This window comes from Mustela putorius, unplaced genomic scaffold (genome assembly GCF_011764305.1).
Source record: "Mustela putorius furo isolate JIRA1106 unplaced genomic scaffold, ASM1176430v1.1 tig00000407_pilon_pilon_pilon, whole genome shotgun sequence".
NCBI lineage: Eukaryota > Metazoa > Chordata > Mammalia > Carnivora > Mustelidae > Mustela > Mustela putorius.
In genome coordinates this window covers 3,787,967-3,860,055 of record NW_025421373.1, presented here as the reverse complement: position 1 = coordinate 3,860,055, position 72,089 = coordinate 3,787,967, and positions in this window count along the sequence as shown.

Below are 72,089 nucleotides of genomic sequence, written 5' to 3'. Positions count from 1 at the left end.
CAAAGTGTATTGATTTGAATTTGCATTCAGTAATTATTGTATTTTTCTAAAACTGAATGCATGGATTTATTAAAATGAATAATCAGGAACATAATTTGAAGTCCTTCTACCAGATGTAGGCCACATGTCCCACTGGGAACACTGTCATTCATCCAATTTACCTCCAGGTAAAATTACCTAACTGACTCTTTAAATCTCAGAACGGAAAAGCCCCAGGGAATGAGAAAAGATCTCTCAGTCCGTAGAGAGAGTCTACTTTATCTTACCTTGCATGCTATAGGTGATTGAAAATAACAAAATTATTTTCATTAAGCCTTCATATAAATAGTTTGCCTCTTTTCTTCACCTCCTCAATTCAAAATTAGTTGTAGATTCAGCAGGTACAATTGAATGCTTTATTTTTATGGTAAAAAAATATCTGTTTGGCCAAAAATAGATTAGAATTCTGGGGGATTTCAGATATTACTTTGCTGGATTTACACATATGAAATTACTCTGGGTGTGCCTACAAAACCAAAACGCAGGGTTTATGACATAGGGAAGTTCCAGAGCTCACTTGAACCTGGCAATTCTACCTAATTTCAGTGATAAAAAATGTAATACACTACTGGGTATATCAACTAGGCATGAAACAACAAACATAATATGATATAATACATTCTTGCATTATATCTAATCAGTTTATATGGTCTTAGTCATCAAGATAATAATTAACTTACTTATATTGGCTTATTAAAAACTAATGGTCTTGTGGTTTATTTTATAGGTATTGCCTAATACAAAATGAAAATGGACAGTTTGAAGAGTTATGAACCTTCCAGTTCAAGATGTTATACCAAGCACACCAATGAGACTCATTTTACTGGCAAGATCTCATTTAAATTTTATTAAATATAAAAAGTTAAAAATCTATAACATGCTAGAAAAAAGGACATAAGTATATGAGAAATTTTAATACATGGATAAGAAATCATATAATTGATGGATAATTTGTACATTAGAAATAAAACTAGCCACATGGAATGAATGCAGTGAGAACTTCAAGAGTAATAGGAACCTATACATCTGCACAATTAGATATAGACTATAGACTTGCTACAACAGATAACTAGCTTAAACAATGGACATAAACTCAAGAATCAATTTAAAGTTTTTACTGAAACAGGTGAATACCATTCACTCCTCTGTCTATTCCCCAACATGCATAAAGAAAAACAGAAAAGCATGTCTCAAGTTAAGAAAAAAATCATTTGGACCTTTCCTAAATTATTTGATTGAATGTCTTAAGAACAATAAAGCACTTAATGTGGCTGTTGTTACTAATTTGTAAAAACTAGTATGAGTTTTGCAAGTAGAATGACTCATAGGTTCACAAGAACCCAGTCAGATTTCCCAGTCTCACCTTTAAAAATCTTTGGGATCAAACATTTTGGCAAATAAGCCAAGATAAGCAAAGAGAAAACATAACCTGAGTTAATATTACGTCTCTTCAAAGTTCCTATGTTGAACCCTATCCCCCAGTGTGATAGTATTTAGAATGTTTTTTTTTTTTAATTTTTATTAGCATATATGCATTATTTGATCCAGGGCTACAGGTCTGTGAATCACCTGGCTTACACATTTTACAGCACTCACCACAGCACATACCCTCCCCAATGTCCAAAACCCAACCACCCTATCCCTACCCCCTCACCCCCCAGCAACCCTCAGTTTGCCTTGTGATATTAAGAGTCTTTTATGGTTTATCTCCCTCCTGATTTTGAGAGGTGATTTGATCATGAGGGTAGAGCCTTCATGAATAAGACTCTTGGGCTTATAAAAGAGGACCCCAGAGACCTCCCTTGCTTCTACCACCTGAGTATGTAGGGAAGATAGCAGTCTACAAACCAGAAAGCAGGTCCTCAGCAGACACCCAATCTACCGGCATCTTGATCTTGGATTTCCCAACTCCTAGAACTGTGAGAAATGTTTATAAGCCACTCAATCTATAGTGTTTTTGCTATAGCAGCCTGAAAGTTCTAAGACAAGCAAAAACGTAAGATAAACAAATAGAAAGCATGACTGGACTTGAAAGAACCAAGGCAGAAGAAGATACCAATAAGCATTCTCTTATTTCCTTTTTTAAAAGATAATTTAGAAGATCCTTCCTCTAAAAATAGGATAAGATCCTATAAAACAGAAAAAATATGTGAATAAGAATTTCTAGGAAATCAAAAGTATTACTTAAAGTATTAATAGAATGTGTTAAAGATAATTCAAAGTAAATTGACAAGGAAATTGATAATATGAAAGCAATGAGAGTAGAGATAAGAAGTGTTGCCCCCGGGCACCTGGGTGGCTCAGTTGGTTAAGCAACTGGCTTTGGTTCAGGTCATGATCCTGGAGTCCAGGATCAAGGCCCACATTGGGCTCCCAGCTCCACCAGGAGTCTGCTTCTTTCTCTGACCTTCTCCCCTCTTAAGAAAGAAAGAAAGAAAGAAAGAAAGAAAGAAAGAAAGAAAGAAAGAGGAAGAAAGAAAGAAAGAAAGAAAGAAAGAAAGAAAGAAAGAGAAAAGAGTGTTGCCCTTGTGATGGCCACTGGGTGTTAAATGCAACTAATGAGTCACTGACACTACATCAAAAACCAATGATGTTGGCTAACTAGAGATAATAAATAAATAAATAATAAAGTGTTGCCCTCAAACTAACTCCAAAGTATAGTAATAACAAAGAGAATTAAGAGTTGTAAATTATAATGAAACCAGTAGATTATTTTCTAATGTTGAAAAGAGACTTTGGGACTTCAGAAAGAGGGCCATCCAATATATAAGATTGAGCTGTATACTACTGCTGCATAATAAATTGCTCCTGAAACTTAATGGTGTGAAATGACTTTTATATTTTGCTAATGGACTCTGTGGGTCAGTTGTGCACAGGGTTTAATAATCTAGTCTGCACCTTAGCTGGGAAACCTTGAAGGGTGGGAACAGCTCAGAGCTATGGGGGTGGGGGGTGGGGGCAGAATTTACAGAAGTCATCTATGCTCAGTGCCTAAGAGTTGATAATAGGTAGGTACGGACTAGAACTTTGGCTGGGCTATATATAACTCTATATAGTCATTCCACGATATCTTTGATGGACTAGTTTTGGCTTCCTCATAGCATAGCAGCTGGGTTTTAGAATGAATGTTCCAAGAACTTAAATTTTAAGTCTATGAAATTATATTCACCTAGTCTTGGAATTTATATAACACAGTATCTGCTGTCCCTAGTGATCAAAGCAGTCACAAAATTTGTTTTCACATATTCAGTAGCAGAGGACAGAGATCCCACCATCTGAGGGGAAGAGTGACAAAGTAAGAAGACCATGTAGAGTGGGAGACATTTTTGTACCCATTTTATTTATTCTTTTTTTTATTTTTTAAAGATTTTATTTATTTATTTGACACACAGAGAGAGATCACAAGTAGGCACAGAGAGGGGGGGAAGCAGGCTCCCCGCTGAGCAGAGAGACTGATGTGGGGCTCCATCCCAGGACCCTGACATCATGACCTGAGCTGAAGGCAGAGGCTTATCCACTGAGCCCCCCAGCCACCCTTTTGTAATCATTTTAGAAAATTCAATCTGCCACATCCATGTTAAAGGAAAAGAAGTCATTAAGAAATTACAGAGAAATAGAAAAAAAAATCGAAAGTATCATCTGCAAGAGACAGAAACATGGTAACATTTAACAGTGCCTTTAATTTTTGGAAAAAAAAAAGTGAATTTTAACTTGACCCATCTACTCTTCTATGTGCCATGTACATGAAGAAAAAAATACAGCCATTTATTTTTGTGAATGCAAATGTCGACCAATAAATGGGTTTTCCCATTCAGTTTTCCTTAGGAAGTTACTTGAAAATATAGTCCAAAAACAAAAGGATGACAATGAACAAAGAAACAGTTATAGAATTTAAGAAATGGTAAGGAATTAAAAGAGAGGTCTATCTTACAAAAACATGTCAGTGATCTGTCATGACATGATATTAGGAATATCTACGGGGAATAAAATATGAACAATGAAACAACTAATAATAGGCTGGTTGGTATCAGTAAAATTGTGGATTAGGTATATGCTTATTTTCCCAAGTAGAAAAGAAAAGAAATATAAATGCTAAGAAACAAATCAAAACTATAAACAAAAATGGCAAGGTCCAAATGCGAAGAGAATAGAAGTGTGATATATTTAAAGAAATGGCTGTGTATGAGAAAGATGACTCAGTTTGGCCTTCTTTTAAGGAACACTATTCTATAAATTTTATAACAGCTGGGGACTTTGGATAGAAATGAGTCAATAATAACAGATAATTTGACCCAGCAATAAATTATACTTACATAAATATAAACACTCTATTGGATCTCTAAATATAAATCAACACGTGGGAAAAAAGGCAGATAGAATCACAAAGTAGAACCATGATTTTTTTTAATGTGAAAAGAAAGCAGATGGGACCACGTGGGGAGTGGAAGACCACGTGGGGAGGGAGCATGGAGGTAAAGAGAAGCACTTCTGTAACAAGTAATGATTCTTCTACCAGTGGAGAAATAAGAGATGGTGTGAAGATTAACTGACCCCAAAATGAATTTTTTTTTAATTTTTTATTTTTTATAATCATATATTTTTATCCCCAGGGGTACAGGTCTGTAAATCGCCAGGTTTACACACTTCACAGCACTCACAAAAGCACATACCCTCCCCAACCAAAATGAATTTTAAATGAAGTAGTTACATACATGAAAGTAATCCATAACAAAAACAGCACTTAAAAAAAAAAAAAGAAAAAAAAAGAAAAGCAAGAAGGAAAAACAAAACAAAAACAGAGCAAAGAGAAGAGATTAGCATAAGCTAAGCTAAATCTTTATGGAATTGCAAGGTTAAGAAATGAAGCTATAGAGGCTTAAATATTATCTAGAAACAGGGTAATAATCACTAGAGAACTAAACAAAAGAAATAATTGGATGGAGTTGATTTGGAAAGTATTGGGCATGGGGCAGGGGGAGGGAGGAAACTATTTCTTCTCATTATAATTCCTACTGTGTATGGGGTGCCTGGGTGGCTCAGTGGGTTAAGCCTCTGCCTTCGGCTCAGGTCATGATCCCAGGGGCCTGGGATCGAGTCCCGCATTGGGCTCTCTGCTCAGCAGGGAGCCTGCTTCTCCTCATCTCTCTCTCTGTCTGTCTCTCTGCCTATTTGTGATCTCTCTCTCTGTCAAATAAATAAATAAAATCTTAAAAAAATAATAATTCCTACTGTGTAATTTCATTTTTTAACACAATGGATATATGCTACTTTCATAGAGTTAACAATAATACAATTTCTGCTAACATTTATGGCTTTTATATAAACCTAGTCATTACTAGCATCATAGGCTCAGATCCCAAGGGGGAAAAGATGAATGATATGGAAAAATAGGTAGAAGTAAAATACTTTCCAGATATTGTGACTCACAGGAATATTTCTTAATTGCTCATGTCAGGAGATAATGATATATATTTATATAGAGTCCTAAAGGATATTTCTCCATTTAAACCGGAACCATGAGATACTACATAACTGACTTACATGGGAAAAAGAATGACTTGTGCTATGAGTTTATTCTACACTGAAACATTAAAAACAAAGCCTTAGTGAATAGAGATCCATAGGGTTGATATACGTTTCAATAGTATTAACACACTTATAAAATAATCACATTGTAGGTCACCTGGATGGCTCAGCAGGTTAAGCCTCTGCCTTTGGCTCAGGTCATGATTTCAGGGTCCTGGGATCAAGCCCCACATCAGACTCTCTGCTCAGCAGGGAGCCTGCTTCTTCCTCTCTCTCTGCCTCTCTGCCTACTTGTGTTCTCTCTCTCTCTGTCAAATAAATAAATAAAATCTTTAAAAGAATTATAATCACCTTGTGTACAGACATAGTTTAGTGAACAATTAAGGTTTCTGAGTGTGAATGAAAACTCAACAAATACAAAAATACCACATAAAGATAATTTTATTGGCGATAACTGTGGGGCTATTATAGGTCTGTTTCTGTAGCCTGGTGAAAAAATAAGTTTCAATACCAATTCAATTCTTGAAATAATCATTGTGGAAAAAATATAATTAAAACACTGATTTCTTTGCTCACATCATTTTGGAGTGAAACCTCAAAGCTATCATCTGTCATTTTTTTCTGTTTTTAAAAAGAATTATTTATTTACTGAACTTGGGGCAGATTAGATACACAACCAATTTTAAATGTACATCTTTTAATTCAATTTTTTTCCATGTTTATTTTTTATTTTTTTAAATTTAATTTAATTAATTTATTTTTTTAAGTATAATTTTTTATTTTTTATAAACATATATTTTTATCCCCAGGGGTACAGGTCTGTGAATCACCAGGTTTACACACTTCATAGCACTCACCAAAGCACATACCCTCCCCAATGTCCATAATCCCACCCCCTTCTCCCAAACCCCCTCCCCCCAGCAACCCTCAGTTTGTTTTGTGAGATTAAGAGTCACTTATGGTTTGTCTCCCTCCCAATCCCATTTTCTTTAATTCAATTTTGAAGTGTTTTCACACACACACACCCCCAAAAAAAAATTGGCGTTGCAACTGTTGTCTTAAGGTAAGATAGTCACCTTAAACTGTTGCAAGCATTTTCACTAAAGGTTGAATATTGTTTATCCTGAAGATGAAAACCTGTAATATGAAAGACAATCATATTCATAAATATGAAACAAAGATTAATGTTATTCCTGATTGGAATGGCATGCATAAAGTTTGCATTAGAAGGTGCAAGGTGTGAGAACAGAGGGGACGGTAGCATTCTGTGAGATGGGGTAATAAGGAGTGTCTGCTGCTCTAATACTATAGATGATGGCTGACTTGCTCTGTTCTCCACTGAATATATGCCACCAGCTACAGTTGTATGAATCACCACTGCCTGGTCAGCACTTCCCTTGAGCAGCAGTCCAATCAATATAACTGAATCTAATTCCAGGAAGTCTTTGTTTTTAAAGATTCTAAGAAACTACAGTGTACTTAGGATTATGTGCCAATCATATAGCTTTAGTGACTCAATTAAGGAAAGTAGAAATTTAAATGTAATGTGATTTATTTTTGGTTTATTTGAAATAAATACAATAACCTTTCTCAAGAAGCTATAAACTCAAACTTAATCTAATCAATTACTCTGATTACAACTTTAATGGACATGCAATACCAAAAGAAATGAAATGATTCAAACATGGGTCACATATTCTGGACATTTTTATTTTATGGTTTGAACAAGTCACAGACAATTAATTCATGGCTTCTATATATATATATTTCATTTTTCTTTTTATTTTTTATTGGAAGGCTCTTATTTATCTAATAAAATTGTACAGCAGTCTTCTATTAAGTTCTACTTGAATTTAAGGAGCATTCATATAGAATTCCAGCTGCTCTGGATCCTCAAACATCTGGAACTACCAAATAGCTGGCAGGACCTATAACCAACTTAAGAAAAGGGAAAGTAGTAAAACATAATCAGTTTATCTGTGGTAATTCAGTTCTCTTCTGTTGACATATGACTATTCCTTATGCCAGTACAATACTACCTTGATTACTCTGGCTTTGTGGCTTTGAATTTGAGAAATGTTAGTCTCCCAAATTTGTTCCTTAAAAAAAAACAAAAAAGTGGTTTGGCCGAATTTACCATATATGCTAACTAACTAGAATTTCAACAAAAACTGGACATAAAAATAAATAAAGAGTGGTTTGGCTACACTTAGTCCTTCCTTTTAAACATCAATTTTAAGAAAAGCTTTCCAATTTCTGCAAGCAAGGCACCTGATACTTCCATAAAGATTGTATAGAATCTGTAGAATAATTTTGGGGAACATACGATGTTGATTCATTTTGAAGAACATATCACAATTTCCACAAGATGTTAGCAAACATTCCCGATAAGGAATAGGAACTCTTTCTAAAGTGGCACAAGAATAAAATGAGCAAATAAATTAACTCTGCTGTTATAAATGTGTGAAGTAACTTTGGTTCCCAAAAAGTAGATATGCAAACAGGCAACGTCAGTTCCCAGACGGCAGATATGTAAGTGGGCATTTCCTGAACACTAAGGGATTTTTTTTTAAACTTGTTCTTGTCTACCTACTGGCATATAGACAACAGTACATTTTATGTTGTTAAATAATAAAGGTCAAAAAATATTTTGACTGCTTTCACTGTGATCCATATGTTATCTAGAAAAGTCTGGTTTCCTGTACACTTTTGTCAGAAACACAAGTCTTTCAACAATGTATTTTTAGAGCCACTTGATGTGTTTTATGCTGTCACCCTAGTATAACCCTTGGAAACACTCCCACAATTTTCCCCATTGTATTCCCCATAGCGTTCCATACCATTGCACTCAGTAGTTTTTATTTTTTAAGTATTATTTTTTCCTCTTAAAATACTGTCTTGACATTTGGACATTCTTTACCCTCCACTTTCTGAAGATGGGGATTTTTTCTGACTCATTGTTCCATATTTCCCCCCTTCAGCACCAAATTGACAATGGTCTTCTGCTGAGAAAATCCTCAGCCTGAGGTTGAATTGATAATCTTTCTCACCACATGTTAAAATGTATGAGTCATTATAGTTTTAAAAACTATAATAGAGAGGGGTGCTTTGGTATTTATTTCAGTCAGTTAAGTAGCAGATCTTTCATTCTGGCTCAGGTCATGACGTTGGGGTTTTGAGGCTGAGTCTCATGTTGGGGTCCATGCTGGGTGTGGAGCCTGCTAAAGATTCTCTCTCTCTCCCTCTCCACCTCTCTCCCCTCCCTTCCTAGAAACAATCAAACAAAAAACTATAATTTGGATATCTATCATTAAAATTGTCATTCTGATATATATTAAGCAAGGATAATCATGTATTGAATAATATTTTTAAGACAGATACCTTTTATTTTATATGTTCTGTGATTATATTCCATGGATCTACTGTTACACATGTACATGGATACATGGACACATACATTTTTTCCTTCCTTTCCTTTCTATAGCCAGGACCTATAGTATAGGAACATTAGACTTTCTTTCCCCACAGAGAGTTGTTTGGCAAGAAAATCATGATACAATAAATAAATAAATAAATAAATAAATAAATATTTACTTACTTACTTCTCTATTTACTTACTTACTTACTTACTTATTTTTGCTCCTGTCTTTGGGAAGAAATGAATGTCTTTTTCCTTTGTAGGGTGGTAATGATGTACTAGGTTAAAGGGTACTACTTATGTGTTTTCTATTTAACAGAATGGATAAAATAGATTCACTATGTCAATAGCTGCTTACAGGAGCCAGGGGTGTATTGATTTCACCATTAAGGAGGCCACGACTGCAAATGGAATCTTAACTTCATTAAGCTTAAGTAAACACATTTCCATTACCTCAGATCCATCTGTCTTTTTCCATTGGCTGACCAAGAGTATCAAATGGGATGTAATAGAAATCACAGCACTTGTAGTACAGTAGGAGAGCAAAGGTATCAGAGTCCAAGTGCCCAGGTACAAATTTAGTTTTCTATGGCTTAGCCATGGAATTCGGTGGATTGTTTAATATCTCTGGGCTTTAGCCCAGAAAGTAATTGGGTGTGCTTCTCAGAGTTGGGGTTTGAATGCAATGAGAAAGTATATGGAATATTATCTGACATCAAATAAATATTAATGTAATAGTTATAATTATTTTTATTATTCATAATGGGTAGTTACATACATTTGGGTATTTTTAAGAAGGGGATATTAGAATGTTTGGCTTAAATATCTTTAACATCATTACATTTTAAATAAAGGATTTTATTGTACATAAGGATATAGGTATGGCCATTCTCATGAAGAAGCAGTCTTTAAATGTTATGGTATTAGGATTCTGTGTCAAAGTACACAGAAGAGGTAATATACTAAAAGAGAGCAAGAAAGATGATAATTAATTGATTTCAGATTTGAGCTACATTTAGACTGATAAATATAATCAAATTCTCATAATAACAGGTAGATACGGGTAGGATGCCTTTGAAAATGATTTAAGTTTTAGACAGACATCTGTTCATTGACTTACATTACTGAAGAGAACCTACTTAAAAAGATTTAGATGAGGCTATCAGACAAACTAGTGTTTTTTATCTGAAAGCCAAGGGAATGTTAAAAGGAAAAAAAGGAAGGTGTTGGATCCATCAGGAAGTACACAGATAATGAAATATACAAATAACTGAAGGCAAAGATATATTACCAGATACTAAAATCTCTTCAAAATAAAAAGAGAAACACACACACACACACACACATATATAGAGACAAATATATAGACACATATATAGAAAGAGAAAGAAGTATCCCACAACAATAGATAAAACATAAGAGCTGTTGATGTTACTATTGAAATGGAATGAATTCTCAACACTGAAAGAACAAAAAATTTTTTAAAAAATTAAGATAAATAATATTTTCCTGAAATCCAAATGTTTCTACTTAGTCCTCAAGGAGTAGTAGCATGGATAGGTACATGACTGTCTCAGTCCAAATAGCTACTGAGAGCAGCTCCATAGTTGAAGTAAACGTAGAAATAATAGAACAACATCTATCAAGGAACAGACTCTCTTATGGATATTTTTAGTCAGCCTCTTGTACCTCAGAATAAAAGACAACAGAAAACACAAATACATATGTTTGAAGAAAGAGAAAGAGGTGGTGGAAGCAAAACCTCATTATCTTAATGGGTATAAAAAAAAATAAAAAGCAGAAGTGTTAAGAATGATTATGGAGGGAGTACCTGAGTGGCTTAGTTGATTAAGACTCTAATTTCTATGGTATATTCTGAAAGCTGATGAAACTCAAAGTATAAAAATTTAGCATAAAACCTTTATAGGCTCTGTTAGACTCTCATTGATTCAGTGGCAGTCAAGCCAACATTGTCATTGGATTTTGCCTATAAACAAACATTCTATAGTTTGGCTATTGTGGACATTGCTGCTATAAACATTCGAGTACACATGCCCCTTTGGATCACTACGTTTGTCAAGCGGAGAAAGACAACTATCATATGATCTCCCTGATATGAGGAAGTGGTGATGCAACATGGGGGCTTAAGTGGGTACGAGAAGAATAAATGAAAGAAGATGGGATTGGGAGGGAGACAAACCATAAGTGACTCTTAATCTCACAAAACAAACTGAGGGTTGTTGGGGGGAGGGGGTTTGGGAGAAGGGGGTGGTATTATGGACATTGGGGAGGGTATGTGTTTTGGTGAGTGCTGTGAAGTGTGTAAACTTGGTGATTCACAGACCTGTACCCCTGGGGATAAAAATATATGTTTATAAAAAATAAAAAATTATATTAAAAAAAAAACATTCTGTGTATGTCTTGTTAAACAGGTAGATATGAGTATCCCTGGACTTAAAGAGATGTTTAGTTTGTTGTGAAACGTTGTAAAAGTGGAGACTTTAGAAAGTCATAATGGAAGAACTGAAGGAAAAAATAAAGGCTGAGTATTTAAGCAAGATATATAAAATGGTCACTTTAAAACATTTTATTTATTTCTAACTAAATTATATGGGAAGGCGATTTCTGCTTCCAGATTAGATATAGTAGATTCTAGGAAGTCCAAACTTCTTCTTCACTAGGTAGAACTAACCAATTAAATCATAGACCTATATAAATGTATATATTTTGTTTTAAGACATATATATGTTTTAAGACATATTTATAAGATTATATATACCTATATATACACACGTATATATAGCTGTGAAACAACAAGAATATGAGAAATTAAAACTTTAAGAAGAATGTAACTGTTGGGGTGCCTGGGTGGCTCAGTCAGTTAAGCATCTGCCTTCGTCAGGTCATGATCTCAGGATCTTGGGATCAAGTCCTTCATGGGGCCCCTTGCTCATTGGATAGTGTGCTTCTCCCTCTCCCTTTGCCCTTCTTCCTTCCCCCTCTCCCGCTTGCTCATGCTCTCTCTCTCTTCTCTCAATTAAATAAATAAAATCTTTCAAAAAGGACTTTGACTGTCCATGGTGAGTTGAGGAATACCAGATGGTTTGTTTTTCAAGGTGTTAGACAAATAAGAATCTGAATTGGAAATGAACAAAACATGGAGACTAAGAAATGAAAGGAGCCCACCATTGCATAGATAATTTTCCCTTTGGGACTTTTTGGGGGCATATTGGAGGTTTTGGGTTTTATAACACACACTTTAAAATGGTTGTGTGAATATGTCTTCAGTCTTGAAGTTAAGAGTATACAAAGTCTGATAGAGGGTGTGACTTTGTAACAAATATATAATTCCCCTCAATAAATTTGCAGTATTTAAAACCTTTCTATTGAAAGTCTTATGATTAAACAATCTTTCAGTGAAAAACTAAATCCCTTACTATCTTTCCTGTGTGAAGAAACAAGTTCTACCAGTTGTTAATCAGAAGTTTGGGAAGAATATTCCAGAATTAACAAAATAAAATGAGTTTTTTCCCTCATATTGATAATGACTCATATTTTTCTTTTTAAAGGAGTAAAAGGGAACATGTATATTTTGAAAAGTGTCATCTAGATCCTCTATTATTCTTTTATACAAAATTCCCAGCACACAAAGTATAGAAAAAGGTACAAAAGTGTGACAAATAATGAAGCAAAATAAAAATATAGGATCAGATTCATAGATGATCCAGATATTGGGATTTGAATAAAGTGCTTGAAAATAGCTACAATAAAGTAAAGAAAAACCTAAAGAAGATACAAATTTTCAATAATTTCCATAGAGCAGTCTGTCAGAAAGATTCATATATGTATTCAATAATATTCAACAATATTCAATACATATATGTATTCAATGTATTCATATATGTATTCATATATTTATTCAATAACTGAATATAAATAACCTGGAGTTGTGTTTTATGGTATGCTGTCCAAAATGGGAAAGAGAATGACTAAACTCAATGACAGATCAGTAGAACACATCCAAACTGAAATGTAAGACAAAAAGGAAACAAATGGTGTAAAATCCATGTAGATCAGAGTCAACACACCTAATATGATGTCCTTAGAGTCACAAAAGGTAAAGAGTAAGAGAATAACAAAAACAGCATTTGACAAAGTAGTCACTAAGGATTTTTCTAATGTGATGAAAAACATGAAATCATGTAGTCAATGGTAACAACAAACACTACCTATAAAAATCAAACATGTGTGCACACACACACACATACACATTCATACATACCAAGGTACATCATAGTCAAACTGTTGAACATCCAAGACACGGAAAATGCTTTTAAAATCAGCCAGAGGAGGGGTGCCTGGGTGGCTCAGTAGGTTAAAGCCTTTGCCTTCGACTAGGGTCATGATCCCAGAGTCCTGGGATTGAGCCCCGCGTCGAGCTCTCTGCTCGGCGGGGAGCCTGCTTCCTCCTCTCTCTTTGCCTGCCTCTCTGCCTACTTGTGATTTCTGTCTGTCAAATAAATAAATAATAAAATCTTTAAAAATCAGCCAGAGGAGAAAAATACTAATTAAAAAGTGAAATAATAAGATCAGGGGCTGGAATTAGGGATGCCTAGGTGGCTCAGTCACTTAGGTGACTGCCTTCAGCTCTGGTCATGACCCTGGGGTCCTGGGATCTAGCCCCACATCGGGCTCCCTACTCTAAGGGGAAACTGCTTCTCCCGCCCCCTCTGCCTCTCCCCCTTCCTTGTGCTCTCTCTCTCTCTCAAATAAATAATAAAATCTGGAAAAAAAGAAAAGAAACTACTGAAAGTAAAAGAGAAAATTTGTGAAAAACAAAATTAATTTGTATTTCTATATCTAGAAAAAAAATCAGATTGAAGAATAATACCCTTTGGACAAATACAAACTGAGAAATATCATCACCAGCATTAAAAAATAATAATTAATAAAGTTCTTTAGAATTACTTGAATTATTAAAGAGAGAGCCATAGAAAAAACAAGTTCTTCCTTAAACTCCAAGGGTTCTAGAGCCTCTGTGAGAATGAATCTTATCAAAATAAAACTAGAGATGTTTGTGTTCAGTTGAGCTCAATTAAATTCACTTTACTTTTGCAAAATTCCTAAGTCTGAGATCACAGAATATGCTATGAAACATCCTACACTACAACAGTCTTTGAACTGTTTATTTCAAGACATCAGTCATGTACATCTGTATACGTATGTGCTAATACCAAATCAATGTGTCTACAAACATACACATGAACACATGCACCCATATACCACCCTGTACAGTCACATAACACGTTGTTAACAATGTTGGTGTTACCTCTGGGAGTAGAATTCAGAAGATCGAACTTCAAATTTTCTTTAAATATGTCTGTTTTCTGTATTTTAAAGCAATGAAGACTGGATATTTTATATGTAAAATATGTGTTTGGAAATAGGTGATCAAATAAATTGCATTATGATTAATGTTCTTTTGTGAAGGGACAAATTCAGATCTAAAACACCAGCAACTGTGAAACCATTGCTAGACTATTCCACAAGGACATAGAGAATGTGAAACATGTAATGGCAGCAGAGGCTGGGAAAGCAGAAGTGTTAACTGACTTAGCACTGTGGCAAAGCGAGATGTAAACACATCAGAGGGCTCCCAAGAGACTCAAGAATTGTTTCACCATTTTCCCTGGGAAATAAAAAAATAAAGTGGGAGAAAGAAAATGAAATAATTGCTTGAAACATTTCCAAGAAAAATAAATAAATAAAGTGTCCTCCAGCTTTCTAGTAGCCATGAGATTGTCCCAGCCACATCTCAATAGAAATTTGAAAATTTGTTTCCTAGAGAATATAAAGCTATAGTCTCCATATGAAAGCTAGCAGACACAGTTGTGAATAGGGAGACAAAACTGAAAACACTTCAGTGTAAGAACTCCTGTATTAAATGACTGGGCACCTGGCCTTATTCTGACCTTGATTCCCAAATCACTGTCAGCCGTGCCTACTATACATCCAAGTCAGTAGACATCAATGAATTTCTCTTTGGAACATGACGATCTTTAATTCCCCACTGAAACAGAAACTTGTACACTCTGCTGTAGAGACTCTAATTGGTTACCCCTGGCTGCCTACACAGAGTTTGTACGAATGGTTTCAACACTTACCTGATAAATATCAGCAGAAGGCCATGTTGGTAGGTCTTTATGAATGATCTAGACAGAGAAAAGTGTAACCTGTAAGAACATTGACTTTTTAGGTAGAATGAAATTTTAAAACACATATTTGAAGTTGTTAGGAGACCAGCTGAGCTTGCCCAAAGCTGTCAGATGCCTGCGTATCCAATTAAAGTACTAGGTCAAAAATGAATGTTAGCCCTCTAATCATTTACTGTGTTGGTATAAGCAAGAACTTAAAATTAGAGAAAGCGGACTTCCCATGTCAGCTTTTTCCCACATAGAATGGTGCGCTGGCAGAGGGTCAAGCAGATCAGCACAGATGTAGGGGTCCTTTTACCATTGAGGAAGCCTGAATAGAAGGCTTCAGTAGTTTTATGGACCCAGAGGCTTATGGGTTGGGTGAGGAGAGGGCTTCGAGTGGAAAAGTGCCAGCTACTGAAGCAGAATGGAGAAAGATGGTTCTCCCGACCACCCCTCTTTAGGATGTCTCAGCAAGGGTGCTGGAAGGTGACCCCAGCAAGGTCTCAGATAAAGAACCCAAGGAATGAAGGCACATGTACCAGCTTGAACTAGCCTGGACTAGCAAAGAACATGACCACCAGAGGGACCTGGTCATTGACTACAAATCCCTTCAGAGACTGTGGTACACTGTGTATCAAGTCTGGCTGGGGAGGGCAGTTTGAGGCCTGCCAGGCAAAGCCTTAGTAATTGTCTGTAGTCAAGCTTGAAAAAATCATACATAGATTTTTAACCAGGAGCCAGACTCCCCACAAATATTCTCACAAAAAGGTATAAAAAGCTATTTATTTTTATTTATTTTTTTAATTTTATTGGATTTTTTAAAATCAAATTAATTTATTTATTTTCAGAAAAACAGTATTCATTATTTTTTCACCACACCCAGTGCTCCAAGCAATCCTCTATAATACCCACCACCTGATACCCCAACCTCCCACCACCCTGCCACTTCAAACTCCTCAGATTGTTTTTCAGAGTCCATAGTCTCTCATGGTTCATCTCCCCTTCCAATTTACCCCAACTCCCTTCTCCTCTCTAACACCCCTTGTCCTCCATGATATTTGTTATGCTCCACAAATAAGTGAAACCATATGATAATTGACTCACTCTGCTTGACTTATTTCACTCAGGATAATCTCTTCCAGTCCCATCCATGTTGCTACAAAAGTTGGGTATTCGTCCTTTCTGATGGAGGCATAATACTCCATAGTGTATATGGACCACATCTTCCTTATCCATTCATCCGTTGAAGGACATCTTGGTTCTTTCCATAGTTTGGTGACCGTGGCCATTGCTGCTATAAACATTGGGGTACAGATGGCCCTTCTTTTCACGACATCTGTATCTTTGGGGTAAATACCCAGGAGTGCAATTGCAGGGTCATAGGGAAGTTCTATTTTTAATTTCCTGAGGAAACTCCACACTGTTCTCCAAAGAGGCTGCACCAACTTGCATTCCCACCAACAGTGTAAGAGGGTTCCCCTTTCTCCACATCCTCTCCAACATATGTTGTTTCCTGTTTTGTTAATTTTTGCCGTTCTAACTGGTGTAAGGTGATATCTCAATGTGGTTTTAATTTGAATCTCCCTGAGGGCTAGTGATGATGAACATTTTTTCATGTGTCTGATAGCCATTTGTATGTCTTTATTGGAGAAGTGTCTGTTCATATCTTCTGCCCATTTTTTGATATGTTTGCCTGTTTCATGTGTGTTGAGTTTGAGGAGTTCATTATAGATCCTGGACATCAACCTTTGGCCACACTAATCCAAAAGAAAAGAGAGAAAGCCCAAATTCATAAAATTATGAATGAAAAGGGAGAGATCACAACTAACACCAAGGAAGTAGAAACAATCATCAGAAGTTATTATCAACAGTTATATGCCAATAAGCTTAGCAACCTAGATGAAATGGATGCATTTCTGGAAAACTTATAAACTACCAAAATTGAACCAGGAAGAAATCGACAACCTGAATAGAACGATATCTAATAACGAGATTGAAGCAGTGATCAAAAACCTCCCAAAAAACAAGAGCCCAGGACCTGACAGATTCCCTGGGGAATTCTACCAAACTTTCAAAGAAGAAATAACACCTATTCTCCCGAAGCTGTTTCAAAAAATTGAAGCAAAAGGAAAACTTCCAGACTCTTTTTATGAAGCCAGCATTACCCTGATCCCCAAACCAGGCAAAGACCCTACCATAAAGGAGAATTTCAGACCAATATCACTGATGAATATGGATGCTAAAGTTCTCAACAAGATCTTAGCCAACAGGATCCAACAGCACATTAAAAAGATTATCCACCACGATCAGGTGGGATTCATCCCTGGGCTACAAGGATGGTTCAACATTCGCAAATCAATCAATGTGATACAAAAAATTAATATGAGAAGAGAGAGGAACCACATGGTCCTCTCAATTGATGCAGAAAAAGCATTTGACAAAATCCAGCATCCGTTCCTGATTAAAACGCTTCAAAGTATAGGGATAGAGGGAACATTCCTGAACTTCATCAAATCTATCTATGAAAGACCCACAGCAAATATCATCCTCAATGGGAAAAAGCTTGCAGCCTTCCTGTTAAGATCAGGAACAAGACAAGGCTGCCCACTTTCAACACTCTTGTTCAATATAGTATTAAAAGTCCTAGCAACAGCAATCAGACAACAAAGAGAAATAAAAGATATCCAAATTGGCAATGAAAAAGTCAAATTCTCTCTATTCGCAGATGACATGATTCTTTATATGGAAAACCCAAAAGACTCCACCCCCAAACTACTAGAACTCATACAGCAATTCAGCAACGTGGCAGGATACAAAGTCAATGTGCAGAAATCAGTGGCTTTCTTATACAATAACAATGAAAATACAGAAAGGGAAATTAGAGAATCTATTCCATTTACTATAGCACCAAGAACCAAAAGATACCTAGGAATAAGCCTAACAAAAGAGGTAAAGGATCTGTGCTTGAGGAACTACAGAACACTCATGAAAGAAATTGAAGAAGACACAAAAAGATGGAAGACCATTCCATGCTCTTGGATTGGAAGAATAAACATTGTTAAAATGTCTATCCTGCCTAGAGCAATCTATACTTTTAATGCCATTCCGATCAAAATTCCACCAGTATTCTTCAAAGAGCTGGAGCAAATAATCCAAAAATTTTTATGGAATCAGAAGAGACCCCGAATCGCTAAGGAAATGTTGAAAAACAAAAATAAAGCTGGGGGCATCACGTTACTTGATTTCAAGCTTTATTACAAAGCTGTGATCACCATGGTACTGGCATAAAAACAGACACATAGACCAGTGGAACAGAGTATAGAGCCCAGATATGGATCCTCAACTCTATGGTCAATTAATCTTTGACAAAACAGGAAAAAATATACAGTGGAAAAAAGACAGTCTCTTCAATAAATGGTGCTGGGAAAACTGGACAGCTATAAGTAGAAGAATGAAACTCGACCATTCTCTTACACCGTACACAAAGATAAACTCAAAGTGGATAAAAGACCTCAACGTGAGACAAGAATCCATCAAAATCCTAGAGGAGAACATAGGCAGTAATCTCTTCGATATCAGTCACAGCAACTTCTTTCAAGATATGTCTCTAAACGCAAAGGAAACAAAAGCGAAAATAAACTTTTGGGACTTCATCAAAATCAAAAGCTTCTGCACAGCAAAGGAAACAGTCAAAAAAAACAAAGCGGCAACCCACGGAATGGGAGAAGATATTTGCAAATGACAGTACAGATAAAAAGCTGTTTAAGTGTGGATCCCTATAAAGGAATAATTGTGTAAAATAATTATTTGCTAACCAAAATAACATACAGTCCATGTTGAAGAAGTTTTGTATGAAAATATAAAAGAGATAGAAAAATGAAAATGAAAGATATATATATATATATATATATATATATATATATATATATAGAGAACAAGATGAAGTTTTCCAAAAGCCTAACAAATAGAAATTACAGAAAATAGTAAAACCAAAATTAGATCAGAGGACATCTCCAAAAATATAATTTAATAACCAGACCCAATTGAAGAACATCAAACAATGTATTTTCGATAAGTAACATAAATAAGCCGGTATTGAATGCCTGGAGAGGTATTTTGTAATGTAACAATCACGAGTGTATCCTAGGCCTATCTTGCACAAACTGCAGTGCTGCTACTCCTGGTGATAAACAGGTTATCACAAACCATTTGAAAGTTAACCCATTGCTTGCACATTATCTAACCTACAGATTTATGCTCTGCTCCACTTTGCTACATATATAACTAAAGTTAAGACAAAGGAGTTAAGGTGCTTTTAGACATGCAAAATATCATAATTTTGTCTTTCCTAGGAGCCATGGCAGAACTGCTATTCAAAAACCAAAGGATATAAAGCAACAAGTTAGACACTGAATTCAGAAAACAGGAAACTCAACACAAGACAGAGACAAAGGCAAATCCCTGGATGACTGAATTGAATTTTCAAAATAGGAGCAAGAATCTATCCTAGAGAACCAACAGTTCAGACTGGAGCAGGTCTTAAGTCTTTGAAAGAGATTTGCTTAAAATGATGATTTTGATAAACTACCTAATGTGTTTATACACATTTGATGTTGTGGTGGTTTCAACTGTGCTCCTCAAAGATGGGTCCAAGTCTTGACCATTCATACCTGTGAATGTGACCCTACGTGAACATGAAGTTTTTACAGATATAATCCTGTCAGGTTCTTCAGATAAGATAATTTTGTGTTTGGAGTGGACCCTAAATCCGACGTCTGTTGTTCTCATAAGACAAAGAAGAGAAAGATTTGAGACATAGAAGCAGATGGAAGGATGTCATATGAAGATGGAGGCAGAACTAGAGCATGACTCGAGTCATGCTGCCATGAATTAGGAATACCAAGAATCACCAGCAGCTGGAAGAAATAAAAATGATTCTTTCTCTCCCAGAGCCTTCAGAGGGAGAGTGGCGCAGCCCACATCTTGATTTCAGACTTCTGTCCTCAAGAAATCTGAAATAATAAATTTCTGATGTTTTTTTAATATGACTAGTTTGTGGCCGTTGAGAAATTCTAGGGAACTGATGCAGATATATACAGAAACTTAAGCAGAGAAAATCACGATGACCCTTAAATCTGAGGATATCATGAATTTCTACCAAAAAAGAAAGTGATATCATCTAGTACTCTATGACCCACATAAAGGCAAATTTTAGATTGTTATAATAACACAAATACTGAATACTAGTCTATAGTCTCACCAATATTGCAATCTAGCTATCCTTGGGATCTGGGGAAAAGAGAACTGTATTCGAATAAAATGAGAAGTATTACAGGAAACAAGATGCTGTAGTCCAGACTTCCAATACATGGATTTGGGTAGTAACATCTGCATCTACAGTGGCTAGAAGTAATTATTGAAGTATGCTATGGCTAAGATTGACAAAAATCTGTTATTATTTTCTTATGGAACTAAGAATGAAATCAGATTATCAAATATAGCTCTCATATTTCTGGTTAATTGGCCAGATAATGGCAATACTATATACTTAGAAAATTTTTAATCCTAGATTGGAGGCCTTTATTGGAGTATGGCTCTACTAACTGGAGGTTTGATTGATACTCTTGTATAAATATTAACCATATTTCATTAGCTACAATTTTGTATTGTTCACCACAGTATAACAAATGAACCACTTAGCAAATAATTCAACTTCAAAATATTTTAAAGATTAAAAAAGAATATTCTTAGAGTAGTGTTTTTCAAACTTAAAAAAATTTGTATTGTCCCCTTAAGAGATCTTCTGTAGATATTTTTCCCCTGATTTTGCTGTGAAATTTTAATGTCAATGATATACTATTGTATATCTGTTTGTGTACTGCATGCATACTTGTGCTTTGTATGTAAAAATCATAACTTATCAAATCACCACAAGAACCAATACTGGTCTCTTTAGGAATGATATCACCTTCACTAAAAATGCAATCCTTTGTAGATTTCCCTATAATAATTATCTAAGAAGTCTGAGTTACTTATCTTTATGGAGTGCTATCAATATGACTATTTACATTAAATAAATGAACCTTACCTGGGCCCTTTATTTATCTATAATTCTCAATTCACTATTTAAGGAATATACATAAATTAACTTCATATTAATATTATCAAACAGAATTGGCAGAAACTGTTTTAGAAGAAAGGCAAATGATTTGGTAGGAATGTGAAAACTAAATGAATGTTTAGTGTGGTGTGATAATTTATTATCACTTTCCCCACTGATTGGAGAGCTTTGGTTAATTGGCTAATCTATTAATTAGGTAGCAGTAATGAAAACTTCCACTGTATGCTTACTTATTCACTTCTGATTCATCGTGTGTGTGTGTGTGCATGTTTATTTGTGTATACATGCATATGAGGCAGATGTTGATTTAGTATGTAAATATATTTAACTGCCCCCCAAACCAAAAGAATAGATTGAAAAATGGTATTTATTATTTTCATTGATGATATTTTCAATTAGAAAATTAACAAAAATAATCATATTGAAGAAATATTTGCATGCTGACCCACTTTATGGGTTGGAGATATGAATTATAAGTAAAATTCTAGACAATTCTTGATTCAATTTGTCATAGACATCCTTTTTTTAAATTTAAATTCAATTAATTAACATAATATACCATTGATTTCAGAGGTAGGAGTCAGTGATTCCTCCTTCTTATATAACACCCAGTGCTCATTACATCACATAGAGATATCTCTTTTTAACATAAACTTATTTTTTCTAAAATAAATTGAAGATAAATGTGATTTTTTATCATTATTATTTCCAAAATATGACTAAAATTATTCTGTAATAAATAAATAAAAATACTACCAATTTCATTTAAATTGTCTATCACAAAAGTTGTTAAACTTATGTCTTACTCTCATAACATACCAACCTCTTTGATGTAAATGTGAAATAACAGACATTTCATATATCACATTTGAGGATTTTTTCCAATGCTAAAATTTTATCCTATCTTTATTAGTTGTTGAATTTAAATTGGACTTTTATCAACTTATTTTTCATTCTCCATATTAGTGCAGCAGAATCTAGACTGCTAAATATATCACAGCATTAGTGAAGACCTATATAGCTCTGTCATAAATGAATTGTGGCTGTCACAATGGAGCTGTAAATTCAACAGGGCTCTGTGCTGTTAGACATACGTTCGGGGTTCATACTTTGAAATTTGTAGATCATTATTATATAACATTATCTTTTTTTGTATAACATTATCTTTTAAATATTTTTATAATATATGTAGATCCACATTATATGAACAAAAGAGTTCTCATACCAATGCTAAAAAAAGGAAAAAGTGTATGAGGAAAGTTTCATTATTAATAGAAAATTGAGGAAGGAACTTTATAGCTTTATATATAAGATTTGGAAAACATCCCAGATTCAATTCAAAGAACATTGAACCCTGTCAAAGCAGGATGGTTTGTCTTCTCTAAGTGGTCTTCATTAACTATGGGTTTTATTTCTTGTCCTTCTAATGACTCATTGGAAAAGGTTATAGAAAGTTATTAGAGAAGTTACACAAGAAGCTTTCTAGGTTATCCATTTTAAACAGGAAAAAGAAATAATAAAAGCAGAATACAGTCATGTCATTAGCTAAAAAGTCCGACAAAAATATAAAAGAAAATTCCATGATACTTTTCTAATATTAAGTATGCATGTAAGGTATATAGTCACCTTTTTAATAATTGGGGTTCTTTGCTTCCCTTTGTTATATCTAAAAATAGCCAATAATTCCCACCCAACTGGAAAAAAAAAGATTATGTGTTTTGCTAACTTCTTTGTCAAGTTTTAGGTATATGTGTATGTATAGAGTGTATGCATGAAGATAAGTAATTTAATTTTTAAAATAAAATGCCACTGATTTTATTCTACTATTTTTTGTTTAGAAACTCTAATATATATGGTAACTAAAACTATGTGAATTTCCTGTTCTTCTCCAAAGTAAGCAAGGAATGTATATATGCCTTATCTTCTTTTCACTTGTTTAAAAATGAAAAAAAACAGAAATGTTCTCATGGCCTCAGTTTCTTCCTATATCAGACAGTAGGATATGTAAGTGAGTCTATCTGCTAACAGTGGCAAGGTGTACAAGCAACACTGTTTGGCTCCGCAAAATATTTAGGCCATGAAAAATGGACAAGATATCTATACTTGTATTTGCATGACTATATGCTAACCACTTTATGCCACTACATATATTTCATAGGAACTGCAATAAAGTTTGTTTGACCATACACATAAAAGTGACTGTAAATGATAAGAAAAAAAAAAGAGGAAGCATAAGGGTGTTGATCAATATGAGATGGATGAACATACGTTAAGAAAAATATCGCCTGAAGGAAATTCTTTGTGTCTGTCTTAAAATCACCAACTACGAGCAGAAACCATTATCACCGACCAATAAAATGATTTAAATTATTTTTAAAAAGTAAGAACCAATAGTATAGAACATTGAAAGAAGGTAAAGATTAATGAACTCTTCTCCTAGACCTTCTTCTAATTTTTGTTTCTAGCATTTGCTTTTTTACCCAATGAAGATCAACTGCAAATATATTTAGTCCATGTGGGCTATTGTCACTATTTTGTAGGTAAGCATGTAATATTATTATTGTTAGAATGTTCCTAAACATGTCTCAGTAATTATTTAGCTTTTCTATTCATTGTACTGGTGTGTGTGTGTGTGTGTGTGTGTGTGTGTGTGTGTTAGAGAGAGAGAGAGGGAGAGAAGTGGGTACATTAGGGGAAAGAGGGAGAAGAAGTGTCATTTGTTGACTGCTATGTTCTAGAAACAGCTTTTCACAAACATTATTTCATTTAGTGTCATGGAATCTACAATTCCCAAGTTTCAGTTGAACAAATGAGTTTCAAATGGGTTAACCAAGTTATTCAAAGATACTTGGCCTATACCTGTCAAGTCAATTCGAGTATTCTGGCCTTTCTGCTGTATATATTGCACTTCATTAAAGCTGAGTTTGTTGAACTATGTAAAGTAGCAATAATTTCTTCCTGTGGAACACAGGATTTAAAGTTCAAGTAGTTTAAAAATAGATTTATTTCTATAAATATATGCTTTCTGCTAAAATATATGCTTCCTAATAAAATAGTTTTATGAAAAATATCATAATGAGCATTTCATTATTTAGCAATAAGATTTAAAAAACTCAAAAATACTAATTACTAAAGTTAGTATAATATGGTGAGAGAGTCTTCTAATTGTAGCTGCTGGAGATACTATTGTTCTCATAGCTCATCACAGCTACCATCATTTTGCTGTTCACAAAGAAGTCTACTCACATCATTGTCTGACCACGGACCCCAGATTTCTTTGCCTTGTCTTGCTCTTGATTCATATCTGAGTTAATTTTCCCCCAATTCTTCAATAAGTTCTGGAAGTAGAATTTCATTCTCATATGCAAAAAGGTAAATTGCAGTAATATGTGACATGTCAGTTTCTTCAAATGAATTCTAATAGGTTCCTGATGAAAGTTCATAAAAATCTCTTTCGATATTACACTGATATTCTTTTCATTATGCATTGTCACTAAATGATGATAAGATAATTCTTGGTCTCAACTAAAGACCTGACTTTTCCTAAAAAAAGTACCCATGAAAATAATTGCCAATCAAAAATTAGGTTATTAAGACTATACTCAGAAATAAAGAATTGTATAAGGAATAGGAGTCATAACTTTTTAATGCAGTATGTACTTATTTTTATGTCTGCTTGATATTATTCTTTAGAACAGGCAAGAACAGATAACATATTAGAAATGATTACTAGAATTATATGTGTAAAATATAGCTAATTGAAAATATAATATAAAATTATATATTTTTATATAATTTGATAGGAATATATTTCTAAGAAATCTAAAACATACACACATTCATACTACTTATATCTTTTCCTGTATTTATGATTTAAATGTTGCTGAAGTATATGTCTATACATATATATTAAATAATATATTTTGTTACATATATTTAAATTATATTGTCCTAAAGATATTCTAATGTGATTTTCATTCTTTTCTATATTTCTAAGAATGTCATTTATTATTTTAAAAATATGCCATTTTAGAAGTCACTAAAAATATATATATTTGACTCAGGACTAGCATATGTACATAGAAAAATCACATGTGAGATATCTAAAGCAGACTGTATTTGGGAAAGACTGTCTTTTCTCTTTTTATTTAATTCCTAGAAAACAGATAACCTTTACTTAACTATTCAATTGCTTGCTTAATTGAAGTGTTTTGGCAGAGAATATTATATTAATTTTAAGTGAACCATATAGCAATTCAACATTTGTATGTATTGAGCAGTAAAAAACAGGATAAATCTAGATTTAAAAAAAAAAGATTTTATTTATTTATTTGATAGAGAGAGACAGTGAGAGAGGGAACACAAGCAGGGGGAATGGGAGAGGGAGGAGCAGGCTTCCTGCTGAGCCAGATGTGGGGCTCCATCCCAGGACTCTGAGATCATGACCTCAGCTGAAGACAGATGCTTAATGACTGAGCCACCCAGGAGCCCCTAAATCTAGATTTAAATAACCTCTCATAACTGCAACCCATAACTATATAAATGAAAGTATTTGTGAGAAGTCTTGGAGATGGTAAGTTCTCTGGAAGAGAGAAAAAAAAAAATCACCAATCTGAATGCTGTATTGAAAATGTCCAGCTGTCCCTTTGAGTGAATATTCTAGCACCTAGAGAAAAATTATCCCATTTATCCACATTGCACTGGCTGATGAAAGTACAAGATATTCTAGTTTCATTATTGCCCTTAATTTTTGTCCAACGATGTTTTATAGAGTGATGATTGTCTCTATTCAAGCAATCCGATGGAGATTCAGAACTAAGAGGCTCTTTACCATTCTCAGCAGAGAGGTCTCTGACTGACAGATCATGATTAGCATTGACTTCTCTAGAAACGAAAACCACACTAAGCATCATAGCTTACAAATTCTCCAATACAGATGTATAAGAAGTCCCAACTCTATGGCTGATGAGACATTCTCTGCTTTCTGATTTGGGTGAGTCAAGAAAGATTAGAACTACTTCAGGAAAACTCTGAAGAAGAAAAACCCAGGGAGGGAAGTCCTCTTGAGCTTGTAAAAAATCAACTAATAAGAACTCTTGGGCAGACATTAAAAAAAAAAAAGTGTTTGGAATTAACAGATAAAAACAGAAAGGAACTGTAAAAATAATTTTTACATTAAGATTCAAAGAAGAGAAAATAAGAATAGGCACCTTGAAAATACAACTAAAGATGTTAAAATTTTGTTGCAGGAATTATGACAGCGTAAAACAATACACATTGAAATCATGATAGAAAAGAAAGGGGTATATAATACAATGCATTCAGGATAACTAGAGGAAAATGTTGTGCAGCAGAGCTCTGGAACTTATCCATCTTGAGTAGTCGACACTCTATACCTGCTGAACAATGACTCCTGTTTCCCTGACCCCCAACACCTGGCAATAGCCATTCTACTCTGTTTTATGAGTTTGACGATATTAGATTCCTCAGACAAGGGGAATCATGCAGTATTTTTCTTTATGCAACTGGTTTATTTCACTTAGCATGATATCCTCCAGGTTCAACCATGTTATTGTCTGAAAATAAGCTGGATAATTTGTTAGAATAAATCACTATATTGTACACCTGAAATCAATATAACACTGTTAACTATGCTGGAATTAAAACAAAAAAAAATGCTAGAATAATTGGCAGAAATCCAAGTCTATTAAAACTGAAGTGAAGAACAAAATAAAAATTTTCAAAAACCGGTGTTAGTTTTATTGGTCTGGATCAGAAAACAACAATAACAGTAATAGCACTGAATAAGGTGGTGTAACAATAAAAAAAGACTGAATAACTACAGGATGGTGTAATACAATATATCTTATATGTAGGTAAAGAATGTGCAATTCTATATCAATAATTTTACTGCACATTGAAATGAAATGACATGAAACATTGTTTCAGTTCTGTTGGGAAAATGTATTCATTCTACAGGTACATCTGTTCAGAGGCACATAGAGGGAAAGAGATAGTATATACATTACAGTACCACTTGGTATGGATATTGTCTCAAGTTTAGCTGCATTGACCTGGTGCTTTGCGAAGACCAGTGCTTTTCAGATTCCCAAACTGGTTACATGCTTTACGCCTGCTGAATTCAGATAAACTGCTTAAATCATTTAGAAAATACCTTGAACTTAAATTGTGGTGGGGATAACTGAATAATAGCTTTTAAATATGTTTAATTTTATGTTGTACTTATAATGAGGAATATTTTTTCTCATTCAAAATAAGAAATAGACAGTGATGATTAGGAAAATATATGATGTTTCATTGTTTCATTAACAAAAATATAAATTATTTATAGTATTTTATTTAGTTTAAAAAAAGCCATTTAATTTTTTTAAAGATTTTATTTTTTTCTCTAGGGAAGGTAGAGAGTGGGGAAGGGGGAGAGGAACAAGCAGGCTCCACACTGAGCGTGAAGCCTGACTAGGGGCTCAATCCCAGGACCCTGAGATCATGACCTGAGCCAAAACCAGGAGTCAGATGCTTTAACTGACTGTGCCACCCAGGCATCCCAAAACCATTTAAACTTTTGATTTAATCTAATATATTTTCCTCCTACTTGAATGTCGGTTGCATGAAGGCAAGGGCCTTCAGGCATCATCCACAGCATACAGAATGGGTCCAGGTACACGTTAGGCCCTCAGTGTATCCCTATAGTTAATGAATATGTAAAGAGTAAATGATAGAATCAAACACTTCGAGCACACAGAAGTGACTGCATATTTTTGGAAAGAAAGGGAGTGGTAGAGGGGAGCAAAAGAAGAGAGTCAAGGAAGGGAAAGAAAGAGGGGGGATGAGAGGGAAGGAAGGATGGAAGGAGGGAAAGAAAGAAGGAGGAATGCAAATAGCATTACAGGAAGCATTTCGTCTTATTTGGCAAGGTCCTATATTACACAGAATTCATAAGCACCAAGCTGGATTTCTTTTCCCAGTTGGAACAAAAAGGATTCTTATGTCAATTTCAAATTGAAAATCTCTTTCACTTCTTCAAACAGTTGGTAACCTGAATGTTTGTAATTTGAATAAAAAGTAGCATGATTTCCAAGGAGGAATTGAGATTTTAAAATTCAGGTCTCTCAAATGGGAATAGGAGAGCAGTTCTCTGTTTGTGAGAAGCATTGCCTGCTGTTTTCATTAAACAGTAACTGTGCTGTTTTTGAACCTTGGCCCCATAAAAATAGAAAGGGAAAAAAAAAAAAGATCAGAGGAATTCAAGTCAAACAGTTGGAGTTTTTGGTATAGCTGTCACATTTTACCAAAATGTCAAGTACTTAAATGCAGATGGTTTATGTTCACTGCTATTTTAAGAGCAACATTCCTTGGATTGAAGCTGGTATTGATGAAAGTGATACACATTACCACCTCCTCAGGAGCTGGAAGAACTCACCCGCAGGAGAAGTACAAAAGCAATGAGAGCTGCTGCTCTGAGCCAGAGAGGACGCTGCCTGGCAATCTATAAGCTGTTTGGTTCCTTAGCTGTGCATCCGAACTGCTTAATAAAAAGCATATAAGAAAACAGATCATGTTAAATCTCAATGAACAGTGAAACCAAGCAATTCGACAAGCATTTACATTTAAGGTGTGTTTATTAATATGTTTGCAATGAAATGTATAAACATTCTACCTAATCACAAATGTATTACTTATTTTTTCAGTTAATTTAAATGTTCTTTTTAATGTCTATAAATTATGAAATGACAATAAGGTAACTAGCAAGAGCTGATCACAAAATATTAAGTGAGATCTTAATCTGCAAACACGTTTTGTATTTATTAACAAATTACTAACAAAATCCAATGTTGCATTTTATGGGTACTTAAATTAAAGCAACAAATTCTAATCTAGAGATCTGAATAAAATACATGGAATCAAACACTTTGCTTTTTCGCATTTTCTTAAGAGATTTATTTATTTATTTGAGAAAGAGAGAGAGAGAGAGAATGCTCCTTCACACAGAGGGAGAGGGAGGAGGGAAAGCAGACTCCCTACTGAGCAGGAAGGCAGATGCAGGGCTTGATCCCAGGACCCTGGGATCATGACCTGAGCTGAAGGCAGATGCTTAGTTGACTGAGCCACCCAGGCACTCCAAACAGTTTGTTAAAAGCAAAGATTTTTTTTTTTTTTTTCTGGTTGATGTTGAAAGGCAGAGTATGTAAGAGGAGAGATGTGAAGCCCAAGCATCTAGTTTCCACCCCAGGGTTCTTGTTTGTTAAAGGACATACATGCTTATAACAATAACTCACAGATGGTAATCTGTGTTATTCACTGATTTTCTCCCAAATGTGCATGGAAATCCCACATCAGTACTTACAGTGCTTTCCTGATCACTGGCAGATATGTGCAGAGTGGTGAAAAAATTTGAATCACCTGACATGCACATTTTCATCTCAGGTCCAAAAAGGTGACACTCTGCCTTCTGGTATCAGCTCTCATGTTATAAATAAGTATCCTCTTTGCAGTCTATTTAGAGTCACATTCTTTAATGTCTTTGTACTTTTTGTGTGTCATTTCACTGTTTAAAATGACCCCAAGTGTAGTACTGAAGAGCTGTCTAATGTTCCTAAACACAAGAAACAGGTGATGTGCCTTACAGAGAAGAACATATACCCTTCAACTTGTTGGATGCGTTTTGATAGGCCATTTGTTCTAGTTCTGTGGGCCATGAGTTCAATATTGATGGATCAACAGTATGTATTAAATAAGGTATCTTTAAATAGAACCACATATAAAACAAGGTTATGTATTAAATGTTTGCCTAAAATGTTCTGACTAGAGGTCAGAAACTTAACATTTTATTTTCCCTAGGAGTAATGAAAATATTTAGCAATTCATTGTTTTCATTGATATTCTACTGTAAATAACAAGAACTCACTATATATATGTATATAAAACATCTAATATACTATGAATATATAGTAATGCTATCAAATACATTATGAACTATATAGATGTGTCTGTTACTTGTAATGGTTCATTTTATATTATGTGGAATTAGCAAGATTTGGATTGAAGCTGGTATTGATGACAGTGATACACTTTACCACCTCTTCAGGAGCTGGAAGAACTCACCCGCAGGAGAAGTACAGAAGCAATGAGAGATCTGCTCTGAGCCAGAGAGTTTGCTCTCTGGCAGTAATATTTCATTTTATTTTATTTTACTTGACTGAGCCATGAGGAGGCAGGATGTTTGACCAAACATTATCCATGGTGTGTCTGTGAAGAAGTTTCTGGATGAGATTAACATTTGAATCGGAAGACGGAACAAACCAGATTCCCCTTTCTATTGTGAATGGGTCTCATCCAATCAGTTGAGGACCTAGTAGGACAACAAGCCTGAGAGAGAGGAACTCCTCCTACGAGACTGCTGTGAGCCCATACACTGGTCTTTTTTGGCCTTCAGATTCCAACTGAAATATTGACTCTTCTTGGGTCTTAAGTCTACCTTAAGCTTTTAGACTGAAACATAGCATCAGCTCTCCAGCCTCTCACCTTTGGATTCAGACTGACACTGCAGATTGGCTCTTCTGGGTCTCTAGTTTGCAGACTGCAGATCTTGGGATTCCTATGAGTCAATTCCTTATAATAAAATTGTGTGATTCAATTCCTTATAATGAAACTCCACATCTTTCTTATCCATGTATCTATCCATGTATCTATCCATCCATTCCATTGACTGTATTCTGGAAATCCTGACTAATACACTAGTGTGTGTGTGTGTGTGTGTGTGTTTAAATACATTTGCTGTACATGGAATTTGTGTGAGTTTTACTATTGTTATTATGTGTCCTCCCTCCCATAAAACCACAGTGAAATGACAGCAAAGTAGGATAGATTGCAATAAAATCATAATGATAATGATGGAATGGAAGTAAACCAGAGATTGTGAATAATTTATGGATGACTTTATACAAATTGAATTTTATTGACAGATAAATTAAAGGCCAGAAGTTCTAGTCCACTGCACTGACAAGACAATGATGTAGCTTTTCCTCTCAGGAGAGACCCATAAACATCCTCAGCTTTACGCCAAGTAGCTATAAAAAAAAGTTAAAAAACTGTTTTTTTCCCTAAATGAGGGGGATGGTTGATGGACAGAGAGGGGCTTTCAGACCCCACATCTGAAAAGCAATAGTCTGGGAAGCAGGGCACACCTCAAAGCTCTTAATCAAAAGGGAGAACAACAGAAAAGCAGAGAGAATATATACCACTATCCTCAGTGAATCAACTTAACAGTTAATTCACACAAATGAGTGGACAGCAAAGAAGGTTAAACATACAATGAAAACAAACAACACCAAAGAGAAAGATCATGATGGACAAACTCATCAATGGACTCTAGATGAAATAGCTCAGTGGGTTAAGCCTCTGCCTTCAGGGTCCTGGGATCGAGCCCCACATTAGACTTTCTGTTCAGCAGGGAGTCTGCTTCTCTCTTTCTCTCTCTGCCTCTCCGCCTACTCGTTAAATATATAAATATATAAATTTTTATATATATAAAAAATGTATAAATAAAATCTTAAATATATAAATATATTGTGTCTGTCAAATATATAAATAAAATCTAAAAATATATATAATATATATTTTATATATGTCAAATGTATATAAATAAAATGTCTGTCAAATATATAAATAAAATCTTAAAAAAATCAGGAAACAACAAAAATGTTTAAAAGTGATTTGAGATGATAGTGATGATGTTGATGATAAAGATAATGATGATGACATTAAGCCAACTAATAAAAGAAATCTGAAAAGATATGGTATCATTTAAAAGGAAAAAAATAATGCTAGGCAATAGGAACCATCAGAAAGAAAGAATGGGTTCCTAAAAATGAAAACTGAAAATGGTTGCTAAAATTTTTCAAAAATGTGTACAGGAGCTGAATAGCAAAATCCATGAAAATAGTCCCCCCACCAAATGTAGAAATAAATGAGAAGATATGCAATGTGAGAAAGAAAAGTTAACATGCATGAAGGCTCAGACAATTAGGTATAAAATTCCTATAATGCATATTCCAGGAAGAAAAAACAGGGAAATAATAATCAAACAGATAACACAAACTTCAGGGTCATTAATGTCAGAAAACTATAATGAACAGGTATTTACAAATAAGTGAGATTCAGAGTGGTGTCATTTTTTTATTTTGTTTTGTTTTGGCAGCATTAGATTTCAAATTGGATTTTTAGTGGGTAATTCACATACAAATGAAAATGGAAAAACTGTCAATACCTGATTTCTGTTCCCTATTCTTGGAATCATATACTTAAGTACCTTTTGATCTCCATGGGGGGGGAAATGTCTAACATTCACAACTATCAATAACAAGAAGAGAAAACTTTTTTTTTTTAAAGAATTTATTTATTTATTTGACAGAGAGAGAGCGAGAGAGATCACAAGTGGGCAGAAAGGCAGGCAGAGAGAGGAGGAAGCAGGCTCCCTGCTGAGCAGAGAGCAGGATGCGGGGCTTGATCCCAGGACCCTGAGATCATGACCTGAGCTAAAGGCAGAGGCTTAACCCACTGAACCACCCAGGCGCCCCGAAGAGAAAACATTTTTAAAGAATAAAATGTTTTTAAAGAGTAAAATATTCCCATCAGGTGGATTCTTAAACACTTCTGTACCCATGCCCTGTGCTAACCTAATTGTTATATGTTTGGCATGGAGGGCACACAGGTTTGTTTCTGTCGAAAGGCCCACACAATAGGAATCACTTGTCTCCTGGAAAGCACCAAGAGCTGCATCTGGGGTGCAGATCTGTTTTGAATTCCTGGGCAGTTTCTCGCACCAGACACTTAGAAAGGAAGTTTGCGAATCAGAAGTTCAGTGGACTTCTGATAAAACCTAAATTCACAAACTGCCACAAACCAGCCTGTCAGGATGAGGTTTCTTTGCCCTCCCATAGAGGGTGCACTCTTGCAAGTGGCTCTATAGCTAGTTGTTTCCTCAGTGCTTTATCCCCAGTGGACTTGTGGGCAGGCAGCTTTGTAGGAGCCTTGGTGTAGAGACCTCTTGACTTCCCCCTTCTCCTTCAGCTGGAGCTCAGGGAGCTAGAGGCAGCCCTGGCATTCATGAGCTAGGGGCTGGGGCTGGGAACTTCCTCTCTTCTACCATACTATGACCACCTTGCTAAGATATTTAATGTGAATCCATTTGTTTTATGTGTTTTTTTTAATAAACATGAAAATTGATTTAGATATATAAAGTTTTAAAATGTAAACATTTTAAATGTTCATATGTACTATGTTATATATTTTACCTTCTCCCCCCTCTCCAGAACACCCCAGAGCTGGCTGACTTTAATTTAGAAACAGCTTTTGGCTATAGACATTTAATGTTTAAGGAACACTCCAAATTACACAAATTACCCTGTCTTCTTGTTTTTCATGGAAGAAGGAATAGATGGCTTTCTGACCTCTTTGTTTTTCTTTCTTTCCTAAAAAGGAGTGAATATGACAATAACAAAGCTCATAACATATTCTCACCAAAGATTACCCTTAAAGGTCTTCCCTTTTCTTATTCCTTCAGGACGTGGTTCTCCCACACCCAACCTCTCTCACCCAAAATGTGCATGCAGCAAAGAGATTTGCATGCATCTGTGTAGCAATGACATATATACAAACACATATCTCCAAATAAAATAGCAAAATACATGACTAAAATAAGACCAAGTGTCTCAGCCACAAGCAAAGGGGATTGATTGCATGAGTCAGTAAACAAAAGATCTATGATAGCAGCAAGAGGCTCTGAGGCTGTGAGGTGTGGGGAGGAAAAGGCATCCTGAGAGACTTCATCCTTCAGGACCAGTACCCACAGAGAATCAGGAGAGGCAAGAAAAGGAGAGAGACCTGGATCTGTGAATGGTCTGCACTAGAACATCTCAGTGACTATTTTGTGGATTTGTTAGAATCAGATGGACATCCTTTTGGTCTTTTCCTGGTCTGGTTTTTGCCAGCAGGTGGTCAGAAGTGAATCACTACTCATTACTTAGTCATTGCCACCACAGATCTTCAGAAAATCTTCCAGTAATCCCCTGGTCAAACCTTGTTCCTGCTCCCCTCATGGCCTTGTTGAACATTTTGGCAAAAAAAAAAAAAAAAAAAAAAAGGCTGGGGGATTCTTCAAACATTTTACTACCACTAGCATTGTCTGCTCTAGGTTCCCAGACCTCTCCCAGTGTAAGTTCTCAAAGTCTCCACCCATCTTCTCTGATACTCATTGAAAACTGCCACCTGGTGGGACTGGCTATGCCAGCACAGAACCGTATTGAACTTGGACTCCCATGTTCCCAGGCAGTTCTCCCCAGCCAGAGTCAGCTCCTCCACATGTCTCTGGATGAATGGCAGGTCTGCTTTTGTGCTCTCACTGGTTTTCCTGGTGGTGAAAAGCTTCTGGAGGTATCCTGACTTTTCGTCTTGAATGGCCTTCTCCAGGATCTTTTAGAATTCTGTTATGTGGGCTCTGCTAGATTCTTGGATATGTTCATTGTGGTGAGGATTTCAATCAAGCAGGCTTCATTGGTGGAGGCCTTCTTGAAAGCACCCCTCCTCTCAGAAACCTTAGAGAGAATGAGGTCTTCATCAGGGCCAAGCTGTGTTCTCAAAGGTTTTTGACCATTCAGACTTCAGATATTTGATCAAATCCTGGAACCGTCTTAAAGGACTGGAGTATCTCCTGATACCACTTGTCGGAGTAACTATCCAGGCAGCTGATGAAGACTTGCTCCTCTATCCTGAAGACTTCCCAACTCTTCCACAGGAACTTGCCATCTCTCAAGGGGTCAAAAGCAGGGACATATGTTATGGTGCCTTGTTTTCAGACTCTGCTGGAGGCACAGCCAGAGTGATAGGCCCAGATCCCAGGTATCCTGTGAAGCTTGGTACCAGCTATTGCCACTGCCTAGAAATGGCATTGACAGCTATCTGGGGTAGGTCGTCCCTGGGTGCTTCTGCTCAAGGGATAACCTAGGCTGTCTTGACGCTGAGTATGGGTTTCTGCCTCTAAGGTACAGGTACATTCCATATGGAGGAATGGGTTGTTGGATGAAAGGAGGCTGGCCAAAACCCCTCAGTGGGATGAGAGGTGACACACAGGTTTGACACACTGGCTCTTTAAATACTCCAGACATGGTGGTGTTGGTTGACCTGCCCTGTGTAGTTGGCCATATTTTCCAGCCCAATAGGGGACATGTCTATGTGGAAGTGTGTTATCACCTCCTCAGGCACAACCCCCTGGTACAGCTGACGGGTAGCCACCTGCCAGCAGATCATACCCTGGATAATTAACAGTTAGTCTAGCCTCAAGCCATGGGACCATGGGGTCATGAAAGGTGAAATGGACTCAAGCAGGAGTGGCTCTCTCTGCAGATATCCCAGGCACACTACCTTGGGTCTGCCTGTCACTCAAATCAGGATAGGGCATTTTACATTTCCCCCTTTGATCCCGTGAGAAACAGACTATTTCCTTGGAAATAATTACTTAAATTTGGTTAGATCTGTTGCTTTCCAAATGTTTAGTAGGTGAAAGATCTCTGCTAAGGGAGAAGTGTATACTTGGGTGCTAGTCCCATTTATCATTCTTTGGCTGATTTATTAATCAGATTATAAAGATTCAGGAAACTTACTCTTAGAAAAATGTATGCTTGTTTTTTCTGGAAAGTAAGATGTACGGTATAATGATAGGTGGAATACTGAGAATAGATTCTGTTGGTGGTGTATTTTATATTTAATGTAGTATGTATGCTAGGATTTCCATATGTCTGTTCTTGGGAAAAGTTATAATGAAGGCAATAGGCTTATGGGCTATGAATAATGTCATTTGTGTTATATAAGTTAATGAACAATTGACCCAAGTAGGTTAGAGTTAAGTGTGCTAGATAAAGAACAGCTATGAATCATGAATAAGATGAAACTATTCATTAGTTGAAGTGGTTCATTGTATTATTATATATCACTCTTACTGCAAATATGTGAAGTTAACCATAAAAAAAAAAAAAAAGCCTGTATTTATAAAGTTCACCAACTTGTTTTCCTCTGTAGCTTCAGATGTTACCTGGTGTAAAACATGTTTTAGAGTTAAGAAAAACAAGAAAGGAAAAGTCTTTATTTTCTTCCCGCCAGATGAATAAAACCCTAGTCTGTCTGCCCAATTCATGTTTCAGCATGACTTTCTCTTTAAATATTTTATTTATTTATTTATTTGAGAGAGACAGAGTGAGAGAGCATGAGCAGGAAGGAGGAGAAGAAGTGGGCTCCCTGTTCATAGAGAGCCCGACTCAGGGCGCGATTCTAGGACCCTGAAATCATGATCTGAGCTGAAGGCAGACACTTGACTGAGCCACCCAGGCACCCCCAGCATGACTTCTATTAACATATCACAGTTTAGCTCAGTTTTGTCCTAGATTAATCACACAGTAGTATTGGTGACTCTAAATGCGACAAAACAAAAGAAACAAAAACTTTAAAAATCCAATAATATTTTAAAATCCAGTGATAGGAAATATACAATGATTTGATAGAGACTTATAAAATTTTCTTTCATTTCTAAATGCTGTAGAGAATTTATATGAAGGAAAAGTTATCAAAAGATATAAAAAATTATTTTTAGCCTCAGAAGTTATTGATCACATAATCTTATTTTCTATATCAAAATAGGGATAGTGAAGGCAAATTTAAAGCATACCTTCCTAAGAGTTCTCTCTAAAAGATAATATAATTTTTTGAGAACACTCCAGTTAAACAACATATTTTATTTTTTCCTGCTATGGGATTTTTTTTAAATGAAATTAAAAGAATTCATCAGAATATATTCAATATTCTTATTCCTACCTTTAAGTTGTGCTTTTAAATTTGTATCACACATTATTTTTATTTTTAATATTAACATGTTTGAAATTGGGATTTTCTCTGGGGATCTAATGCACAACATAGTGATTATAGTTAATAGCACTGCATTATATACTTGAAAGTTTCTAAGAAAGTAGATCTTAAATGTTCTCACCACAAAAAATAAATGGTAATCATGCTATGTGATGCAGGTGTTAGTTAATGATATGGTGGCAATCATTTTGCAAAATATAAATATATCAAATAATCATATAATATACCAAAAACTTGCACAATGTTATGTATCAATTACATCTCAATAAACTGGGAAAAAATGAAGCTAACATTTCCATAAAAATAACTGGAAAAGTCTAAGGCAAAGGCAAGTGATCAACTTTACCACTTAAAAAGAAATACTCATATAGGACTTCTTCCAATTTCTGCATGTATGTCAAAAATGGCATAACGCAGAGGCACTAGAAGTTTCTAAATAACATAACTAGAATATATTTTGATATTTAGGACCATCTGTGTCAAGGCCAATTCGTCTAAAGAGCAAATCCTATAATGTGGCATTTTTGGTAAGTAGACTATTGCTACCCAACCAAATGCCCACACCCTCATCTTTGAAACTTATGAATATATTCCTTTATATTGCTAATAGGACCTTGCAGATTTGATTAAACCAAGACTTTGCAATGAGGAGATTGTTCTGAATTATTGAAGTAGACCCAGTATAATCCCAAGGGGAAGTCATGAGAGTAAAGAGTGAGAGAAAGGGAAAATGCAGTAGAGTTCAGAATGATGTGGAGCCATGAGGCAAGATGTGGGCAGCTTCTAGAAACTGGATTAAGCAAGGCAACTGATTCTTGCCTTGAGCACCTAGAAGGAACATCAAGTTTGCCAATACCTTCACCTTAAAAGTTCTAAACTTGAAGATTATAACACATTCATGATATTTTTAAACCACTAATTTTGTAATAATTTATTAAAACAGTAATGCAAAACAAATAGGATATTCAAGAACAAGAAGGTAGTATGAATATTAAAGCCATATATAAAAGACTGAAAACAATTAACATTTTTTAAGACTTCATTTATTTACTTGAGAGAGAGAGAAGGAGCAGGGAGAGGGGCAGAGGGAGAGGGAGAAGCAGACTCCCTGCTGAGCAGGGAGCCCAATGTGAGGCTTATCCTGGACTCTCGGATTATGACCTAAGCTGAAGACAGATGCTTAACTGACTGAGCCAAAATATCTTCATTTAGGAAATTCTATTAGCTATGGTGGGAATCAGAATTTTCCCCATTTATATTCTGTTTCAAAGTATGTCTATTTTTGCTCCAAACACTTTGGAAAGTGTTTGCAATGTGACTTTCCAGTTTTTCCAGTCAATAGATGGTGCTTGCTTCCTCATTCACTGAACATTTCATTGGTAATAGAAATGTTGTAGAATCTGGTTTTGCAATGGAAATATGCTCAGGTCAGCCTAATCAAGGCATGGAGCAAGGGAGAAGAATTGTAGCTGAGATCAACCTAAACCAGTTACCCTCTCCTCAACCTACCCAATAGACTATAGATGCCTGAAGACTTTGAGCTGAGATCAGCAGACCAGAAGAATAGATTCTACTAATCCCAGATTAAATTGCCAAGCAACAGAATCCTGGGCAAAATAATTTTTGTTTTAACCCACCAATAATTAGTGCAGTTTGTTACAAAGCAGTAACTAACCAATAGACATGTTTTTCCATGAAAACTATGAAATGTAAACAATCAAGACTCCAAGATGACTGAGAAAAAAATGGTTTCTAAGGATGGCATTTTTCCAATGCCTACCATATGTATGGCCTCTAAATGTCTCCATGTAAAACAGACGTTTTATGAGGAAATCAACTTCAATATGCTAAGCCTCTGATATGTGAGGTATATTTGTTATAGCACAGCCTATTCACCTTCACTTTTTTTTTTAAAGATTTTATTTATTTATTTGACAGATAGAGATCACAAGTAAGCAGAGAGGCAGGAGGAAGCAGGCTCCCTGCAGAGCAGAGAGCCCGATGCGGGGCTCGATCCCAGGACCCTGAGATCATGACCTGAGCTGAAGGCAGAGGCTTTAACCCAATGAGCCATCCAGGCACCCCCCACCTTTACTTTTAAAGATGTAGCTGTAGTTACAGATTGAATTTGTCATAATGGCCAACATTTATCGAAATCTGATTGTTTGTCAGGCACTATTTTGAAAGCTTCCTTCATAAGTTTAAATGCTATTAGTGCCCTCAAAATTCATATGAATTATGTGTCATGAGTATTTTCACTTTGAAGACACAAACACTGAAGTATAAGAGAGTTAATAAACTGTCTAAGATTACACAGCTTACAATTGTTAGGGCCAATGATTAATGAGTAAAATATAAAAGTATTTCTAATCAATCTACCACATTTGTCTCAAAAAAAAAAAATGAACAAACAAAACCTAGTTGGATTCTAATCTGTTCTCTTCTTGTCCATTCCACACACAATAACCACATTCAGAATGCTGTATGAGATATAATTATGAGCTTAATTTATTCATCTTTTCAACCTATATTTCTTTTCTCAACTTCATGGCAATTACTTGGAGACTATTAGTCTTCAGTGTGAAGACATCACCTGTTGTGGATTGAATCTTATTCCTCAAAATACATGTTCAGTTCAAAATTATCAGTGTATAATTTCATTTGGAAATAAGGTCACTAAAGATATAATTACAATGTAAGTCAGAAAGAGTTCTGAAGAGTCAACACTGACCCTAAATCCAATCACTGGTGGCCTTACAAGAAGAGACAAAAATATACAGAGACACACAGGAATAATGACACGTGAAAAAAGAGACAAAAATTGGAGGTAGACATCTACTTGATAAGGATTTTCATTAAACGGGGCATGGGAGAAAGGTATGGAACAAATGGAAACTCTCAGAGTTTCCAGAAGGAACCAATCTTGTTGATACTTTGTTGATTTTGGACTTCTAGCCTGTAGAACTCTAGGAGAATAAATTTTTGTTTTAAGGCACATATGTGGTATTTTGTCATGGCAGCTTTAGGAAATGAATACAATACCCTTGACCTAAACTTTGCCATGAGTATTTTTATTCATCAAGCAATTTCACTTGGCACCAATCCTTGAACTAATAATCCTTGCAATCCAGACATATACTAGACTGAAATATTTTTCATTCAAACCTCACTTAAACCCCTTATGTTCTGGGAACTAAAAGTAGTCAGCTATTCTATCCTTGTAAGCCTCTAAATGTGTAACTTGTCTTTATTTTCTTTTGCTTCTGCTGCAAATTGGGCTTTTTTTTTTTTTTCTCCCCTAAGCTTATCTCTTCCTTGCAATATTTTGTCAGATGCAGCCAATAGTCACCAGCATTTTTCCCACCTAAATTTCTGTGTTCCAACATTTATCTTTAAAACTTTAGTTTAAGTAGGGCTATAGGATTCTTGAAAAACTTACCAGACAACAAAATTAGTAAATATTTTGTCACAGCACTACATTAAAACACTTTTCTGGCCTCAGCGATCACTTTCCTTGCCCTTACCTCTCAAAGGATGCATAGGAAGAATTCCCTGGAGGCTCTCTTATTTGTACATTAATCCTACTCATCAGAGCTCCACCCTAGTCCTCATTACTTCCCAAAGGCCCCACTCCCTATTACTATCACATTCAAGGTTAAGACTTCAACATACACATTTTGGAGGGACACAAACTAACAGTTCTGCTAACAAAAACAATGTTGGGAACTAAGACATCGATGTGTCATCCTAAGTTGAAAGGAACATGATATTAGTAAACACTAGTAATGTCTATCAAAGTTTATCTATGTAAGAAGACTTTTAATTAATATTTCTGATTGACAGCTGAAGCCTTATAAAATTTAAAGGGAAAAAAAACCAAAAAAAAATATTTCAAGCATCTAAAAAATAGTAACAAAAATTCTGGTCATTCTGTGAATTAACAAGGTTTGATAAATAGTTTTTCAATATTCTAAACATGATAAATAGTTTTTCAATATTTTAAACATTTGCTAACAAGGCTTATATCTTAGAATTCCACCATAAATATTTTGCTTTATTTATTTATGAACACTGTCTGAACAGGAAATTACATAAAACAGAAAAGTAGTATCATATCTAAACTATACATATGTGTGTAATAATTTCACCATAAAAAAGTGTATCCCATATGTTAAAAATATATATTTATATAGAGGCCTGTTTATTATATATATATGATATAATATAATATGTAATATTATATATAATATGATATAATATAATATGTAATATTATAAATATATAAAATATTACAATGTAAGATATTCCTTATTCCAGTTCTGTGTGTTTGTGTGTGTGTATGTTTGCTATTCTGAATTTCTTAGAATACATGACAGTTTTAAGGTGAAATCTAGAAGAAAAATTAGTCAAATACACTGACATATACTTCCATATGTCTTGTCCCAGAGGCTGTTCAATCTGACTGCCGCACATAAGGAACACAGCTAGGGACTCTACGCATCATTTATGCTGGATTATATTTACAAAGACCAGAGTGAACTTCTGAATGATTATATTGAATAAAATTTCACTACTTTCTCAACATCTGCTCAAGGAAATTTGCATAGATACCACACGTGCAAGCTAGCACAGAAAGCTTCAGACACTTCAAACTTTTTAAACTGCATTTTGTACTGTGTTTCTGATCTGAACAAGTAGCCCCACTTTGATTCTCTTTCGGTCCTGAGGGAAATCCTACCTCTTCTATTATTTAGAGAAATCTTGTAATTGAAAAGTTTAGTAAAGTTACTTGAGAGGGAAAATAAGTCTGATAACAGAAACGCAACAGTGTAAAAAGTGTAATTAAAAACAAAAAGAAACAAACAAAAACCTTACATATGAGATGTTTTAGTGAGGATTGAGCAAAAAGTCTTTGTTTTTCGGAACTTTAGTGACTTAGGTGTTCTACGCAGTCATTAAATTAAACGTACCCATTTAAAAGGAGTAGAATCATACTGTTTAAAACATTTAAAAAGGCAACTTTGAGTGCGATAGCTTGAATTTGATATTGCTGTTTGCCTATCAGTGATATGACATGTCTCATATTGTGACCACAGGACCCAAAACTTTTCATTTTTATGTCCTCATCATTTTACATTGTGGAATTTGGCAGGGCAGATGGAGGTGGGGGGAGTCCTTGTTTCTGATTAAAATAATCAGTTGGTTTCTTTAGAGATTTTCCTACCACTATGAAATGTTTAATTATGCAAAAGAAACATTCTTAATTTTCAAGGGTTAAAAATGTATCTCTGCAGAGCATTTTGTAAAATAGTCACATACCCTGCATTCATTAACCCCCAAATGTGAATCATCTGTTTTCACAGAAGATAAAATAGAGGGCTCTTTATTATGATTCATTCAAATTATTTTCTAAATTTATAAAAATTCAATGTTTTATTTATTTATACACATACATTTTTATAAAGTGTAAAATAGAAGATCAGCAACAATGGAAGCGGTTCATATTTCAACATAAGAAGTTGTCTGTGATGGACACCTGGGTGGCTCAGTCAGTTAAGCTTCTGCCTTCCCCTAAGTTTATCATCCTAGGGTCCTAAGATTGAGACCCATGTCAGGATCCCTGCTCAGTGGGGAGCATACTTCTCTCTCTCCTTCTGCTCATTTGCGTGCTCGGTCTCTCTCTTGATCTCTCTGTCTTGCAAATAAATAAACAAAATCTGTAAAATAAAAGGAAATTGTGATATAAATCTTTGTTAGTAACCATTTTTTTCTATTCTAAATAGATTAGCTCAATGGTATATAACAATAAAAAAATAATAGAATTTTTTCTTAATGCTTTGATTTATTAAAATATTAAAATTTAAAATATTTTAAAATTTTAAAATAAATTAAAAATATTAAGTATAGTAATAGTAATACCTATACAAAAATAGCAAATACCTATATAAAATTGTTAATACCTATATAAAATTTAGTAATGTATTTTCTTATAAAATGGACAATTATATGAACATTTCAAAATTAATTTTCTATATGCAAAATTACAATTTTGTACATGGTGGCAATTCTACATAAAATTATAAAGAAAAAGGAACTTATAATCTGTAAATACTTTGTGTCTTTCAAATGAAAATGTGTGCCTATGAATACCTGTATTCAAAAACCATACTGTATTTAAAAAAAATTAATGTAATTTAATTATTTTTTGTTTGGTTTACTTTTTCTAAAGGGTTCACCCTGTCTAGCCTACTGTCTTTATATAAGGAGGACAATTCAACATGCCCCAAGTAGTTGCTATCCCTTTGGAAATTTAAACCTTAAAATCAGCAGTCATGGTTTTGTACCTATTCAATACTATAGTTTTCCCATGTAATTCTTTCTTTCTTTTTCTTCCTTTCCTTTCCTTTTCTTTCTTTCTTTCTCTCTCTCTCTCTCTGTCTCTCTCTCTTTCTTTCTTTCTTTCCTCTTTCTTCTCTTTCCCTCTCTCTCTCTTTCAAATACTGGTAAAACAAATCATAAAACTTGCCATCTTAATCATTTTTAATTGTTCAGCTCAGTAGTGTTATATATTCACACTGTTGTGAAACTAATATATAGATATTTTCCACCCTGTAAACTGATGCTTTATACTTATTGAACAACCCCCCACTCTGACCCCACCACCCCTCCTCCAGAGGAAAGGTCTCAGTGAGTTTGAATACTCTGAAGTATCTCATGTAAGTGGAATCATAGAATATGTGTTCTTTTTTTGCCTGACATATTTCACTAAAATAATTTCCTCAAGATTCACTCATGTTGTAGCATGTGTTAGAACAGGTTTCCTTTTGAAGGCTGAATACTATTCCCCTGAATGTATATACCACTTTTTATTTATTCACTGATCCACTGAAGAACATTTGTGTTCACTTCATGCTTTGGCTATTATAAATACATACTATGAGCAACTCTACGGCAATAAATTTGACAATCTGGAAGAAATGGATGCATTCCTAGAAACATATAAACTACCACAACTGAGCCAGGAAGAAATAGAAAGCCTGAACAGACCCATAACCAGTAAGGAGATTGAAACAGTCATTAAAAATCTCCAAACAAACAAAAGCCCAGGGCCAGACGGCTTCCCGGGGGAATTCTACCAAACATTTAAAGAAGAACTAATTCCTATTCTCCTGAAACTGTTCCAAAAAATAGAAATGGAAGGAAAACTTCCAAACTCATTTTATGAGGCCAGCATCACCTTGATCCCAAAACCAGACAAGGATCCCACCAAAAAAGAGAGCTATAGACCGATATCCTTGATGAACACAGATGCGAAAATACTCAACAAAATACTAGCCAATAGGATTCAACAGTACATTAAAAGGATTATTCACCACGACCAAGTGGGATTTATTCCAGGGCTGCAAGGTTGGTTCAACATCCGCAAATCAGTCAATGTGATACAACACATCAATAAAAGAAAGAACAAGAACCATATGATACTCTCAATAGATGCTGAAAAAGCATTTGACAAAGTACAACATCCCTTCCTGATCAAAACTCTTCAAAGTGTAGGGATAGAGGGCACATACCTCAATATCATCAAAGCCATCTATGAAAAACCCACCGCAAATATCATTCTCAATGGCGAAAAACTGAAAGCTTTTCCGCTAAGGTCAGGAACACGGCAGGGATGTCCATTATCACCACTGCTATTCAACATCGTACTAGAGGTCCTAGCCTCAGCAATCAGACAACAAAAGGAAATTAAAGGCATCCAAATCGGCAAAGAAGAAGTCAAATTATCACTCTTCGCAGATGATATGATTCTATATGTGGAAAACCCAAAAGACTCCACTCCAAAACTGCTAGAACTTATACAGGAATTCAGTAAAGTGTCAGGATATAAAATCAATGCACAGAAATCAGTTGCATTTCTCTACACCAACAGCAAGACAGAAGAAAGAGATATTAAGGAGTCAATCCCATTTACAATTGCATCCAAAACCATAAGATACCTAGGAATAAACCTAACTAAAGAGACACAGAATCTATACTCAGAAAACTATAAAGTACTCATGAAAGAAATTGAGGAAGACACAAAGAAATGGAAAAATGTTCCATGCTCCTGGATTGGAAGAATAAATATTGTGAAAATGTCTATGCTACCTAAAGCAATCTACACATTTAATGCAATTCCTATCAAAGTACCATCCATCTTTTTCAAAGAAATGGAACAAATAATTCTAAAATTTATATGGAACCAGAAAAGACCTCGAATAGCCAAAGGGATATTGAAAAAGAAAGCCAACGTTGGTGGCATCACAATTCCGGACTTCAAGCTCTATTACAAAGCTGTCATCATCAAGACAGCATGGTACTGGCACAAAAACAGACACATAGATCAATGGAACAGAATAGAGAGCCCAGAAATAGACCCTCAAATCTATGGTCAACTAATCTTCGACAAAGCAGGAAAGAATGTCCAATGGAAAAAAGACAGCCTTTTCAATAAATGGTGCTGGGAAAATTGGACAGCCACATGCAGAAAAATGAAATTGGACCATTCCCTTACACCACACACAAAAATAGACTCAAAATGGATGAAGGACCTCAATGTACGAAAGGAATCCATCAAAATCCTTGAGGAGAACACGGGCAGCAACCTCTTCGACCTCTGCCGCAGCAACATCTTCCTAGGAACAACGCAACAGGCAAGGGAAGCAAGGGAAAAAATGAACTACTGGGATTTCATCAAGATCAAAAGCTTTTGCACAGCAAAGGAAACAATTAACAAAATCAAAAGACAACTGACAGAATGGGAGAAGATATTTGCAAACGACATATCAGATAAAGGACTATTGTCCAGAATCTATAAAGAACTTAGCAAACTCAACACCCAAGGAACAAATAATCCAATCAAGAAATGGGCAGAGGACATGAACAGACATTTCTGCAAAGAAGAAATCCAGATGGCCAACAGACACATGAAAAAGTGCTCCATATCACTCGGCATCAGGGAAATACAAATCAAAACCACAATGAGATATCACCTCACACCAGTCAGAATGGCTAAAATCAACAAGTCAGGAAATGACAGATGCTGGCGAGGATGCGGAGAAAGGGGAACCCTCCTACACTGTTGGTGGGAATGCAAGCTGGTGCAGCCACTCTGGAAAACAGCATGGAGGTTCCTCAAAATGTTGAAAATAGAACTGCCCTATGACCCAGCAATTGCACTATTGGGTATTTACCCTAAAGATACAAACGTAGTGATCCAAAGGGGCACATGCACCCGAATGTTTATAGCAGCAATGTCCACAATAGCCAAACTATGGAAAGAACCTAGATGTCCATCAACAGATGAATGGATCAAGAAGATGTGGTATATATACACAATGGAATACTATGCAGCCATCAAAAGAAATGAAATCTTGCCATTTGCAACAACGTGGATGGAACTAGAGCGTATCATGCTTAGTGAAATAAGTCAAGCAGAGAAAGACAACTATCATATGATCTCCCTGATATGAGGAAGTGGTGATACAACATGGAGGCTTAAGTGGGTAGAAGAAGAATAAATGAAACAAGATGGGATTGGGAGGGAGACAAACTATAAGTGACTCTTAATCTCACAAAACAAACTGAGGGTTGCCGGGGGCAGGGGGTTTGGGAGAAGGGGGTGGGATTATGGACATTGGGGAGGGTATGTGATTTGGTGAGTGCTGTGAAGTGTGTAAACCTGGTGATTCACAGACCTGTACCCCTGGGGATAAAAATATATGTTTATCAAAAATAAAAAATTTAAAAAAAAAAAAAAAATCTTGAAGGGTAGGTATCATCTTTCACCTCAATAGAATTATATAGCCATGGCATTGAACTTGAAGTTTATTTAATAAATAAAATGTGATAATTATTTATGTCTTTACTAAATTTAAGGAAGGTAATTCCCTCATGCATTATGGAAAGTTATGCTTTTTCGTTACCTAAAATGTGCACCAAATATAATCTGACATAATTTTAAGTCTATCTGGAATAAGGTTGGGCCTTTTACAAAGGGGCCTTTTCCAAAAGTCTATCTGGAATAAGCTTTTACGAAGCTTCTTCTTTTTCGTTAATATCTGACTACCTCTTCTCAGAAGAGAGGGGTGCAAATGTCCTTTTTATGGCTTGACTCCCTCTTTCCTGGAGATGACCATCAGAAAAGGAATCATTTCTTCTCATTTTATATTCCTTTTCTCTTTCTTGATGATATCAAAAATAACTTTCAATTAATGGTCTTGGAGAAAAAAGTTGTAATATTACTGTAGAGCACTAAATCCCCAAATTCCTGAATATACTTTCTTTCATTTCCTCAATGTAGGTTTTCAAAATCTTACTTTTTGTGTACCACCGTACATCATTCTGCAACTTAATATAGGGGAGATGCTTTATTAGTGTTTTATATAAATTGTACTTGTGTAGTATAAGACAATTATTTTTGGTCTTTTATCATCAATAGAAAGCTTTCATATACTTTTCTTATTTTGTCATCATAAAAACCTCAAAATTGTTGGTATAGACATTGTTATTCTATTCTGTAATTCAGAAAAGTGAGTTTCATAGAGCTAAATGACTCCTTAAAGATCCCCCAGTTGTGTGTGTGTGTTTGTGGGGGTGTGTGTGTGTGTGTGAACTTGTTGGTGAGTAAAATACTTTTTTATGAACTCATGAGAAAACAGAGTTCACATCAATTATATATAATTTTATGTCTGTGTCTTTGTGTGTATGTATTGAGGTTTTGCCCAAATTAGACTTACATCATCATACTGATGCTAAAATATACTTATTTATATGTCTATAACATAAAGAAAAAATAAACATAGGTAAAATTTATAAAACTACATCTTAGTTTGAAAATATTAGTCATTTTTGTTGCATATGTGTGTCTGTATTTTTACACATATTTCTGTGTATTTGTGTAAAAATATTTATTGAAATAATCACAAATATGATTTCCTTCACAATGGTAGGCATTAGGACAAGTATATAAGACATGTTATTGCTCTTATTAAATTATACCTCTGAATATGATTAAGGGAGCAAATAAAGTAGAAAAAAGTCCCCTACTGGGGATCAGAAGTCGTTAAAGTTAGAATCACTAATATATTCCCATGAGTACAATTAAATGTGAAACAAGCCAGTTGTGTGTGTGTGTGTGTGTGTGTGTGTGTGTATACCCAGAGAGTGGTTGATAGGTGAAACCTTGTTTAGTAAAATAATGAGAAAGCTGGTCCTTTTAGAAATGATATAGAAACTAACTTGCCTGATTCCCCTTCTATCTCAAACAGTTTTAGTCGATAGAATAAGTAAAAATATATCTGGAAACACCCTTCCGTATTTCTAGCTGGAAATTAATAGAAAAACACAAGTCTATAACTATCACAAAATAAGTTTTATAAACAAATAATCTTAGTACTATGGTGAATGGAAATAGTGTATACAATTCATATTCAATGCAACTTTAGAATTTGAGTAAGTTTATGGTTTATTACATTAAAATGTTGACATTGTAATGGCACAGATCATCAAATGATCTTCACTTTTAATTTATATCAATAGTTCTCTATGCAAAAGATGATTATAAAAAACACCAAACCATTGTGATAATGTAATTATCTATACTGTGAAGTATCATCAGGCTTAGGAATTAAGCAATAGTTCCATTAAATATATTAGGATATGATATCTCTAAGTCTCATTCTTGGTCTATTTATCTGTCAACCTATATTGTTGGTATTTTCTCAGTTCTTTCAAGTAACACTTTTGTTATAAAACAAACAAAATTCAACTAAATAATCAGATTCCATGCAATTTTTTTCCTAACACTATAACATATTAAAATTAATTTACTTACAGTTCAATATTAAATGCATGTCATGTATCAATAGTATGGTACAAGCTAAAGTTCAAAAAAATTAAACATGTACTTAAAAAAAAGGATGGAATGTAATTGTTTTGATGGTTCCAACTCCATACTATTCCATTGCCCAATCTGACCACTGTTCACTATATCTGCCACAACCACTCTGGTCAAAGCCATCACCATCTCTTTCATAGAATACTGGAGTCTAGTTTTCACACATTACTAGAGGGTTTATTTTTAAATAGGTCATATTTGGTCACTTTTCAGTTCAGAATCATCCAAAGACTTCTCTTACATTTAGAATAAAGTTAAAAATCATTATCACTGCTTCCAAGTCATGTGCAACCTTAACCTTTCCCTCCCTGTCACCAACTCTCACAACTACCACTATTTCTCAATATGCATCATCTATGCCTGCATTCCTCTGGTTTCCAGTCTCAAATAACTTTTTCCTTACTACTCTTTACAATGAGTACCAAGGGTAAATGGGCAAATGCACAATATTGATGGCAAATGCACAATATTGATGTGGAAAACTATTTTATGCTAAACTGGGTGATAGGGTAAGGATGATAAGGACAGAGAGGTCTTCACCCCTAGAATATTTTAATCTTTCTAATTTAATACCAAAAAATGAAAAGTGAAACAAACAGGAGTTAAATTTTCACAGAAAGACTTCTTAAATGTTAATATCCTTTTATATACTCATAATCACACACACCCATGCATCAAGACACACATACACACACTTGCATACACATGCACTATTAAGAAAGTACTCATCAGGGGCACCTGGGTGGCTCTGCCTTCGGCTCAGGTCATGATCCCAAAGTCCTGGGATCGAGCCCCCACATCAGGCTCTCTTCTCAGCAGGGATCCTGCTTTCCCCCCTCTCTCCACCTGCCTCTCTGCCTATTTGTGATCTCCTTCTGTCAAATAAATAAATAAAATCTTTAAAAAAAACAGAAAGTGCTCATCACTTCCCATTTTTCCAAGTCTTTGTATATACATATATTCATACATGTTTAATTTGACCAAATAAGGTTTTACACAGAACTGTGTGGTATCTTTCGTGATCCCTTCTAGATCTTTCTGCTATGTCCCTGCACAAGGCTATGTTGTATGAACTATGACAAAGAACAACCTTGGTCACAGGGTGGCAAGGAGATACAGATATATTCCTCCACCAGGAAAGAGATAATTCTTTCCTCATGGCTCCTCTGGTTCGGTTGTTCCGGCAATTGCTCCCCCTTTTTTACTCCTCGGGATAAATATTAGATATGGTTTACAGCTGTTACACCTTCAAGCTATTATATAAGCTGTTGTATTCTCTTGTGGGATTTCTACAACCAACTCATATCTTTGTAAATAACCCCTATAAATTGTTCTCAACTTACCCCAAGTGTTTAATTTGTTTTTGTTCAGAACCTTGACTTAAATGCAGCTGTTAAAACACGTAAATACATGAACCCATTTTGTGTATTTACTCATATTTTACTTTTGAATTTTGCACGTTTTCATCAAGTACATTATCAGCATCTGCTTTAGAGCCGCAGAGCAAGCACTCAATTTACTGCTTTCAAGAGCTTCTCATTTGGGCAATCCAGAAAGCCTCTGTATCTGTATTTTCCTCAGTTTATTACTAACATGATTAAGAACCAGTCTAAAGGTAACATAAAAGCCACATGCCAACCAATTAGCATGGTAGTCAACAGCTGTTACATATACCTGTCAGAACATCCCCTCATCATGGTTCTCTTACTTTGGATTCAAAAGGAAAACACTAAGCATCTGTGCCATTTATTCCACTTCATATTTTCTTAAATAATTATGCATCTCCAGTCACTCAAATTATGGTAGTTCTGGGCTGAGGAATGCATATGGTTAAGTAAAAATCTTGTGTTCCCTTAAATTTCTAAATTTTGGTTATTGAATCATATAGATACATTTTTATTTAGATGATCATAAAAATCATGAGATTTCTCCTTCATTCAATAATGTGGTAAATGATATTATGTTTTCTAATAATGAACCAACCTATGCCTACAATATATTCAACTTGATTGTTTTATTTTTTGAAAATTTTTCTTTTTATTGTGTTTGATAATATATCGTTTAGGATTTTGGCAAATATATTTAAGAAGAGAGATTAGGCTATAATTTTGGTTCCTTGGGCGCCTGGGTGGCTCAGTGGGTTAAGCCGCTGCCTTTGGCTCAGGTCATGATCTCAGGGTCTTGGGATCGAGTCCCGCATCGGGCTCTCTGCTCAGCAGGAGCCTGCTTCCTCCTCTCTCTCTCTCTGCCTGCCTCTCTGCCTACTCGTGATCTCTCTCTGTCAAATAAATAAATAAAATCTTAAAAAAATAATAATAATTTTGGTTCCTCTATCATCCTTCAGTAATTTGGGCATTAATGTTATAAAAGTCTTGTAAATAACTTTCAAAGCAAGACTGTTTTTTATATTCTTTGAGAAAGTTTAATGAGATTTGAATTATCTTTTTCTCAAATATTTTATAGAACATACATTTAAAATCATCAGACTTGCTTTGTGTATGTATTTTCCTTATTTTTTTCCTTTATTTTGGGTGGGAGGAAGCTTTCAACTGATTCAATGTCAATAATTAAATGTAAAGAAATAGACTATTTTTTTCTTGAGTCAGTTTAAATATTGTGTATTTTTAGGTACTTGTGCATTTCCAAATTTATTGATATATACATGCATTTATGTTTTCATTTTAGTATTTATCACATATATAATTATATATCCCTTTTTATTTCTTAAAAGATATTGTGCATTTCTATAATGTGTAATCAATAGCTAATGACAAGTTCTGAAATATGACCATAGGAGTGCTGGTCTGGAAAAGGTGAAGTAAAATATCATAGCTCTCTGGGGGATCAGATTAATGAGATAGTGGGATAATTAAATCAGGAGCAATGGTGAGCCACAAGCTGCTAAATGTTCTGGTAAGTATGGGGAACTGTAAAAATGAGGTCACATAAGAATGAAAGTAGGAAATATAGTAGGTAGTTCAATTTGATTTCAGGCATTTTGAATAAAAATGATATTGTTTCAGAATATCAGGAAAGAGTGATGTGCAAACCATAAGTGACTCTTAATCTCACAAAACAAACTGAGGGTTGCTGGGGGGAGGGGGGTGGAGAGAAGGGGGATGGGGTTATGGACATTGGGGAGGGTATGTGCTATGGTGAGTGCTGTGAAGTGTGTAAACCTGGAGATTCACAGACCTGTACCCCTGCGGATAAAAATACATTATATGTTTAATAAAAAAATAAAAATAAAATAAATTTTAAAAAAAGAGTGATGTAGACTTATTCCCTACTTTCAAACTCTAAGGCCGAAATGACTAACACTAGCACTTACACATATATAAATAAACATAAATTGATATATTAATGAATTTTTATGTATTTTACACACACACACACACACACACACACACACACATATCTTTTAACCACCGGAAAGCATCAAGTTGTCAGGAAATTGATTATACGGTATTATCTTTTGAAAATTTAAGTGCTAAGTATATTTTTGCAGGGGTCATTACTTAGCCTGCTACTATTAAACATTTTTAAATTAATGATTGGGGTGATGAACCAGAGTGTCTTTATTAAATTTGCTGATGACACCAATTTGGTAGGACAATTAGCACATTTAAAAACTGGATTAAAATTCAAAATGACCTTGATGAGTTGGAGAGGAGCCTGGATATAAACAAGATGAAGTTGATTAAGTTCATGTGCAGTAATTCATTTACCCCTTTTCACATTTACAATGGCCAAACCATTCTGCAACTCTGAATGGAACTTTTAATAAAAATAGTTTGAACCATCTATTTTCATTGCAGTGTAGTCATAACAAATGTGAAGTCAAGATTTTGGTGCATCCAACTGGCATAAAAATGAACTTCCCAGTCTAATGGAAGTGATGTTGCTTCCAGGATTCTTCAAGGCATGAATACCAAGTTTGAGATGGAAATATGTCCACCAGAAATCACTTAGAACAGGTCAATGTTTCTAAACTGAGCAAAAATAAAACACAACAAAGATCATTTAAGAATTCAAAAATGCCTTGTAAGCTGACAGTGGTGTTAAACAGTGGTAAATCCATGACTTATGAATTTTGGATGAGGTTTTTGTTTTTTTTGTTTTGCTTTTTTTTTTTTTTCTGTATTAGTTACATAATGTTTTTGGAAGGAATTTCAATAATTATGGTACCAAGACTGTGAAAAAATGAATTATCTATGAATAAAGTGTTTTACATATGAGTAAACTAGCTTAAGAAATAAATATAAAGATTTAAGAAAATTATTACAGGCTTCAGAATTAACCTTAATATTAACATTTTTGTCTTTAGAGCAAGTTTTAAAATATGGGGGTCAATGTCTATAATGAGCATTTCATGCAAACTTTAAATTACAAGGATATGAAGTTTTCAAACAGATCCAGGAATATTGTCAATGTCCTAAAATTCACTCATGATACACATCCGCTGGTCAGAAGATCCAAGTTTAGGAAACTTAAGAATTGTCTTCTCAACATATATGGTCTCAGGACATTTACACTTCTTCCTTTGAATCAATAGACTTGGTTACTTGGAGCAGTTTTAGGTTCATAGAAATATTGACAACAACTACAGAGAATTCCCAGATACTCCTCCTCCTATCCACAGTTTCCCCTACAATTAAGATTTTGAATGAGTGCAATGTATTTATTATCATTGATGAGCCAGTATTGATACACTGTTATTAACTAAAGTTTTTATAGTTTACATTAAGGTTTACTTTTTGTGCTAGACAGTTTTATGGGTTTCACCAAATGTGTAATGTCATGTATCCTCTATTAAGGTATCAAGAGAAGAATTTTGCTGCCCTTAAATTCTTCTGTACTTGACTTATTCAGTTTTTTCCTACCCACATTCCCTGGCATTAACGAATCCTCTCACTGTCTTTACAGTTTTGTCTTTTCCAGAATATCATGTTGTTGGAACCATGCAGTATATAGTCTTTTCAGACTACCTTCTTTCAATGAGCAGTATGCTTTTAAGTTCCCTCTATGTCTTCTCATGTTCTCATGTTCTCATTGTTCATTTCTGTGTGTGTATGATCCACAGTATTTCACTGTGTGTATTATCCACAGTTCACTTATCCATTCACCTAACATCTTAGTTTCTCTAGCTTTCAGCAATTATGAGCAAAGTTGCTCTAAAATCTGTATACCTATTTTGGTTTGCATATAATTTTCAACTTTTTTTTTTTTTCCTAAATACTGCCAACATCAGTGATGGGAAACCTCACTAAAATGGACTGGGCAGGTTTTGGCTGGGGGAGCTCTCACACCCTACCACCCTCATCAGTTGCAGAGTTGGGTGACACCTTGCACGTAGACAACACTACTACTCCAGCCAGAGGAAAAGACGTTCTTCTCATCCTTACCTGCAACAGCTCTGCCAGTGAAAAGCCACCACACTTTGAACTCCCAGTTCATTCCAATGGGTTTTTAGCTCATGACAACCTTCCAATGTTACCCCTTCTCTCCTTAAAAAAAAGTGTGCCTCTCCCTAAGCTACCCTCATTTGCATATGGTGTTGACATAGCTTGTTTGTCCCAGATTGCATCCTTCCTTTATTCTTCAATAAATCCGTCATTGCTAATAAAATAACTACCAGTTTTGAGTACCTGGGTGGCTCAGTGAGTTAAAGCCTCTGCCTTCGGCTCAGGTCATGATCTCAGAGTCCTGGGATCGAGTCCCACATTGGGCTCTCTGCTCAGCAGGGAGCTTGCTTCCTCCTCTCTCTCTGCCTGCCTCTCTGTCTACTTGTGATCTCTGTCTGTCAAATAAATAAATAAAATGTTTAAAAAAAAAAACTACCAGTTTTACTTTTAAGGTTAACAATACCTAGACAATACCTAGGGGACAAAAGGGTAAGACTATATTCAGTTTTTGTAAGAAATTTCCAAACTGTCTTTGAAAGTGGCTGTACCATTTTTTCATTTCTATTAACAATGAATGAGAGTTCTTTTTGCTCCATAACTTCTCCAGCATTTGGTGTTGTCATGTTTTTTGGAAATTAGCCATACTGATAGGTGTATAGACGTATCTTGTTTTAACCTACAACAACTTAATAACATTTGATGTTGAGCATATTTTCAATATACTTATTCGCCATCTGCTTATCTTTATTGATGAAGTTTTTGTTTTTGTTTTTGTTTTCCCCCAGATCTTCTGTCTACTTTTTAACTGGGTTGTTTGTTTACTTATTGTGGAATTTTAAGAGGTTTTTGCATTTTTCAGACACAAATCCTTTATCAGATATGTCTTTTGCAAATATTTGCTCCAAGTCAGTATCTTGTGTTTTCATTCTCTTAATGGAGTCTTTAATAGAATGGTATTTTTTTTAAATTTTAATGTAGTCTAACATCAGTTTTTTGTTTTTTGTTTTTTCCTTTCATGCATTATGCTTTTGAGGTTGTATTTAAAAACTCATTGCCAAACCCAAGGTCACCTAAGTTTTCTCCTGTACTATCATCTGTATGTTCTATAATTTGGTGTTTTACATTTGTTTCTAGTTTCTGGTCTGACATGTAAAGAGATTGGAGCTTTTTACTCCTGTGCTCACAGTAAGATGAAAACTGAAGAAACCGGAAATCAATAATATTTCCTAGACTTATCAGAACATTGAGGTAACAGAACAAACTGCTCTCCTAAAAGCTGGAGAGACAAATAGGCAGATACAGAGAATGGCAGCTTATGGGGAACAAAGCGGAGCCCAGGACAGAAGCCTACAGGTACAGCTACTACTATCTGTAGACATTTTAAATTGTAATTGATGGATTGCTGAATGCTAAGTGTGGACTAGCTTGACATTAAAACTACAAGTGGGCAAAAAGAGAAGGTAAATGACACAAAACAAAAACTAAAACCCTAACCTAAAAGAAACAGGGATGAGAATTCTATTCCTCTGATCTCTAGAAACTATGCAATCAAAAAGAGAGTATAATGAAATATTTAAAGTGCTAAAAGAAATGCTATTACCAAACTAGAATTTTGTAGCCAGGAAAATTATCCTTCAAAAATGAAGGAGCAATAAAGAATCTCTAACACAAATAAAAACTGAAGGACTTTTTACCAGTAGGACCACCTTGTAGGGAATGTCAAAATAAGTTCTTCAGAGAGAAGGAAAATGATAGAAGTCAGAACTGATCTACATACTGGAAGAGAGGTAAGAGAAAGAAGAAATAGAAGTAAAATAATATATTGTATTTTCCTTATTCATGCACTGAGGTTTGCAAAATTTTGTACATTTATTTTTATTTATCAATTGGAATTATTTTATAAAAAGATACTTTTGCTAATATACTATTTGATAATCCACTGCTATGGCACATACAGTGATAAAGGATAAATGCTAAATCCCTTTCCAGTGACCAGTTTTTAGTATCATTAAAATCTCATTAACTTTTTTAGAAGATTTTATTTACTTGTCAGAGAGAGAGAGAGAGTACACAAGCGGGGGGAGCCACAGGCAGAGGGAGAAGCAGACTTCCTGCCAAGCAAGGAGCCAGATGGGGGACTGGATCCCAGGATCCTGGAATCATGACCTGAGCCCAAGGCAGACTCTGACCCCACCCAGGCATCCCCAAATCTCACAAATTTGGCAAACTTCTACAGCAATTTATGGTATAAATCCTTGCAAACTAGAAATAGAAAAAAACTTTCTCATTCTGATAAAATCATACTATAAAATACTACAGCTAATTTATACTTAATGGTGAAAGACTGGAATGAACTATCTGAACAACATGTATTTGGTAAAGAATTTTTACCCAGAATATGTAAAAACTTCTTACAAGTTTTTAATAAAGAAAAAAATGTTTCAATAAAACTTGCTAAAATGTTTGAAGTTACACTTCACCAAACAAGGTATTTGAATGATAATTAAGCACATAACAAGGTATTAAACATTATTAGCCATTTTAGAAAATACATCCTATACATCTCTACTAGATACCTCTACATCCCTACTAGAATAATTACATTTTAAAAGACCATTATCAAATATTGGTAAAGAACTCTCATGTATTGTAATGCAAAATTCACCACTTTGAAAAATAATTTTACAATTTCCTATAAAAGTTAAATTCATGATTATCATAGACTCAGCAATTTCATTCATAATTACAAAAGTAAATTAAAGCACGTATACTCCAAAGACAAGAACTGATTTATAGTAGCTTTCTTCATACTATCTGAAAATTTGATAGTGTGTTTATATCCATACAATGGAATCCAAATCAATACCAAACATGAAAGGACTCTGCTATATACAGTAGCACAGTGTTATATCGTGGTTTATACTACAAAATATATATCTGGTTTTTGTCCCCATTTATGGCATAGAACTCCTAAAAGCCTTGGAATTTCTGAAGTAAAGAAAACCACCAAAGTATCTCCTGTTATGTTAATAAGGTGACTTTTGGACACCTAAGGATGGTGGGCTGGTTGCTAAGAGAACAGCCATGTGACCAATGATTTAATCAGTCTCGTTTGTATAACAAGCCTTCATAAAAACCCAAAGGACAGGGTTCTGATAGCTTCCAGATCGGTGAACATGTGGAGATTTGGGGTGAGTGGCTGACCTGGAGAGGGCATGGAAGCTCTACAACCTTTCCTCATACCTTGCCCTATGCATCACTTCCATCTGGTGGTTTCTGAATTATATCTTTTTATAATAAACCAGTGATCTAGGAAGTAAAATCTTTCTCTGAGTTCTGTAAACCACCTTATTCATTAAGTAAACTCTGGAAGGGTATCCTGAGAAACTTATTTATAGCTAGTTTGTTAGAAATAGTGGTAACTATCTGGGCTTGTGACTGGCATTGTAATGGGTAGGCAGGGGAGACAGTCTTGCAGAACTGAGCTGTCAACTTCTGCAATCTGACCCAATCTCTGTGTAGGTAGTCTGAACTGAGTTAAGTGGTAGGACACCCAGCTGGCGTCTGAGAATTTCTTGCTCATGTGGGAAAGTCCACCCACCCCCTGCCCCTGACACACACACACACACACACACACACACTGGAACTAGGTCTAGGGATCCAAAGATATGGATAATTCTCAAAGAAAGGCATATGAAAGAAGGTGACCCCCAAACACTGCATATTATATGACTTTGTTTAATATAGTGATAGAGAGCAGTTTTTTGACTGCTCATAGCTAGAAGATATTAGGAAGAGATTGATTGCAAAGGGATAGGGAATATTTCAGGTGACAGAAATGATCTTTATCATAATACAGTTAATTAAATGATTATGAACACTTAAGAAAATTATCCAATTGTATATTGAAAACTGATTAATATGACTATTTAAAAATAATATTTCAATAAAACCCAACTAAAATAAATAAATAAAAGGACAGATAATCTAAGGTCATTTAATTTTAAGGGTAAAATGCTTTGCACTATTCTACATTTCCTTCCTTGGCAAATACTACAATGTATAATCATAATTATCATCCTATGTTTAAAAAGTATCTAATTCTTTAAGGTACTTATTGGACATGCAATCTCTGTCAGAAGCAGAACTAGAACTCTATTCTTTCAGGCAACAGTCTCTTTGAGAGGCCCATTCTAGTTTGGTGCCACACATAGATTGTTTTATTTCGCTATATTTTATGTAAGATTCCAGACTCCAATTTTAATTTTACTTTGAGCCATATTTTATAGTCATGTTTTGCCACATCTATAGGCTCCAAACAATTCTTTGTCCTGTTCTAAAGTCCTCTGATACATTGCCTACCACACAGGCATACGTATACATAGGCATACTTCTTCCACAGGATGCACACCTATAAAATCTTATCTTACTCTCTAGTGTGTTGAATGAAGGAAAATGAGAATTTATAATATGATCAAAAGGTAATCAGCATTTAACAAATTGTGTGTGCGTGTGTTAGATATTCTACATTTTGGAAATGACAAAATACATCCTATTTAAAATCAAACAGAAAATAAACATTATTTCATTTATGAATTCTACAACATAAGAAATTAAAATGTACAAAATGTTAATTTTTTATATGGGGAAAATATATTTAAAATAAGTCTTTTGCCATCATCTTAAGTAATGGTGAAAGACTTCTCTCTCCATGTCTATCTTTCTTTTCTTTCTCTCACTCATGGAAAATACCCACATAAAAATAATTAATGGCATTAATAGAAAAATATGGACTATTTAATATGGAACAATATTGCCAAATGGAAAAAAAAGTTCTAGAGAGAAAGAAACAGTGTACTGAATATCATGAAAAAAGTTCATGTTTTCTTACCTCCTAATAATTGCTTGTCTCTTCTTCTTGAAAGTGGTAAAATTCTTTCTGCTTTTTGAGATGATAACTCAGTAGAACTGTCAAAAAGATCAAATTTCCTTCAAAGTATTAGATTTTGTCACAAAATCTGGAAGTACCAGTTCTCTTGGGGCAAATGTAAATATGCAGTGTCAGTTTTTTTGTGTGTGTTTTTTCCAACTCTGTGATGCACTATCTCTTGGGAAATAGATTTGCTTCACTTACTTCTCAAAGATTTACTTTGGACTAATAAATATTACTCTAGAAAATTCAAGGTAAAATGATTCTTAATAAACAACTGATGAATTTTTTATGCTTCAAAATTCTTTAAATTTCAGATAACAATTAAGATTATTTAATTAACTTGATAAGTATAATATTATAAATCATTGTCATCAGTCAAAATTTTACTCAGTTTAAAATCATAGTAGGCATTAAATAGTTAACCACTTAAAATAGATATAAACTATTTTATCCTCAACTAAATTGTGATGGTAAAAATAAATAAACTCAGTTTTCTTATGAATATAAAATGGTGGTAAATTCTTAAACATTTATACTTTAAATAAGCTAAAACATTCATCAAAAGCAAGAATAACAAAACTTAGACAATAAGCTATGAAAATACAGTCACTAGTATCTAAACTTCAAGAATTAAACAAACTTCAGAATAATACCTAAATTTTCAGAAAAATTAAGCAATTACACATATTAATTAAGAAATTTAAATTGAAAATGCAATAAAAATATAGGTATATTTCATTATATATATGCATATATGTATATTCATATACTACCACATCTTTATTTGTAAAGTTCAACTTTTATTAAATGCCAAAGATCTGTCATGGGGAGATTGTCTAAGTACTTGCCATTTACTTTCATCCTAACAATAATGCAGTGTATGCACTCTTATTTTTTTTCAAGAATCTTTTTTTTTTTTTAAAGATTTTATGTATTTATTTTGACAGAGAGAAATCACAAGTAGATGGAGAGGCAGGCAGAGAGAGAGAAAGAGAGAGAGAGAGGGAAACAGGCTCCCTGCTGAGCAGAGAGCTCCATACGGGACTCGATCCCAGGACCCCGAGATCATGACCTGAGCCGAAGGCAGCGGCTTAACCCACTGAGCCACCCAGGCGCCCTTTTTTCAAGAATCTTAATTGATGCATAATTGACATACAATATTTTATTAGTTTCAGTGTTTCAACATTTGTGTACATTGTGAAATAATCACCACAAGAAGTCTAGCTGCCATCTGTCGCCATACAAAGTCAATACAATGTTTTTGACTATATATATTTTCCATGTGCACATTACCTCCCATGACTTATAACTGTAAGTTTGTATTGGATTCTCTTCACCCATTTTGTCCCCCACGCTCCCTTCTCTCTGAAAACCAACAGTCTGTTCTCTGTATCTGTGCATCTGAGTTTGGTTTGGTTTGTCGTGTATGCACTCTTTTACCGATTTGAGAAATGAGGACGCCGAGATTCATTGGCTAAATAGCTTGCACAATCTTCTAAGTGGCAAAGGTTGTGTATTTTACTCCAGATCTGCCTTTCTCTAAACCTCGTGATATACTTACCCTGCTGCAGATGTTCGTGGTTTGCTGGATGACAACACAGATGCATAAATAAACAACTGTGACATGGAAATACACTACTAGGAGCTAATGTGCTTAGCAAAGTCTTTCATTTTTTTGTATCTGCCTGATAAAGAGACACAAAAATATTTATCTCAAAAGAGAAATGTTTGCTGACTTTTCTTTCCCTGTGTACGATCTTCTGTATAATTTATAATGAATTTTTAGAACCGGCAGTGTTCATACAATCTAAGCATAACTGCCATAACCACTAAGATTTCACAGTTTTCCAGTTGTCCTTTCTGGGACTCATCTAAATATTTTCCAGTAAATTACTTCATGACTGATCTGATTTTAATAAACATGCAAATCAAACTGAGATTGGGATGTAAACAGGTAGAAAAATAATCAAAACTCTAATCCAACAGAAAAGATGAATACTCCATAGGGAAATTGATAAAATGATTTAATTTAAAAAATCAATACAACAAATTCAATTGAATTATTTAACATATTTAGAGAGATATAATTTAAATGTCATGAAATATACCCATTTTCCATGTATAATTCAGTGTGTCTTTTTAAAAATACACACAGAGAGTTGTGAAGTCATCAACACAATTTAAATTTAAAATATTTTTGTCACTCTAAGAAGAAACCCCATGTCCATGAGCAGTCACTGCTGTTTAGCCCACATTTCTCCAGACCCAGAGGATCTTTCTGTATCTATAGATTTGCCCATTCTGGACATTTCATATGAATGGAGTCATACCATAGATGGTCTTATAATAGGTAGACTAGAATAGGTAGTCTTCAGTATTTATCAATATTTCATTCACACTGTATGGATAAATATTCCATGGATGTAAAAACCACATTATATTTATCCATTTATCTGTTGATATACATTCAAGACTCCCCCCCCCCCATATCACAGCAAAAATGAATAACACTGCTATGAACATCTGTGTGCAACTTTTTTCGTGGATATATGTTTTTATTTCTCTTAGGTATATAATAGAAATGGAAAAATTTCATCATATGTTCATACAATGCTTACATTTTGAGGAAATATCAAGTAGTTTTCCAAAGCACGCCATTTTACTTTCCCACAGGAAAAGTTTGACACTTCAAGTTCTTTCCAGCCTTATCAACACTCATTGTGTCTTTGGAAATGGAGCCACCTTATTAGATATAAAGTGGCATCTCATATCTTCATTTGTATTTCCTTAATGATTCAATGTTGAACATCTTTGCATATGTTTATTGATCATTTGTATATCTTCAGTGGAGACATATCTCTATAATTCTTTTTAAATGAGGTGATTTTTTAAAATTATTGAGTTTTATAAGTACATATTCTGGTAAATGTAAATATAAAACTCCAGAATATAAATTCCAGAAGTCATTGCATATATTTTCTTCTCTACTGAGGATTTATTTTCCCTTTTGAGATGATATTGTGTGCAACACCAAAGTTTTGAATTTTCATGGAGGCTGCTTTTTGTTAATTTTGTCAGTTGTAATTTTGGGGGGTTACACCAGACTAGTGATCCTGTTCTCTTTCCCACTGGAAAGCCCAGACACTGGACCAATAGCATTGCCTTCTCTGATCTCTGTTTCTTTGACTCTATCCTCAGAGTCATTTTCTTTTATCTCATTTCTCTCCTTGTCAGTACTGGCTGACAGTGTTTGTGCTGGTGTAAAATTTTCATAGCCCTTGTTGGTCTTTTATACATTTTATGGTGATACATGCTTCTAGATATAGAGTTTCCTATAGATACCTTCTGGATTACCTAATCTCTATTTATGGCGTCTGCTGAGATGCTGATTGGATCTATAAATCACATGCCTAATCTCTTTTGTAAACTTAGCAAATGGTTTTTCAGTGACAAATTTAAAGTTCTCTCTACAAAACATGCTTTCTCATCTTTTGTAATGATCTGGATAGGGTTGAGAATTTTCCAAATCACCAAGTGTTGGTTCCATTTTGCTTACCAATTCCTTCCTCATTGGATCTCTTTCCTTTCATATTTACTATAAGCATCAAGAGAAAACTAGGACACACCTTCTATACTCTCTTTGAAAAACTTCTCAACTCCATATACAAATTCATAGTTTTACTTTCCACCCAACAGTGGAACATAATTCAGTCAAGTTGTCTGGCATTTAAAAACAAAAGGGCACTTTTCCAGGGGTCACCCTTCTTATAACATGCTCCTCATTTCTGTCTGAGGCTACACTGGAGGCACCTTTAACATATTTTGCCAACATTTTGTTCATGAATACACATGTAAAAAATAGAAGCTTTCTCTACCATATTACTATTTCCTTCTGCACACTCAGCATAATTGCCTTGAAAAGTCATATATATTTTTTTTCAAGATTTTTTATTTATTTATTTGAGAGGCAGAGATCGCAAGCAGGCAGAGGCAGGCAGGGAGAGAGGAAGGGAAAAAGGTTTCCCGCTGAGCAGAGAGCCTGATGCAGGGCTCCATTCCAGGACCCTGGGATCATGACCTGAGCCGAAGGCAGAGGCTCTAACCCACTGAGCCACCCAGGCACCCCGAAAAGTCATATTTCTAACCAACTTTCTCTTCGGGAATATCAAGGGTTTTTTCTATCAAGTGCTTCAAATTTCTCTGGTCTCTACCCTTCACAAAATTCCAAAACAACTTTGATAATTTAAGTATTTGTGACAGCAGCACCCCACTTTCTCAAAGCAAAGTCTGTATTCATTTCCTAGGACTGCCATAACGGTTTATAACGAACTGGGTAACGAAAGTAACTGGAATTAGTTATCTCACAGTTATGGAGGCTGGAAGTCTGAAATCAAGGTGTCAGTAGGGTTCCTACTTGAAAATCTGAAGGATAATCCCTTCCATGTTTCTCTCACAGTTTCTGATAGCTGCCAGTATTCCTTGACATTATTTGGCTTGTAGAAATATTTCTATAATATTTCTCCAACTTCTACCTATTCTTATCACATTTTCCTCTACAACTGCTTCTACACATTGCTTTCTTTTCTTTCCATCCCTGTGTGCCTAAATTTTCTTATTGTATAAGGACACCAGGCATTGGATCAGGGATCACTCAACCACTGTGACATCATCATATTTTCCTCATAACTAATTTCCAAATAAGGTCATAGTTACAGATACTGAGAGTTAGGACTCTCTCTCTCTCTCAATAAATAATAAATGAATAAATGAGTAAATGAATAAATAAATAAATAAATAAAATATTTAAAAAAAACAAGTACAGAGAATTCCCATGTGCCCTCTCACCTGTTCCCTGTACCCCAATTTCTCCGAACATTAACATTTTTGCATTAACATGGTATCTTCATTACAATTAATGAGCCAATATTGGTACATTATTTTTAACAAAGGTCCATATTTGGGTTCATTCCTTGCACTGGTATTGACAAGTATATAATGACATAAGCCCACAATTACTGAATTATAAAGAATAATTTCACTGATTTCAATTTTTTCCTTATTTTAATTCATATTTTTAGTGATGGTATTATTTTCTGGTAGTCCTTTTCCCCAGTTAGGGACCACTGAGTCTACATTTCATGAATTATTGAATATTTAACTTTTCTGTCTAAATAGACTTTATACTTGAAGTGAATCTGAGTAAGTATAACGTTTTTTTGTTCTGTTTCTATGATTCAGAATTTTGAAGGCATTGGTCCTTTAGGTATCTTCAAGACTTTCTCTTTAATTACGGAAAAGCATTTTTTGATTCCTTTATCTTCGTTTACTTAAAAATATTTAAATTCTATGAAAATTGTGTTTGGAATATCGTAAGCTCCACTTATCTCCTATCTTTAAGTCTACATCATTGGAGAAGACTTGCATGATGGTTATACATACTGTAGCAGAATAAATTGTATTTGATCATATCATAGTACCTATTCTGATATACATCAGAATTTGACCCCATTCCTATATGAGTGTATGATCTCTTTTACATTGATCTTCATCCTACCACTGTAACTCATTTTTCTGCTCACTAACAAAAAGAAAGCATATTCTGACAAAAAAGTCCTTGCATTCATCTCTACCATGTCCAGTGTGGTTAAATTGATTGGTTTTGTGAGAGTTGCTCATACTCACACTTTTTATGAGTATGTTGCTTTCCAGAATACTTTGTGGGGGGAAGATATTTATTTAACAGCAAAGTACTCTGTGATGCGTGGGTTCTTGGTTTTGAACCTGGAGTTTCTGCCTATGTTCTCTTATGGAGTTATATTTTTGAGTCTTTAATTCATTTATTGTTCTGTCTATATATTTATTTTGATAACAGGATGATAGTAGGAGAATTGAAAAGACCATCAAAAACATTTTTTTTCTAAGATTATATATTTATTTGAGAGAGCAGAGTGAGTGAGAACACAATAAGGGGAAAGAACAGACGGAGAGGGAGAAGGAGGCTCCCCTCTCAGCAGGGAGCTCAATGTGGGGCTCAATCCTAGGACCCTGTGATTATGACCTGACCCAAAGGCAGACGCTTAACCAACTGAGCCACCAGGCAACCTATTATTTTCAACTTGTAGTTATATTTGTTTAATGTCATGGAAACCTACATAAAACTTTAAAATAATAATTTAGATTATTTTCTATAACTTGGATAAAAATGTGCAAACTACATATGCATTGCATGGCAAAAGTTATAAAATAAAGATGAGAGTAATGTATATTGTGACACTGAAAATGAATATGATTGTGTTAAAGATTGCCATTTATTTATTTATTTATTCATTCATTCATTCATGCATGCATGCATGTTAGCTGACCCTACACCTTGAAAAGGTAGCTTGAAATAATCCAACTTTCCACCTGGAAAACTAGAAAAAGAAGAGCAAATTAAATCCCAAGTAAGAAGACAAGAAATAATAAGAATTAAAGCAAAAAATCAATGACATAAAAATTAGGATATCAAAAGAGAAAATCAATAAAATCTAGAGTTGATCCTTAGATTATTAAACTGTTAAGCTTCTGACAGGCTTATTATAAAGAGAGAGAGAGAGAAAGAAAGAAAGACACAAATTACTAATATCAAAAATGAAAGAGGGGACATCACTACTGAACTCATAGACATTGAAAGAGTAATAAACAAACACAATAAATAAACACGATGAACAATTCTATGCCATAAATTTGATAGTTTAGATGAAATTAGCCAATTCTTTGAAAGACACCATTCGTTGAAACTCACATAAGAGGAAATGTACAATCTGAAAAGCTTCAATCTATTAAAGAAACATAATAACTAATAGCCTTCCAAAACAAAATATAGCAGACTCAGATGGGTTCACTGGTGAATTCTACTAAATGTTAAAAGGAGGAGTTGTACCAATCCTCCACATACTCTTTAAGAGAATAGAAGTAAAATAGACACTTTCTAATTCATTCTGTGATGACAGCATTACTCTAATGCTAACACCAAACAAAGATATTATAAGAAAAAACAAACAAACTTCAGACCAACATCCCTCATAAACATGCAAAATTCTCAACAATATTGGCAAATTGAATACAATAATGCATAGAAAGAATAATACATCCCATCTCAGTGGGACTTAGTCCAGTTGTGTCAGGTTGGTACAAGATTTATAAATCAATTAGTGTAATCTTTCACATCAACAAACTTAAAAAAAATCACATGATCATTTCAATAGTTGCAGAAAAAAATAATATTTTACAAAATCCAACACTCATTCATGATAAAAACAAACACACAACAATAACAACAACAAAACATCTGGGCAGAACTTTCTTAACTGTGGTAAATATTATGTACAAAAAAATTTACAGCTGGCATCATACTTACTATTTAGAGACTCAGAGCTTTCCCAATAAAATCAGGTACAATACAAGGATGTCCCCTCTTACTCCTTTCAACATCATACTGAACTTCTAACTAAAACTAATGTAGTTATAGGGAATGGAAATAAAAGTTATAAAGATTGCGAAAAAAGATATAAAACTGTCCATCTTGCAGATGTCATCCTTTTCTAAGTAGAAATTTTAAAAGTAAAAAAACAAAAAAAATTGTTCCTGGAATAATAAGCAATTATAGCAAGCTTTTTAATACAAAAGTCAATCCCTTTCCTATACACTACCAATGAACACGGGGATTTTAACTAAAAACGCAATACCACTTACAGTAGCATCCCAAAACGGAATACTTAAGGATAAATTTAACAAAAGCTGTACAAGATACTACATAACTCTGTGGAATGGAATCAAAGAAGCAAAAAAATGGAGATTCTAATGTTCATGGATAGAAATACTCAAAACATTTTCAAGATGTCACTTCTTTCCGTCTTGGTCTATTTATTCAATGCAATCCCAGTGAAAGAGAGACCAAAATCAGTTTACAGATATTGAGAAACTGATTCAAAAGTTTATATAAATAAGCAAAAGACCCAGAAAAGCCAAAATAATATTGAAGGAGAACAAATTGGAGTTCTGACACTACCCTACTTCAAAACTAACTATAGGGGCGCCTGGGTGGCTCAGTGGGTTAAGGCCTCTGCCTTCAGCTCAAGTCATGATCCCAGGGTCCTGGGATCAAGCCCCACATTGGGCTCTCCTGTCAGCAGAGAGCCTGCTTCTCCCTCCCTCTCTCTCCTACTTGTAATCTCTGTCAAATAAATAAAAAATCTTAAAGAAAAAAAAAAAAAAGAAAGAAAAAAAGAAAAACTAACTCTAAAGTTCAGATGCTTATGTGGCTTGGTCTGTTGAGTGTCTGCCTTCAGCTCAGGTCATGATCCCTGGGATTAAGTCCTACATCAGGTTCCTTGCTCGGTGGGGAGCCTCCTTCTCCCCTTGCCTGCCACTCCCTCTGCTTGTGCTCTCTCTCTCTGACAAATAAATAAATAAAATCTTTATACAAAAAAAAAAAAAAGGACTTGCTATAAAGCTATGATAATCAAGACGGTGTGGCATTGATGGAAGATGAACGGAGTAGACACCTTAAATATAGATCCTCATGAAAAGTAGAACTTCTTTTAACAGGATTTTAGAGAGCATGACATGTTTTATAATACCTTTGGTTTCAATTTAAGAAGCATATAATTAACTATTAAGACAACAACAACAACAACAATAACAAAAGGGGTTTCTCCCTCAAAAGACAAATTCCTAAGCTGCTTATCTCCTCATTTTCAAAATGAGTCCCTGGAATGGTTTTAATTAGCCTATTTTAAGACAGTGTATTATACCAAGATTACTGTACCCACTAAACTAATGTGATTGGCTTTGTGGAAGAGCTATACCTAAAACACACAGTGCAGCACACAGAAAAAGGGATGTATGATGAACAAAGTAATTATTTTCTGCAGTGATGAACTACTTCAAGTTATGGACATAGAACGTGCTCTCTGAACCAGGGTGTGTTCAAATCTTCACCTTGTGCTTTCCAGCATCACATTTTTGTTCTTTTATTTAAAATACATCAAGTTCTTCACTGGGAGTTATTTCTGCCTACCTCAGGTGTGGATATTTCAAATCAGACATCCCTTAGCTCTGGACAGAGATAATCCAAGTTTAACTACTCAGAACATGTCTTCCTTCCTCCCAAAACAACTGATTAAAAATAGATCCATGTCCCAAACTGGTCTATTAGACAGTCTTGATATTTTATTTTATTTTATTTTTTCAAAGATTTATTTGTTTATTTATTTGACAAGCAGAGATCACAAGTAGGCAGAGAAGCAGGCAGAGAGAGACAGGTGGAAGCAGGCTCCCTGCTGAGCAGAGAGCCCGATGTGGGGCTCGATCCCAGAACCCGGAGATCATGACCTGAGCCGAAGGCAGTGACCTGAGCCGAAGGCAGAGGCTTTAACCCACTGAGCCACCCAGGCGCCCCTATTTTATTTTATTTTTTAAAGATTTATTTACTCATTTGAGAGAGAAGCCCAACATAGGGCTGCATCCCATGACCCTGAGATCATGACCTAAGCCAAAATCAAGAGGCAGATACTTCACTGACTGAGACACTCAGGGAGCAGAAGAAGGTGGGGGAGCAGAGGGAGAAGGAGAAGCAGACTCCCTGCTGAGCAGGCGGCCTCAAACAGGTCTGCATGCCAGGACCCCAAGATCACGAGCAGGCGGCCTGAAACAGGTCTGGATGCCAGGACCCCAAGATCATGAGCAGGCGGCCTGAAACAGGTCTGGATGCCAGGACCCCAAGATCATGAGCAGGCGGCCTGAAACAGGTCTGGATGCCAGGACCCCAAGATCATGAGCAGGCGGCCTGAAACAGGTCTGGATGCCAGGACCCCAAGATCATGAGCAGGCGGCCTGAAACAGGTCTGGATGCCAGGACCCCAAGATCATGACCTGAGCTGAAGTCAGGTGCTTCAGCTTCAACTCAGGTGCACAGTCATGAAATTTTAAATAAATGTATTAAGAAAGAGGAATATGCACTTTACTAGCAACATAGACTAAGTATCAGAACCTCAGGGTGGTCACCTATCCCTCCACTTAGAAAGCGACTGACTAAAAAGTAAGCAAACTCAAAGCAAAGTATGACATTAAGAGTTGCAAAAAGAGATCCCTGATCATCATTTTCAAGCATTTGGCCAAGTCCTACTTAAGTCTGGTTTTTCCTCTGGTCCTTTATTTTCTTTTCCTTTTGAACAAATAAAATTCTGTTTTCACCTAAGGTACTTTGAATTTAATGTTTTGTCACTTGAAATTGAGTATTGAATAACATGAGAAAATGAGGGAGGTTGTGGTTAAATTTTCAAATAAATTAAGAAACGAATTCTCTGCCTGATTTTCATTTCAATAAGTAAATGAAGTAGGGAAACCCAGTGCAGTTAAGTCCGTATAAACTCACTGCCTCGCTGCCATGAATCATATCACCAACTTCATGCAAAAGAATAGTGAAACTGGATAAGACAATGGAATTGTTTCGGGACCCAGGGTCAGGGAGGATATGTGGGATGGACGAATGGAAACAACCAGAGTTTGGTGCATTCTTTGGATATGATACTCCTATCATCAAACCAGATTTTAAGAGCTTAGAAGGACCTCCACTTGGTATACATTTGTAGCTATTCCTTCCTTATTTTAATTCCTCTGGCTTAATTCTCCCTCCAGTGTTAACCAAATCACAGTATTTGTGACACTAGGTTTCTGTGACAAATTTTTAAGCATATATTTTATCATACCTCCTACACACTTTTATTTAAGGATTCAAAGTGTACTAATTAATATACGCCATGTCCCACTATGTAAAATGTTTGTTTACTACCATTTCTTATAGAACTGTTAACCCTTCAGGTAATTGATCTTTCTGTAACTTATATTTCACAATGATACATGTGAAATATTGTTTAATTGTACTATTGAGTGTGGAGGACGTTACCAATCCCTGATACAGGCATGATGTAAAATCAGAACAAATGGTTTTGGATTTGCTCTTCTGTTCTCTGAACTGCCAAACTATGGCTCTCACTGCTTCTCATATTGGAACATATTGGTCTCAAAAGAATCCCTAATTCAAAGAAAAAAATCAACTATGAGATGTCTGAAGAGAGTAGGAATATTAAAATATTCCGCTAGTTGCTAATTCAGTGGAGATTAATACAATCTCTAGAGATGTTCAGTATGATCTAATACTGCAGCCTTCTGCCCAAAGTGCATCATTGCAGTAACAGCCCTTCAAATTTTGCCTGTTTTCACTTATTCCTGATAATATTGATCAAAATGTCCTTTACAGCATTACTCAGAATGTACATAGGTGCATACTGGAAAGTTTGACTTTAAAGCAAATGACATTTTCAATGGCAACTCATTTGGCAAACCGAGAATTCTGAAAAATATCAATAAATACATTGATTAAATTATGTATTTGAATATACATTCACTTAGTTTGATGTCACATACTTTAAAATAGACAGGCTTATTCACATATACTTACCCTGTTCAATTCATTCTCTCCAAAATAAGGTTAGAAACTGACTAACTTTATGCCAATAAATTATGCAATCTTTTGATTGCTCACATCTGGGTTCTTATCAGAAAAAAAAATCATTCTCTACCTAGAGGAGATTCCTCTGCTTAGATTCCTATGCAAAATCTAGTTTCTGGTCTAAAAGAATATTATTCATTAGGCAATCAACTAGAATACATTAACAAAATGATTTTTTAAATAATTACAATTAAAGTTGAATTTTTATGACTTTTGCAAGCAACCCTTAATTTAGTCATCTATTCACCGAATCATGAGCTAGCTCGTATTTCCAACAATGTTGCCTGTTTCTTTAATCTGAGTACTATTATGCAATTAAGTAGGGTACAGAGCATTTGGAATTATGTTAGAGATTTTATTGCAACAAAAGACAACTGGATGTGCTTCTTTACAGGATTGCTAGGATTGCTTCATTAAAGCAGTACTTACTCATACCAAACATTCACTTGCTACACCATCAAGCTTGTTGTTATTTAATTTGTCAGATTGCCTGAGACATGTAACTTGAGGAACAAGTCCTAAGTCTTCATTCTAGCTTTCAGTTCTTCCATCAGAGAAACTTCTCAGGACATGGAGTTCCCAGGGAGCCTTGGTGGCTCAGTTGGTTAAGCCGCTGCCTTTGGCTCAGGTCATGATCTCAGGGTTCTGGGATCGAGTCCCACACGGACTCTGCACTCCACAGAGAGCCTGCTTTTCCCTCTCCTTCTGCCTGCTGCTCTGCCTTCTTGTGCTCCCTATCTCTCCGTCAAATAAATAAACAAACAAACAAACAAAAATTGTAGGACTCTTGGTTTCAGATAAGGTGGTGACTCAGTGTTCTGAGATAGAGTCCCGCTTGAGATAGAGCCCCACTTGAAGCCTGCCTTGGTCCTAGCATTGGGCTCTAGCATTGGGCTCCCAGCTTTGCAGTGGGCATGGGGCCTGCTTAAGATTCTTTCTCTCCCATTGTTCTCTGCCTTGTGCACACACTCTCTCTCAAATAATAATAATAATGAGCAAAAAGGAACATGGCATTTCCAGGCCAG